At 33.1% G+C, this 68,506-nt stretch overlaps 11 protein-coding genes across 18 annotated transcripts; 9 read left to right on the forward strand and 2 right to left on the reverse strand.

Moving 5' to 3' along the window:
* Positions 1–7,404: 7,404 nt before the first annotated feature.
* Positions 7,405–10,511, forward strand: LOC17888496 (agamous-like MADS-box protein AGL17). Its single transcript, XM_006294881.2, has 8 exons — positions 7,405–7,702; positions 8,775–8,853; positions 8,990–9,051; positions 9,233–9,332; positions 9,418–9,459; positions 9,654–9,737; positions 9,884–10,044; positions 10,141–10,511. Exons 1-7 carry the CDS (start codon positions 7,521–7,523, stop codon positions 10,019–10,021), a joined length of 687 nt encoding a protein of 228 aa, XP_006294943.1. The 5' UTR covers positions 7,405–7,520; the 3' UTR covers positions 10,022–10,044; positions 10,141–10,511.
* Positions 10,512–11,798: 1,287 nt separating this feature from the next.
* On the forward strand, positions 11,799–13,138 carry LOC17888461 (protein BRICK 1). The gene is made up of 2 exons (XM_006295276.2): positions 11,799–12,147; positions 12,721–13,138. Exons 1-2 carry the CDS (start codon positions 12,015–12,017, stop codon positions 12,843–12,845), a joined length of 258 nt encoding a protein of 85 aa, XP_006295338.1. The 5' UTR covers positions 11,799–12,014; the 3' UTR covers positions 12,846–13,138.
* A 755-nt stretch (positions 13,139–13,893) lies between these two features.
* LOC17889255 (glycine-rich domain-containing protein 1) lies at positions 13,894–17,718 on the forward strand. Its single transcript, XM_006296389.2, has 9 exons — positions 13,894–14,003; positions 14,275–14,440; positions 14,595–14,715; positions 14,803–15,057; positions 15,147–15,602; positions 15,685–16,229; positions 16,333–16,525; positions 16,615–16,770; positions 16,858–17,718. Exons 2-9 carry the CDS (start codon positions 14,277–14,279, stop codon positions 17,497–17,499), a joined length of 2,532 nt encoding a protein of 843 aa, XP_006296451.1. The 5' UTR covers positions 13,894–14,003; positions 14,275–14,276; the 3' UTR covers positions 17,500–17,718.
* A 9,479-nt stretch (positions 17,719–27,197) lies between these two features.
* On the forward strand, positions 27,198–29,689 carry LOC17888870 (auxin-responsive protein IAA8). Of its 3 annotated transcripts, none has more exons than XM_023784191.1 (6): positions 27,198–27,299; positions 27,994–28,518; positions 28,612–28,841; positions 28,939–29,080; positions 29,258–29,319; positions 29,406–29,689. In XM_023784191.1, exons 2-6 carry the CDS (start codon positions 28,025–28,027, stop codon positions 29,447–29,449), a joined length of 972 nt encoding a protein of 323 aa, XP_023639959.1. In that variant the 5' UTR covers positions 27,198–27,299; positions 27,994–28,024; the 3' UTR covers positions 29,450–29,689. The 3 variants fall into 3 exon arrangements, with proteins under 3 accessions (XP_023639959.1, XP_023639957.1, XP_023639958.1); XM_023784189.1 differs by having other exon boundaries at positions 27,200–27,389; XM_023784190.1 differs by having other exon boundaries at positions 27,200–27,323.
* A 6,237-nt stretch (positions 29,690–35,926) lies between these two features.
* LOC111830981 lies at positions 35,927–38,265 on the forward strand. The gene is made up of 2 exons (XM_023784157.1): positions 35,927–36,396; positions 36,483–38,265. The coding sequence occupies exons 1-2, from the start codon at positions 35,992–35,994 to the stop codon at positions 38,142–38,144; spliced, it is 2,067 nt and encodes a 688-aa protein (XP_023639925.1). The 5' UTR covers positions 35,927–35,991; the 3' UTR covers positions 38,145–38,265.
* A 2,484-nt stretch (positions 38,266–40,749) lies between these two features.
* Positions 40,750–42,633, reverse strand: LOC17887840 (protein RMD5 homolog). The gene is made up of 2 exons (XM_006294324.2): positions 42,549–42,633; positions 40,750–42,129 (listed from the first exon to the last, which is right to left on the reverse strand). The coding sequence occupies exon 2, from the start codon at positions 42,097–42,099 to the stop codon at positions 40,936–40,938; it is 1,164 nt and encodes a 387-aa protein (XP_006294386.1). The 5' UTR covers positions 42,100–42,129; positions 42,549–42,633; the 3' UTR covers positions 40,750–40,935.
* A 1,607-nt stretch (positions 42,634–44,240) lies between these two features.
* LOC17889195 (protein SPT2 homolog) lies at positions 44,241–47,721 on the forward strand. The gene is made up of 9 exons (XM_023785030.1): positions 44,241–44,521; positions 45,145–45,197; positions 45,302–45,525; positions 45,611–45,728; positions 45,810–46,011; positions 46,111–46,943; positions 47,032–47,162; positions 47,251–47,337; positions 47,414–47,721. Exons 2-9 carry the CDS (start codon positions 45,180–45,182, stop codon positions 47,511–47,513), a joined length of 1,713 nt encoding a protein of 570 aa, XP_023640798.1. The 5' UTR covers positions 44,241–44,521; positions 45,145–45,179; the 3' UTR covers positions 47,514–47,721.
* Positions 47,722–47,847: 126 nt separating this feature from the next.
* Positions 47,848–51,536, forward strand: LOC17888465 (probable sphingolipid transporter spinster homolog 3). 5 transcript variants are annotated; one of them, XM_023785029.1, is made up of 16 exons: positions 47,848–48,366; positions 48,603–48,734; positions 48,907–49,008; positions 49,097–49,201; positions 49,366–49,441; positions 49,522–49,596; positions 49,671–49,773; positions 49,854–49,916; positions 50,000–50,087; positions 50,172–50,275; positions 50,357–50,433; positions 50,537–50,650; positions 50,717–50,836; positions 50,940–51,068; positions 51,167–51,245; positions 51,311–51,536. In XM_023785029.1, the coding sequence occupies exons 1-16, from the start codon at positions 48,263–48,265 to the stop codon at positions 51,397–51,399; spliced, it is 1,560 nt and encodes a 519-aa protein (XP_023640797.1). In that variant the 5' UTR covers positions 47,848–48,262; the 3' UTR covers positions 51,400–51,536. The 5 variants fall into 5 exon arrangements, with proteins under 5 accessions (XP_023640797.1, XP_023640793.1, XP_023640795.1 ...); XM_023785025.1 differs by having other exon boundaries at positions 50,537–50,836; XM_023785027.1 differs by having other exon boundaries at positions 48,334–48,366; positions 48,662–48,739; positions 50,537–50,836.
* Positions 51,537–51,656: 120 nt separating this feature from the next.
* LOC17888990 (histone-lysine N-methyltransferase, H3 lysine-9 specific SUVH6) lies at positions 51,657–54,609 on the reverse strand. The gene is made up of 2 exons (XM_006293301.2): positions 54,333–54,609; positions 51,657–54,070 (listed from the first exon to the last, which is right to left on the reverse strand). Exon 2 carries the CDS (start codon positions 54,048–54,050, stop codon positions 51,717–51,719), a length of 2,334 nt encoding a protein of 777 aa, XP_006293363.1. The 5' UTR covers positions 54,051–54,070; positions 54,333–54,609; the 3' UTR covers positions 51,657–51,716.
* A 4,436-nt stretch (positions 54,610–59,045) lies between these two features.
* Positions 59,046–61,053, forward strand: LOC17888325 (transcription factor bHLH18). Of its 2 annotated transcripts, none has more exons than XM_006295848.2 (4): positions 59,046–59,116; positions 59,265–59,762; positions 60,102–60,482; positions 60,654–61,053. In XM_006295848.2, exons 1-4 carry the CDS (start codon positions 59,069–59,071, stop codon positions 60,726–60,728), a joined length of 1,002 nt encoding a protein of 333 aa, XP_006295910.2. In that variant the 5' UTR covers positions 59,046–59,068; the 3' UTR covers positions 60,729–61,053. The 2 variants fall into 2 exon arrangements, with proteins under 2 accessions (XP_006295910.2, XP_023640750.1); XM_023784982.1 differs by having other exon boundaries at positions 60,657–61,053.
* A 4,874-nt stretch (positions 61,054–65,927) lies between these two features.
* LOC17888946 (transcription factor bHLH19) lies at positions 65,928–67,244 on the forward strand. The gene is made up of 3 exons (XM_006295593.2): positions 65,928–66,383; positions 66,478–66,867; positions 66,972–67,244. The coding sequence occupies exons 1-3, from the start codon at positions 65,928–65,930 to the stop codon at positions 67,041–67,043; spliced, it is 918 nt and encodes a 305-aa protein (XP_006295655.1). The 3' UTR covers positions 67,044–67,244.
* Positions 67,245–68,506: the final 1,262 nt, after the last annotated feature.

The raw sequence follows: 68,506 nt of genomic DNA on the forward strand, positions 1-68,506 counted from the left end.
CAAAGAGACAGTACAGAACTTTGATCCATCCTTAAGAACGAACGATTAACATTTACCAATTAAATAAGTAATAAGTACTTTTTTACATTTCATATTGAAATTTGTCAAATTGAGCAATACCTCATTGTCCCCATGCGCAAAAAGTTTTTTGCATCTTGTGTTGTCGTTTCTATGATGATAATTATGCTTATGAAACTTGTTGACACCTCTTTGTCTATAATTTGTTGTAAAGTTTCATTTATATGTTTTTTGGCATTTTTTTTTGAATAATAAAAAAGTTCTGGACGAAATCTATATATTCCCTTAAATCCGAGACCATAGCATGTTATGGTCTCGTTCCAAGCACTTTTCGAACCGGCGACTTCTAAATTTTTGTTGGCATTTTATTTACTCACAATTTACTTTAACGTTGTTAAATTATAAACTTGAAAGTAAAATTTACCCCAAAAAAATGATTAAAGTATATTATATTTACATATATACAAAAAGGCTGCCAAAATATATATTAACAAAAGCTGTTTTTTATTGACATTTAATGGAAATATCCAAGAAATGGCTGCCAAAAAACTACGTCAAGAATTAGAATATAGTATATGGTTTTGTTTTTTCTTCAACAATGAAAAAAATATGTTATTTCTTTGTATAAGAAAATTCGTTGATTTGGTTGGTCATATTATCAAACAGATTTCGTCAATCGGTCAGAGTACGGTCAACTTACCGTATCTTAGGCGAAGTACCAAATTTTTAGAAATTGTAAAATTAATAATTACCAAATTGGCACATAGAAAATTTAGACCTCTAACGACGACTTTTTATAGAGATACATCAATATAAATAATAACTATTTTTATTAAAATATTCAAGTAAGTGTAAAGAAATAACCAAAACGACGACTTATGTGTTGAAAGTTGAAACACCCAATTCTTTTGAATAGGCACAAAGTGTCAAAACTCAACAAATTATGATCTACAGTATATAAATATGTAAAGAATAATCACTAGTCGTTTATTGCCAAATTTTTAGGAAAAAAAACAAGTAATCTTTTTTTCTTTCTTCTTCTTCTTCCTCTTCTTCAAGTAATTTGGTGCACGTTCTTTTAAATTACTTAGAGAATTGTCAAAACATTCAAAAGAAACAGATTTGACTGGATTATGGTATTTTTGTTTATACAGTGTCAAATACTTTAAAAACATTTAACATGTTTCTTATGGTTTATACTTGTGCCAAATAAAAAGATCACAATTCAAGAAAAAAAAAACACATACGTACTAGTAAATAAGTAAAAAATGAGGCTTTGGATACTATAAGATATGCACATCGATCCACTATATATACCAAAATCCTTATGTTTATGGCTGTGCAGTAACAATGTTACTGTAACATAAACAAACATTCTAAAGTCGGATGGATTTATATACTAATTACTCTATGTTATGTAACAAAACTATGCACCACTAATAAATCTACATATAGATTAGTAGGAGGAGTTTATTAAGAACAAGGTTAACATATGTTAATGGATTAGTTCGTAGGGCATCAATATTGGCCAAACAAAATACAAAAATTAAAGATGATGACATAATACCGAACTAACGGTCTTAATTTGACTCCCAAAAGGTCATCAACTAATTTATATATTTTCCTAAGCATATGTATAACGAAACCGCATATTATGTTTTAGACAAGAAAAAGTTACATGGTAATTAGGTGATAATGAGATGATCTAACTCTACTACTTTTTGAATTACTTTTTAGATATATAACTATCAAGTGATTAAGACAGGTTTAGTGATTTCAAAAGTTGAATGTTTCTTTACGAATAAACTTTTCTTACACTATTCTCGAATAGTTTTATTTACACTATCTATCTCGAAGACTCGAACCATTATATAATCGAGTAAAGACATCCACCATATTTGATAAAACACAAATGATGGCGCATCAAAGCCGACCCATTATATACACACGACGACACAAACATAATTAAAATAAACGTAACAACTAAGGAAACTTGTATACTTATGTGGCTGTAAGCAAAATAGAGGTGTAGTTTTAGCACTAATTAATAAAGCTTATAATACTATATAGTATACACGATCAAATACGTATATAATTTTATAAATGAAGATAGGGATTAATATAATAACGACGGCGAAAATGGGTTACAGCAGCTGCTCTCGGTGGTGGTTTCGTTGGTGCAAGACAAAAATATATTTCAAAGTAGGTTAGTTAGAATGGTGGAGATCGACTATTTTAAAATTTTCAATTCTTTATTTCCACTTTTGAAAAAAGAACAAATTCACATTTAATTTTCTTATTTCACAAGTCAAACTTATGGTTGAGTTCTTCTTTTTCTTCTTCCCCGTAAGGCCGTAAGTTTTATTTTTTTTCAACGTATCGTAAGGTTAAAGTTGTTGAAACGCCTATGTACGTGTATTATATGTATAGTTCACTCTAGTTAATTATAGTATATATATATAGAGTAATAGAGTTGGTTTGATATTGTTGAACTAAGATTTTGATATTCATGTGGCTCTTTGAACGATTGAATATTTTGAGTTAAAAAGTTGGTAATTTGCTTAACTTCCACAAATTGTAATTTTGGGAAAACATTACTACAAAAACTCTAGTATGTGCTGTTTTTGTAATAGAAAATTTAAAATAGACAGTTTTATTTACTTTTTTTTTCTTGTTCTATTTGGGAAGTTGGTGAGAATTGAGGTTTCAAAGAATGACTTCTTGTTTATGTTCCATAAATTTCAAGAACCACAAATTTATGTTCTTACGAGATTCTTCCTATATATAGATAACTTAATTAGTTTGAAAAATACCACAGTCTAAATATAATTATGAGTGTTTTGCATTACACAAAAGATAATAAAACTACATGAATAACAAGTGTGTGTAACATATATATTGGATAAAACACATTAACATTAAACAATTTACCCTATTAACACGTACGTACACCATAAATCATAATTTCATATTAACAACTTAAATCAACACTCTTTATGCTATGCCACTCAGCCTACTCTATTATTGTTCTAACTCTTTCAAATTGCTAGTCATGTGCATACGATTTCACTTTTTTCGTTCACTTTTCTTTTATATTAAACCTATTAACTTAAAATAGAAAAAGAAAAATTTATGTAGTTGAAACTTGAAAGTGTCTTTAGAAATTGATCATATATAGAACTCTAGAAGCATATTTTGTACGTTGAATATAGTCCATTAATTACACTAGACTAAATCACTATAAAATTCTGACGAAATGTTTGAGATCACAAAATTAACAACTATAATAAGACTAAATCATGTGTTTCTGGTGAACAAACGTATATAACTTATATCTTTTCGTCTACTGTTGTTTTAGTTGACCCTAAGTATAACTTATAGTTTTGCTACTGTTATGTTATTGAGTATTCTATTTGCTTTTCGAGTTTGGGATCACTAACTCCAGTGAAGGACATATAAAAGTTAATTAGATTGTTGCTTCTAGAAAACTAATTAACGATTTATATTATAATTAGAGAAGTGGAAGAGAAGAAAGGACAAAGATTAGTCACGTGGATAACATCATTCATTATTGAGTTGAGGATATTCATACATATATAAAGCTCACAAGACTTGCTTAATTATGTCTCTTTTTGCCCTTTACCAAATTGTTCCTTTCTACGTTTTGTAGATTCTTCCACATAAATGATAACATGTGTCATCTTGTTTCTGCCATTTTCTCTTCGTTTTTTTTAAAGAGAGATCTCTTATTTAGTGGCTCACTAGAATAAAAGTTAGTGGAGATAGATATGTGAATGTCAATGACTGAATCAGTATTTCAAGATATCCGCAAGCTTCCCCAACCAATATTTTTCATATTGGGCCCTTAACCAGGCCGTGAGTCCAATAAGAGAATGTCGGAGTTTCCTATTTGGGGTCCATATAGATTATGTCCTCAATCAAATTAAAGGAAGGGACATTTTAAGGGTATGAGATGTTTTTTTTTTCTTTTTTTTTTTACCATGGCGAAATTGTGATTTTAATTATGGATTACTTTACGATATGACATATACATATGAATAACACTTGAAAAAAAAAAAAAACAAGGTGGCTTATCATGTAGCTCGAATGGACCGATTTGTTCTTTTTCTTCTTTATTCAGATTATAAATTCGAAAGGATTATCCAAAAAATTGTTAATCCATTGTTAATCGCCATAACTATTTTAATTTCAAATCCTTAATTAATTATAGATTTTTTTTGTAATTATCCTTTTCCTAATTACGAAAATTGCCAGTTATCTGTTTCAATTTTGTTCAAAATCAAAGTCCTCAAATCAAGTTTTTCTATAATGACATCTCCATAATCTAGCTCAACATTTGACTACCTATTATACATCTTGTTAGCATAGCATGAGAGCACCTATGAGAGAGTAAAAATACTTACACATTGACTTAAGTCGACCTAAATTCTGGAGACTAAGAATTACGATAAGCTCTACAAATATTGAAGTATACAATCAATTTAGTTATAAAGTGGATTATGAAACTCCAAAAAGGGTCAGACATATATTTAAAAGAGTTTATAATTAAGACTCTAAAAGTATAAACTTCATGTACAAATTTTGTTTCCTAATTGTTTTTTGTTTGTTTTTATAATTTTGATTTATTTTTAAATATAGAATTATATGACATATTGTTCTATTTTCATTCATTAAGTTAATAGGAAATGAATAAGGAGGTTCACCCAAATATTGTTCTCTTAGTAAATATCAAATGTAAAATTGTTTTCTCTTGGTAACAACCTTAAGTTTAATTTCTTTCCTTTTTTGTCTTTAATTTTGCATTTGAATAAGCTCACTTGAGCACGAATTTTTTTTTTCATGAATCTATTATTGTTTCTAAATTCCTTCATATACAAGACACATCTCTCTAATCGTTTATATATTCCAAAAGAAATTTATATTGATGATTTGACTTGAGTCATGGTAACACGAGAAATGTAAATATGCAGAAACTATAGGGAAACAATATAGCCAATGTTGGGGTATTTAGAAAATGTGAAGATGTATATCAAATGGGATACTATATATAGAGAATATCATAACGTTAACTCATAAGTGCGGACTACATTAGAAAATGTTTCGTACAAATAACTTTATTGGTTATAACCCAATTATACTACACAAGAGTTGATGTAGTATTAGTAATTTTATAATTTTTTAAAAATGGGATTAACATAACCATCTCTTACTGAGAATATAAACAATGAAGCGCTATCATGGCCAACAAACTTGGAACATATAGTACAATTGCAACCAGTGTTCAAGTTCCAACGACTCAAATTTCAAGCTTTAGTTAAAGAGTAATATATTTAGTAAGAACCTGAGAAAATGAGTGCTCTTTATTTTATGAAGTTCACGTGAAAGAGTACTGATCACTATCACTTTCGGTAGTTCTATCTCATGAACTTCATAGATCTCGAATGTACATATAGTTCTAATTTCTAAATATAGCAATCATGACTAAGATTATGTTAATGCAATTTTGGAATCATCTAATTTAGATTTAATATTTCTGTATGTATATGTTAATGAAAACACATACAGCAAAAAAAAAAAATAATAATGAAAAGAAAAGAGCTACTGTTAGAAGATCATAAACATCATATGTGTGTATGTGTGAAAATATCATATGTGTGAAGATCATAAACATCATATGCATCATATATATAGATTCTTAATAATTTTGTTGTATACTGAAATATCAAACCAGGTAATAACCTTTTTTTGTTTTTCTTTTTACTTTTATACATAATTGATATCATATGTGTGTATGTGTGAAAATTATATGATCATACTCAGGTGATATACAAATTAGTCCTATAATAATATGTGATTACACAAATCAAATTCAAATGTAATTGTGAAAGGTAAAGGTTAAAATAAAGTATTTATTCTTTAGGAAAAAACCAAAATCTTACGTTCGAAGATCATCACTGATGGTTGACGTCTGGCAGGTAGATTTTGTTTTCTTTTATTAGTTTCATTTTTAAGGATATAATAACAAAACATAAATAAAGACGAACAACAAAAAAAATAAAAAAAAATAAAGACGAACAACAAAAAAACTCTTATATTTTTTGTTGGAGACTCGAGATCTGATTGGTCAAAAACAAACCCACGTGAGGTCACCATGTATTGTCATTTTGGGTCTCACCTGAACTCTTAAAAAGCTTTGCAGTTAGCAAATCTAGTGATACTAAACTTTACTAGGGAAAAAAATAGCTGAAGATAATTTTACTTAAACACTGGTTTCAAGAAATTTAAGCTTAATTAGTAGTAATTATATAAGCGCTAGCTAGATTTCTGCATGTTATGATAATTAAGAAAATGTATCATATTTTTTGGAAAACTATTATAAATTTATATAAAGATGAATCAAGAAACTTCACACTCCTTTTGTAGTCTAACTATTGATTGTTTGTTAGGTTATATATGTAGGAGTATAAGGATTAATCATATTGGAAAATACATGTTGAATCTAATATATGTGGTTTAGAGATTAAATTTTATGCTAATGGCAAGCTCGAAAACATAGTACTAACATAATTATGTATATACAATGAATAAAAAAACTTATACTTAATTACTTATATATTTTCTTTTTAGTTTCATCCTCAATCTGACTTTTTGTATTTTTGGATTACAATAATTTTCTTACATTTTTGGTCTAAAAGCTCTTCCACTAGAATAAAAGCAAGTTAGTTTAGTGTATCCTCTCTTCAACATCGACAACTCGAGATCTTGATGCTTATATATTTTGGAAAGTATCTTTTTTAACAAAATTTATATGTAAGGCTAAACACAATTGTATATATAGCAAAAGAAATGGATCAGGTGTACGACATCTATGCTGATGACGAGGAGCGTGCAAAAGCATCTCCAAAATTAGCATTTCTGATCAGGAGCTGTTTCTGCTACTCTCACGTGTACGACTGTCACATATTTATGTATTCCAACCTTATAATACATATATTTACTTACATATATTGTTATATAACGTTGGTCATTTATACGAAACTTAAAAAAAAAGAAACATAAATCCATTTTTTAGTTTGGTTTACTTGGAATAACCAATATATTGTATATAGTATGTTTTAAAGAACTACAATATTCCTATTTGGAAACTACAATATATTTTAAATAACTTGCCCTATTTGGAAACTTGCTTAACCTTGTTTATATATCTCATGTAATATGTACATTATCTTTAGGTAATAAACATATGTTACATTACTAAATAGCCCTCAAGAAGTTGTATCAACCAATACAAACGACTAAACCAGATAATCCTTTGTTTATTCCTCGAATTGTTGACTCTTCTTTTTCGTCTCTCTCTCTCTCCTCTTTCTCCTGATTCGTTCTTCTTCATCTTCCTTTGGTCTTTCGAAGATCTAGAAAAAAACCCTAGAAAAGGGAAGATCACCAAGATCGAGAGGAAGATCAAAAGAGAGTTGAAATTGATGGGGAGAGGGAAGATTGTGATCCAGAAGATCGATGATTCGACAAGTAGGCAAGTCACTTTTTCCAAAAGAAGAAAGGGTCTCATCAAGAAAGCTAAAGAACTTGCTATTCTCTGCGACGCCGAGGTCGGTCTCATCATTTTCTCCAATACCGACAAGCTCTATGACTTTGCCAGCTCCAGGTTTCTATCTTCTCTAATCAATATACACTTAGATCTTTTACCATCTACATACCTATTAGATAAAGATGTATATGTATATATATATGTATGTATTTGTAAGTCTATTAATACGTGAAGTATATATATATATATATATATGTACAATATCATGTATGGTTGTCTTTAAAGGGTTGGACTAATTTAACAATTTGTGTTCACTTGTGTGATTTTCTCATATTTAGTATACATTTTTGTGCATCTTGTGTCAGATATATTGTTCTCTACCTATATTTCAGTATATACACAAGATTGATGATGAATGTATAGCTTAGTTTAAACGAGGATGCCAAAGGCAACGAATCGTAATTAAAGACAATTACTAGTTTTAAAGATGAAAATTTAATCTAAAGTAGGCTTATTATATGTGTGGACATGTGTGTCATTGGTTGTAAATTGTGTATCTGGACCGACAGTGTGTCTTTGCCAAATTTAGAAACATCTGAGAAGTAAATGTGTTATATATATATATATAGTAATAAGCTCAACAAGTACAACGTTGGAAAACTAAAAGAGTGGTACAAGGTGATCACCATAAACACATTTGGAGATGATATGTGTAAGATGATGTTTATTTCACTCATGAACTAGTAAATATGAATATAGATCTCAATATTTTGTGTATATTGTACTATGCTTGAACAATCAGGTGACTCTGTATGATCTGACCATATATGACTGTGTTCTTTTATATTATCACCAAAAAAAATTGAACAAACAAAGTCTTTGTTGTAAGTTTAGGATCTTCCAAATGTGAATAATTCATATTCATTTTCGAATTAGATCAAAATTTATCTTATGTTAAGAACCTTAATTTAGTTTGTTATAAAGTTATTAATGATATGCATATAGATTGTTTTTTCTTATGTACAATCTGTAAACCTTTTAAAGATTTTTTAAAGAGTGGGAAAATTTATCTAAGGAAGTCATACTCTTTATTCCATTAGCAGTGGAAACATATAGAAATACTATTTTGCTACATGGATAAATACTATATATGAACTAGTTAAGAGTTCAAAACTTTGTAATGAAACAGTGTGAAATCTACTATTGAACGCTTCAATAAGACCAAGATGGAGCAGCAACAACTACTGAATCCGGCATCAGAAGTTAAGGTATACGTATATCAGAAAACCTCACAATACATCAGAGGAAAGGACAATTATACACTAGAGATCTTAATCATCTTGTTTGTATTATATTACACTTGAGTTTGAGAGTTGATGAGTTAGATTGTGTGGCGTATTGTAGTTTTGGCAGAGAGAAGCTGAAACTTTAAGGAAAGAACTACACTCATTGCAAGAAAATCATCGGTAAGTGCATTGCTATACAATTGAGTGTAATCGTGAGTTTTCCAACTCAAAACTTATAGGTAGTGACTAAAATTAACTTTATCTTATGTACTAGTGATGTTGTGAATAGCTGTGTTGACTAAAATAAATCAGTTATGGTTTCACAATGTATTAACGGCAATTATGTTTTGTAATAAAACAGACAGCTAACTGGACAGCAACTAAATGGTTTGGGCGTTAAACAATTGCAAAATCTAGAGAGCCAACTTGAAATGAGTTTACGTGGAATTCGTATGAAAAAGGTAATATACATTAAATCTAGATATATGAATCCTCTAGCTCTCGTTCGTGTTGGTTTAAACAAATCAATCTTTCCGAACCTTGCAGGAACAAATCTTGACCAATGAAATCAAAGAACTAACTAGAAAGGTAACATCACTATATATATACCAAGCTAATTCTTATGAAATTGCTAAATTTGTAAACTCTTCTTTCTTCATGGAGAGAAAATATACTTGAGATTGTTGTGTTGAACTGTGAATGTTGTGTACACATGTAAACGCATAATAAATAATGTTATCATATAGTTTTTCAGGTTCTTATAAGAGTTTTATCTTTTGCAGAGGAATCTTGTGCATCATGAAAATCTCGAATTGTCGAGAAAGGTACAAAGGATTCATCAAGAAAACATCGAACTATACAAGAAGGTAAAATAGAGAAACAAACTTCATTACTTGAAGCTGCATCTAATAAATACTTTAAACTCCTAGTTGAAAAACTAGACAAATTATAGAAATAATTAGTTACAAAAGTGGTAGTACTATATATGGTCTATGGGGTAATGATCTTGCAGGCTTATGCAACGTCAAACGCAAATGGATTAGGAAATAATGAGCTAGTAGATGCAGTTGATGAATCCCATGCAGAGGTTAGGCTGCAGCTAAGCCAGCCTGAGCAGTCTCATTATGAGACTTCATCAAAGAGCAAATAAGATCATAAAAGATATAACAACTTGTTCGTTCTTGATTATCTCAAAAGCTTTTCAACTACATGACCGACGTATATGCAGAGAAACACTTCGTTTAACTATGTCAATATGTTTTCATGCAGAAGCAAGTGCGAGTATAATCATCATGTCGGAGAACAAACCAAAGGTTTGATTTTGTACGAATATATATGGTCTCAAGTGAAAGTAATGGAAGAGCTTCTCGATTTTTTTGTTGGCTTTCTTATGTGGTTTAAAGTATATAATTAAGACATAGTTAATTAGTAGGGTGATCTTTTTTAAAATCGATTTGAGTTCAGTTAGGTGTTTCAGTTTTTCTTTTCTATTCGGTATGTATAACTAAAGTAAATTAAAGTTGATCTTTGATATAGGTCGGGTTTGTACGAGTATTTTTGTTTATCAACAATAAGCATCATACGGTGTTTGAATTAGGATGGTGACGCATCAACAACATTACCACAAACCAATGGACTATATGTCATGTCATGTGTGTGTGTTTTCGTTGTAAGAACCCCAAATCTAGTTGAGCTGACCCAAATGGACAGTTCCTTGATTGACAGTTAGGATGTTCCCAAAAGAAACCAAGAGATAAGGAACCTCTTACGGTACTTATACGTACCAACGACAACCATTACTCAAATTAAAAGTGGTTCAAAACAAAAATGCCAATAGCCAAAAGCTACACAAAACATATTTACGCATCATTATGCTAGTTGTGTTCTAAAGGAAGATACATATCGAGATTTTTAATGTAGGGTGATTCAGTTGAGATCATTTGTTCTGTATAATTTATAAAAGATTAGTAAAAGCAAAAAAATTAGGGTATTCGTTTCAGGTATAAAGAACCCGACAAAGATGAACGTATATTAAAATCAAATGTATCGACACGATACAAAGAACAAACTCCTAGAAACTAGCGGTGTTAAACGACTAACATATAGACATTGTTTAACATATCTCTTAAACCACTATGTCTTTTGGTCGTATACTCGTATTCAGTAAAAAAATATATAACAAAACAAATAAAAGTGAAAATATATAAACAGTAACAATAATCCCATGATGCGTCGTGAAAAAACCATAGTTTTGTCTTGGTTGAGTTCTCGTTTCTCTCTACGTATGATCTTTCCAAAGAAAATGTATATTTGGCTTAGACCAACAAAACAATTTTTACATCAAATAAAAACTATCCATCTTTGGTCTAGACCAATAAAACAACTCTTCCATCAGATAAGAACCCATTAACCAACCACCATGTGGTTTACATTGTATGTATATATAGGCAATGATCATTTTACATCTCATAGATAAATTTACAACTTCTAATTATATTGGAATGTTGTGGATGCGGAAGAACAAACACTATAATAATACATGCATCTTCGAAATATATTATAAATGTAGGGTAGCATATACATAGTGCTACAACCAATGAGCATACCAAATTAATTCACTAGACTTATCTTCAATTCAAAGACTCAAAGATTGGTTGTAATAGTTTAAAATGTATAAGTAAGGAACCAAGAATTGCGACATCTTTTAATTGATAGTGACATTTGAATAGAACGAAAAAGATTGAATACTAACTACGCAATCTACAAATATTATTAAACCAAACCGGCCTACCCAAGTGGAAAAATATATTCGCAATAGCAAAATTATCATAAATTATAAATTAGCCCCTTATATTTTGGTCTTTCTCTCATAAAACACCCGTGTCTTCTTCTAATGTCACTTCGTCTTCTTCATCAAAATCACACATCATCTAAAAAAGAAGAAACAACCTACGAGAAAAAGGACGATAAAAATTCAGAAACTTTTTCTTCTGACCCTTGTTCTCTCTAATCGATTGCTCAATCATTTTCTTCACAGTTGGGTTGAGTTTGAAAAAAGGTAAATTCAGAAAATAAAAGCTGCAGAATTTGAAATCTGAGTATCGCTGTGTGTGCGAAGAAGAGTTTTTTTTTTGGGGTTAGTAATGGCGAAAGCAGGAGGGATCACGAACGCTGTAAACGTAGGAATCGCAGTTCAAGCGGATTGGGAGAATCGAGAATTCATTTCACATATCTCTCTCAATGTTCGTCGTCTCTTCGAATTCCTTGTCCAATTCGGTAAAACTTCACTCTCTGATTTCTCTGTGTTTGGGTTTCGAATTCTTTGTCCAATTTGGGAGATTTTCGCAGTTTCGGGTTTGCTAAATTTAGAAGCTTTTTTTAGGGTTTTAGTCAAAGGAAGGTTTTTTATGATTGGGGAGATTGAGTTTGGTGGTGGGTTATATGAAAGATTCAGACTTTTTTTTTTGGTGTTGAGATGAGATTATCAGATGTGTTGGATTCGAGTTTATGTGGATTCGTTTGGGGGTTATCTGATTTGTGATCCTTTTGACTTTCATTTTCTTTAGATCCATGGCCTAAGAGAGATCTTTGTAATGGTCTCTTTGATCTTCTTAGCTTCGATTCTAGCTGGTTTGAGACAATGTTATGCGTTGATGAAACTTTCTATCTTGAGCTAATTTGATTAATGTCTGTGAGTTGTTGATGTAGTTTCCTTGTGTGTGTGTCTTCTCAGAATCGATGAAACTTTCTATCTTGAGACAATGTTATGTATTGATGAAACTTTCTATCTTGAGCTAAGTTGATAAATGTCTGTGAGTTGATGTAGTTTCCTTGTGTGTGTCTTCTCAGAATCGACCACAAAGAGCAAGTTGGCGTCTTTGAATGAGAAATTGGATCTGTTGGAACGTCGCTTGGAAATGCTGGAGGTGCAAGTGAGTACCGCGACAGCTAATCCTTCTCTGTTTGCTACGTAAAACACGCATAGCTGATATCTGTTGCAATTCGAAATCGTAACCGAGTCTGAGCATTTGGCTTGCTTGGAAGAAGCATCTTTTGTTAAATGTGTACCATTGAATGATTCTTTTCTTTCTTCCCATAGCTGAAGTAAGTCAATTAGTAGCTTAAAATATGAATCCTTTCATAAATCTGTGTATCTTTTGTCTGTCCATTATGATCTCTTTTGAATGACAAAATCATTTCATTAAAACTCTTGGGAGTTCTGCTTCCTTCTGCTGTCGATTTATAAACTTTGCGAGGTTCCCAATTTCATCTTCGATGCATCGGATATTGTATATTCGTCTTTTCTCTTTACGTGGTGGAGCTGGAACACATATTAGACCCTGTCGTTTCCCTGTTTTTGCTTTCCCCATCAATGGAGGAAGAAGGAATTGAAAAAGCTCTTTTCCTCCATTAGATTCTGTTGCATTTGTGACTTGAGTTGTTCTTTGAGACTCAGATTCAATCATCAAGACCGACCTAGAAGCAAGCCATTGTTGTTGACCATTATGCTGTTGTCCACTACCTAAACAGCTAAACCACAAAACTTCTGTATACCATATAGATCACTGATCGTTAACTTTTTGCAAAGAATTTGTCCATTAGTGTCGCTTGTGAGAAGATGAGAAGCTTTGCTAAGGCTAATATGGATTCCTCACTGGATCTTAAACAGTGAGTTAGCTGCTGCTAAAGAGTTGGAAAAGCCTAGTCAAATCATGATTGAATTGTAGGATTTGAGTAGAAAGACCAATCTTGAAGCTGCATCCAAGGAAGGCTGTCTCTGATTCAGCTAAAGGGACAAAGATCGGTTAAGATTCTTTTACAAACACATTTTGAGATTGGATTCTGAAGGTTTAAGCCGGTATGGTTTAAGCCGGTTTAATACATTAGATTCGATAATACGATGCGTACACTACACGTTAAAAGTTGTTGGATTAGGCATATATGATTATGGGCATATATGTCATTTAACAACTCCCCTGTGATCGTTGATTTCGAAGTACTGTAGCTCTTTATAATTATAAAGTAGCGGCCTTGGAAAGTGTTCTTCATCATCATCATCACTGGATTAAAGCTTCTTCCTCAGTGATCGGATAAATTCACAGGCGAATAAGTTAAGTTTCCGGCGATCAAAGGTGAGTTTTTTTGCGGCCTTTAACGAATTTGTTGATAATATTTGATCCGAATTTATAAAAAGAAAAAAAGAAAGTTTGGATTTTTAATTCTCCGGAGTCTTGATTTGTTTCTCTTGCACATGATCTTTCAAATTTCATAGAAGTTTATGAAATTGATTAGATAAAAGATCAAGTTTTTAGGTTTGAGATTAGGTCAAAATTTGGTAATCACATATTTGATTTGCTTAGTCGTTTGGCAAATTGATAAGGTTTTGATTTGGTTAAAATGAAGTGATGAATAAGGAGAAGGATCATGAAGTGGAGTGGCTTAAAGCTCAGAAGATAGAGATAAGCGTTGACTTATGTGCTGCAGCTAAGCAACAGCTTCTGTTTCTCGCAACTGTTGATAGGAACCGATGGCTTTACGATGGTCCTGAACTCGAAAAAGCCATCTACAGGTTAGTATCGTTCGGTTTTTTACTCGGTTCAATACAAAGTAGGTTCTCTGTTTGTGTTTTTTTTTTCAGATCAGTGAATCTATTTAAGTGATTATATATAGCTTGATGGGTTCTTGATTGTTCAGAGTTTCTTATAAACGTTAGTGATTTTCAGGTACAATGCTTGTTGGCTTCCTTTGCTTGCCAAATACTCTGAGTCATCATCGGTTGGTGAAGGGCCTTTGGTCCCTCCTCTTGATTGTGAATGGATTTGGCATTGCCACAGGCTTAATCCAGTAAGTTCAAAACGGAATTATCGATTGTGAAAACGTTGACTTTTTTGTTACCTGTTTGAGTGATTTCTTCATTATGTTGAAATTCAGGTGAGGTATAAGTCTGACTGTGAGGAATTTTACGGGAGAGTTCTCGACAATTCTGGAGTTGTATCTTCTGTTAATGGGAACTGCAAATTGAAAACTGAAGATTTGTGGAAAACATTGTATCCTGAGGAACCTTATGAGTTAGACTTGAATAACATAGACTCGGAGGATATCTCTGAGAAATCTTCAGCTCTTGAGAAATGCACCAAATATGATCTTATGTCAGCTGTTAAGAGGCAGAGCCCATTTTACTATCAGGTAGCTTAAGTATGGTTTTTATTATATCATCATAAACCGCAAATACGGATTTTCTTCCTGATTCTGTTTCTGTGTGTTCTTTCCCACAGGTTTCGAGGTCCCATGTAAACAATGACATTTTTCTACAAGAAGCTGTTGCTAGATATAAGGGGTTTCTCTATCTGATTAAGACGAACAGAGAAAGGTCTTTAAAACGGTTTTGTGTTCCGACTTATGATGTTGACCTTATCTGGCACACACATCAGCTGCATCCAGTTTCTTACTGTGATGATATGGAGAAGCTCATTAGTAAGGTGTTGGAGCATGATGACACAGATTCTGACCGAGGCAAAGGTAAGAAGCTCGATACTGGTTTCTCTAACACTACTGCACAATGGGAGGAGACATTTGGAACAAGGTACTGGAAAGCCGGTGCAATGCATAGAGGCAAAACGCCTACACCTGTCACCACTTCCCCTTATGTTTCTGATGTTTTCGCCAAAGAACCAACTGCAAAAGAGGATTTCCAAAATTTAATCCAACTTCCAGAGGTGGAAGTTGTTGAGGTAGTTCTTATTATCTTTTTTTCTGTGATTGTATTAAGGGAATTTCAGACTGCAGTTGTGTGATCCTTTTGTTTCCTTTCAGGTTCTCTTGGAGATAATCGGGATTAGAAACTTACCGGATGGACATAAGGGGAAGCTCTCGGTTTTGTTCAGTAAAACCCAGCCTGATTCTCTTTTCAATGCTGAACGTAGACTGACCATTTTATCCGAAGTTGGAGCAAAGCAAGTTGCTACTTTCCAGTGTGAACCTACAGGAGAGCTTGTTTTCAAACTTATTTCCTCTTCACCGTCTAAGATACCAGTTTCGAGAGAGCCTAAAATCTTGGGTTATGCGTCTTTATCACTAAAGGAGTTTCTATCTCCAGTTATGACCCAACTCTCTGTTGAAAGGTGGCTGGAGTTAACACCCAGCAAAGGTTGCAAAGCAGATCAAAAACCCATAAGCCTGCGGGTCGCTGTCTCATGTACTCCACCAATACGCAGTCCATCAGTCTTACACATGGTTCAATCTAGAACATCGTGCAAAGGCTCTTGCTTCTTTCCAATCATAGGGAAGTCCCGTCTTGCTAAGAGTTCAACACACATTATTGATGAAACCCAAACAGAGGTTATCAGACTTCAAATGAGGTATGTCGTTTGAAACTACACTCTCTTTTGAAAACTAACACGAAATAACCTCATCAAACCAGGCGTATACATGATATTAAATTCTTATTTTGCTGTGTTTTAGGAACTCCACTGGTGGAGCAACACTTAAACATGATCAAAGACAAGTGATTGGCGTGACAGACTCTGGTGAAACTCACGTGCTTGCAGATTATACTGGTAGTTTCTGGTCTTTGCTAGACTTTAAATGGTCACTTAAGCAAACAAACGCCTCCACTGCAGATATTCCGCTCTTCGAGCTTTTGGGTCCTCAAGTGGTATATTCTATCATTTAACTCCATCAAAAAGTGAGTAATCTTCCTGTATATTACACTTCAATGATGCTATGCTTTTTATTGGTTTGCAGGTAAAATTTTTCTCCGGGAGGAAGCTGGATTATGAACCAAAACACTGTGCCAACCTTAGAAGTGATCAAGATTTCATGACTTTTGTTGAATTTTCTAAGCAACATCCATATGGAAAAGCTGTGGGATTGGTTGATATGAAATTTGGTTCGGTTGAGGCAAGTTTGAAAGTTTTGATTTTATCTGGAATGTTACTTCTTTTTTATTCTCTCCAAGCTCATTTTGACTCTGTTATTCATATGCAGGCGAAAGAGGATTGGTTGGTTTTGCCTGGAATCGTATCTGCTTTCATACTCAATCATGTTATGAAGAAAGGAGGTTTTGATGGTTTCACTGTCGGAACTAAAGACATAAAAGAGGAAAGCAAACAGACTAAACATGTAGCTGTGACAGAAAATAAAGTGAATGCAGACTCTATGAATGTGGGGACTGCAGCTGCTATCATAGCTCCTGAGAAAGGCAGTGGTTGCGGCGGTGGTTGTAGTGGTGAATGTGGAAACATGGTGAAAGCAGCTAACTCTAGTGGTTGCGGCAGTGGTTGTAGTGGAGAATGCGGAGACATGGTGAAAACAGCAGCAAATGCTAGCGGCTGCGGTAGTGGATGTAGCGGTGAATGCGGAGACATGGTGAAAACAGCATCAAATGCTAGCGGCTGCGGTAGTGGATGTAGCGGTGAATGCGGAGACATGGTGAAAGCAGCGAAAGCTAGCGGTTGCGGCAGTGATTGTGGTGGAGAATGCGGAGACATGATGAAAGCAGCGAAAGCTAGCGGCTGTGGTGGTGGCTGTAGCGGTGAATGTGGTGGAAACATGGTGAAAGCAGCAAATGCTAGCGGCTGTGGTGGTGGTTGTAGCGGTGAATGCGGAAACATGGTGAAAGCAGCATAATCTGGTAGCTGTGGTGGTGGGTGACCGACTAGAGAACGCGGAAACATGGTGTACAGTAACAGTACGATGGAGGCGGGTGCGGTGGCATGAAGTTTGTTTACTAGTGAAAGTGGTAAACGCAAACGCCCTAAGGACGCTGTTTGTGGCTTAATAGCAAAACTGTATAATATAAATAAAGTTTGTACTTGTTGTTTGTTTATGCAACCGTGTTTCTGTAAACTCCAGTTAAAATCAACATATCCAAAGAATCAAATAACCAATCAATATGATTCAATCAAATTACAAAAGAGCATGCATCAACGCATGAACTCAACTCAAGAAATGGGTTCAATCAACGCATTGTCTATAGATTCAAGCAATATATGTTCAATTCAAATCATAGACAATGCAAGCAATAAGCATATTCAAGTAAGCAAAAAGCACGAAACAACCAACAGATTCAAGCCATAGCTTTAAAGCATATATCACATAACAACCAATAAACTCGAAGCTGTAACTTCAAAGCAACATTTAAAAGAATTTACGTCATGTGTTCGAATCATAGACTATGCACCCAACCAGTATATTCAATCGTTCAATAGATACTGTATGTTCAATTCAAATCATAGACATAGAATGCAAGAAATTAACACATTCATGTTAGTATTAGACCACACAATACAGAGAAATTCAAGTAATCAAAAAGCACAAAACAACCAACGTATTCAAACAATAGCCTTAAAGAATAGACAAGATAGCAACAAATAGACTTAAGCTGTAACTTCAAAGTATAGACAAAGCAACAATCAAAAGAATTCAAGTCATGAATGATTTTTTTACTTAAAAGAGTCGTTGCCAAATCAGTTGTCACTTCAGATGTACAACTAAGTTAACTTAGATCTATAACATTAGTAAACGATAAGAGAACCACATGTCTACTTCAGATTTCTAACATAAATATATCAACTTATTAATCAACATAGGAGAGGCACATGTATCACTACACCTACACTAGTTTCATATTTTGACATCGAACAGTTTCTAACCATCACCAAAAAAAAGTAAGAGAAGCAAACTTTTTAATGATAAAACTATATAATTACATACCTGTGGGATAATATGCAGAGTATATTTTCAGTAAGGTTCTAGTTCATCTGCCATAATTTTTAAGTTTGTAACGATATAAATTAATTCAGAACAAGTTTAGGAGAAAGACATACATATCTTGAAGTCCTTAGACATTCTGAAATCTCTCCGGGGTCTCCAAACATACCTGAAAAAATAAGAAAGATCGATTTAGTTCACTTGTAAAATATGGGGTTATGCCTTCCATACACAGACCATGTTAAACTTTCCAACTCAGGCGTGTTAGTGCATAAGCTTTTTTCAGTTCTCATAAGGCAAGAACTCCAATGGGACTGTTCCATTACAGAGAGTTCTCAAAATCAGACGAGTTAGTGTGTCTGAACTCTGAAACTTTGAACCTTTTAGAGGATTTTTCTATTCCCATTTCTCCTTTGTAGACCAAGCAGTCCCTCTTTTGAGTTAAGCTTTAGGACATTTTACAAGTAGTCGATAGCTAATGTTAAGCTTTAGGGTGGCTTTTCAACGAACGTTGTAAGGCCTTGGTTTGTGTTTTTTTCAGGCAACTTCCACGGGACTGTTTTAAAATCAGACGAGCTGGTGTGTTTTTACTATTCCCCTTAGGAGCTTTTGCTATTCTCATTTCCCCTTTATAGACCAAGAAGCTAGTTTGTGTCATCATCATTAGGCATTCTATGGGCCTGTTTTTATTATATAGCTCACACATTGAGACCAAACAGCCGCATATGTTTGTTAAGCATTAAGGGAGCTTTTCCATTCTCATATATATCCCATATGTTTCAGTTAGGACATAGAGCTCACAGTGTTATCCTCTGTTTACCCTCTATCTGTCTTATAGTTACCCTCTTTATCTTCTTTTCTATTTAGGAACAATCGCTTTTGACCACCATTAAGCAACTGAATAAGGGTCTGTCTTAACTTTAGAAGCTTTCAAGGAGCATTTTGCAATAGATATAGCCCATTTTTTTGAACTGTTAAAAGGGTCTAAGCCCTGGGTGTTACAATTCCATTCAGACATTTGCCATTATAAAGACACAATGTGCCAGTGCGTTTAAGCAGAGAGTCTCTGAACCGAAAAGAACTGTTAAAGCAGTGGGTACTTGTTGCATATTTCAGATTAATCGTTTCTCATCATTAGGCAACTGAACAAGGGACTCTCTTTAACTTTAGAAGCTCAAGCTGTTATAAGCTTTTAAGGAGCATTTTGCGATTCCCATACCGCTCCCTTTTGTTTTCGAACCGAACAACAGACTATAAGCCACTGGTTTGTGATACCAACTCAGATGGGACAACTCTTAATCATAGAGCCCACACATTGTTTGTGTTTATTCAGGCAACTTTTTGCCATAAGGCAACTTCCATGGGACTGTTTTTGTTAAAGGGCTCATAAAAATCAGACGAGTTAGTGTGTTTTTATAATTCCCATTAGGAGATTTTGCTATTCTCATTTCCCCTTTATAAACCAAGCAGCTGCATGTATTTGTTAAGCATTAAGGGATCTTTTCCATTTCCACATCCCATATGTTTCAGTTTAGGCAACAATTCTTACCATAGAGCTCACAATGTTATCGTCTGTTTACCCTCTTTATCATTGAACTGAGAACTCTGTCTTAAAGTTACCCTCTTTACCTTCTTAGGAACAATCATTTTTTACCATTAGGCAACTGAATAAGGGGCTGTCTTAAGCATTTTGCAATTCCCATGCCCCCTTTTTTGTTATCATTAAGCAGCTCTTATGAGACTGTTTTATAGCTCACACATTCAGACCAAGTAGTCGATAGTTTGTGTTAAGCTTTAGGGATTTTTTCAACGCTATGTAAGCGGTTGGTTTGTGTTTTTTTAGGCAACTTTTACCATAAGGCAACTTCCATGGGACTATTTTGTTAAAGGGCTTATTAAAAATCAGACGAGTTAGTGTGTTGTTTATGCAATTCCCATTTCCCCTTTACAGACCAAGCAGCTAGTTTGTGTCATCATTACTCAGATTATGGACTGTTTTTATCATATAGCTCACTCATTGAGACGTCTGTGATCAGCTTTAGGGGGTTTTGCAGTTCCCATACCCTCTTTTGTTTTTGAACCGATACATCAATATAGGCAACTCCCATCGGACCATTTTAGCTATAGAGCGTACATCATGATAGTGTGTTGTTTGTCCCTTTATATCTGAACTGAGAAATCTATCTAAGGCCGTGGCTCTGAAATTATCAATTTAGGCAACTCAGTGTGGTAAAGTACTACTTTTCCAATCCCAGTGTGTGTGATTAGCAAGGGCTTTTGCAATTCCCATACCCCTTTGTTTTTGAACCGAAGGGGTCTACAAGAACCTTCATCCAGTCAGCTGTCATTATAAAGACACAACGTGCCAGTGTTTCATCCACTCAGTGGTGTTACCAGTGTTTAAGACGTGGGTACCTCTTTAGTCTTTCCTATTTAGGGACAATCGTTTCTGATCATTAGGCAACCCGAATAAGGGACTGTCTTAACTTTATAGAAGCTCAAGTTGGAAGCTTTTAAGGAGCACTCTGCAATTCCCATACCGCCCCCTTTTGTTTTCGAACCGAACATCGGACAATAAGCCTCTGGTTTGTGTTACCAGCTTATGTAAATCTTTAGGCAACTTCCATGGGACTGTTTTTGTTAAAGGGCTCATTAAAAGTCCCCTTTTATAGACCAAGCAGCTAGTTTGTATCATTATCTTTTCCAATTTCAGGACTATAGTTTCTCATCATTAGGCAACAGCATAAGGGTCTGTCTTAATTTAAGAAGCTCACACTGTGAAGCTTTTAGATCTTACAATTCCCATACCGCCCCCTTTTGTTTTCCACAGTCAGAACAAACGGACAATGATCTGCTCACACATTCTGCTTTATGTAATAAGCTTTTAAGGGCTTTTTGCAATTCCCATAATCCCATTTGATTTTTGAACCGACAGGCAACTCCATTCAGGTATTTGTCATTATAAAGACACAAATGTGCCAATGTGTTTAAGCGGTTAAAGCCGTGGCTACTTCTTGCCAATTTCAGATTAATCGTTTCTCATCATTACGCAACGGCATAAGGGACTCTCTTTAACTTTAGAGGCTCAAGCTATTAAGCTTTTAAGGAGCATTCAGCAATTCCCATACCGCCCCCTTTTGTTTTCGAACCGAACAACCGACTATAAAGCCTCTGGTTTGTGATACCAACTCCCAAGGGACAACTCTTAATCATAGAGCTCACACATTCTGCTTTGTGTGATACTAACTCCGAAGGGACAACTCTTAATCATAAAACTCACACATTCTGCTTTGTGTGATAAGCTTTAGGGGCCTTTCACATCGCAACTCCCATAAGCCCATTTGATTTTCGAACCGATAAAAAGGTTCTAAGCTCACAAGCAAGTCCATTCAGACATTTGTCATAATAAAGACACAAACGTGCCAGTGTGTTTCTGAACCGAACATAACGGTTAAAAGCCGTGTGTACCATAGTTTCTGATCTTATAGATCTCACCAAAGAGGGACAAATGAAGAGATTTTTACCTGAAGAGAACTCTCTGTGATCACAATGAGTCTTCTTCTTCTCCTTCAATCTCAACTGCAACAACAGAAATACCCAGAAACCGTTTAATTAAACAAAACTCAAAATCAAGTAAAATTAAAAACACAAAAGCGACTAAAAAAGAAACTCAAAATCTTCGATTAATTATAGAGATTAATCTAAACAAAGACGATTATAGAAATTCAGAAACCCTAAGAAATTAATTCGATGAAGAAGAAGACTACAAATCTACAATTAAAAAACCTAACCTAAACGCGATTTTAAAACTCTCGAAACGCTACTACATAAGAAAAATTACTAATCAAAGAGAAAAGATGAATTATGGAAACTTACAGAGAGATCCGGCGAAGGACTCGCTGAGAAATAAAATAATCGAAATCGTCGCCGGCGAAATTGCAGAGAAAACAAAAAATTTGAAACCTTTGAGAAAGCTTTGCCTTTACGAAGCGTGAAGCCTATTTATATTACTAGCGTTTATAGCACCGCCTCTTCAACGGTTACTTGCACACGTGCGTAGACTACAACGGTTACTTCTATCACACGTGCCGTTTCTCGTTTTCAAAAACAGGTTTTATATTTGTGCGTGTGAATGTGAGACAGCAACGTTAGGGCTTCTCATTGGGCTTAATTGGGCTTATAATGGGCTATTGATAACATTGTAACTTATACAAAGTGCTTGTATGAAAGAAGCTGTATATGTTATCGACACGTGTCCTGAATACATAGGATACTCACACGTGATGTACATACCGATCGCACGCACAAGATCTTTGACTTATGATCTTCACTTTATCCAGTAGAGAGAGACGTTTCACATGTCGACACTTGTCTATTACTTATTGGTTTTTGGTCAAGCAAGCTGATTACTTTAATATAATTATCCTGATTAATTATGTTAATTTTGTTATATTAATTTTAATTAAACTAAATTTTTAATGCGACCGGCATAAATGGAAGCAGTGGGTCCTTGTTGTCTTCGCACTGCCCCGCAAAATCTGTGCCTCAAATTCTCATAATTATTATAATCACTTATTAATTAATAGGGTTTTTTTTTGTTAATACGTACTCATTACGGATTTATTATAAGTTTATGAAATTCTTATAATCGTCTTCACGAGTACAATGATTTTGTTAGTGATGATCACTGATTCATTCATTTCGATTGTGTTATGTTTTTTCCTAGGTTTGTATTTGTATATTTTCTTTATCAGAAAAACAAAAATTCGTATCTTTGGCTTTTATGTTAAAACTCATTTTATTTTAAAATTAATATTACCACTACATCTATTGGAAACATGAAAATATCATATTTCATTGTAAACCAAACACACGGCAAAAAAAAAAAATTAAATTCAACCTTGTTTAATATTTTTATTTGCAGGCGTATTAAATTTATATCTTTTGTGTTAAAGATTTAAAAAATTCGATACACTTAATGCTTGTTACAATTATATATTAGCATTAAATCTAATGGAACTATGAAAATAGCAGACTTCAGTCTAATCTATACAAAAACCAAGAAAAAAACTAATTTTTTTATTTTTCAATCGTATTTATTATATATATATCAACTAATCAATATAAAAAGAGTTTTTTTTTTTTTGAATGGTTATAACTTCTCACATGGTTTTTAGCCATTGTTTTAGATGGAAGTTTTTGGGCTCAACTTCAACCTTAACCTATATAAACATATATATATATATATATATTTTATCGTCTTTAGATTTATTATTTATTATAGCAGTTTATGAAAGATAGAGCTATACATATATTTTTTTACTTTTATTTTTATTGGAATTTACATATAATTTTTTATTTTTGGTCACCAGAATATACGTACTGTATACTTAAATGGCAAAATACAGTCCTTAAATTTAGCTATAATTGGATGAAAATGAAAAAGACATGCGTACCTTAGCCTTTTTTGTTGGCCACGTCTTTCTTTTAAAACACAATGTGTAAAAAAATATGATTATGAAAGCCTCTACACTAGCTATAATTATAATGTGTACTATCAATATTCAATACACACTCATTATAATTTACAACAAATGAGAAAATAAATGCATGGGAGTCTTCTTAATCTTATATTTCCTCTGTTTCATTCTAAACGGTGTTTAAAGTTATTACATACATATTAAGAAAACATATCATTTCTCTTGTTTTCATAAAAATAACATTAATTAAAATGAATTCAACCAATCAGAAAATAAGATGTAAATATGATTGGTCAAAAAGTATTAAACACATTTAATTTTTGCATAGAAAGTTGAGAATATCACTTAAAATGAAACAAATTTTTTAGGCTAAAACATCACTTAAATTAAAACAGAGAGAGTACTAAATGCTACTCCTCTGTTTTTGGGTAATGATTTCGTGATCGGTAAAATTAAAACTGTACAATTTATATATATTTTTTAAAAGAATGTAAAGTTAAAAGAGAATAATATTTTGTTTTTAAAAAAAAAAAAAAAAAAGAGGAGAGAAACAAAAAAAAGAGTGGGAGACAAGAGGGGGGGAGATAAAAATGGTAAAGGAACGGGACGGTGACGTATGATGTGAAAGAAAGGAAGAAGAGGGTGATGATGGAGTTAGGTGACAGGCATGTGAAAACAGTAGCTGCTGCTGCAAAGCCTGATTTGTTTTGTTTTGTTTGGTTTCACTTCTTCCTTCATCTTTCTCTCTATAAGCGTGCTACCACCGTGTGTCCCTTTGATCATGACCTTCTTCATTCAATTACACTATTTTACACACTCACTACTTCACACTTGTTTTTTTTTCTTATTATTAATTCATTCCTCTCGTTTTCATACTGATCCTGTTCTTTTTAGAATTTTGTTCCTATTACCAACAGTTTCTATTATCAAAGTTATTTTCACTTCAGTTTTCGTAAATTTTTCAATGGTTATTTGGTTTTGTTGATTCACATAAATAGTTCAACAATTTTAAACTAATAAGAAAAAAAACTCAAACAAGTGAAAGAATTGATATAAAAGCTTTGAATGGCATTTGCGGATTAAATAATCATCGTAAAAAATCACATTAGTTTTTAGAACGGACATAAATCCGTCGCGAAACCATTTTATTTCTAAATAAATGCAGTTTGTAGTTATTTTATGACATACTGTATCTTTTATTTTTTATTTGTTTGATTCGCGTTGCTAAATATTATAATTAATGACTTATAATGGTAAAATAAAAAACGGTTTAATTCATAAACGAATTAGTCTATCTCACCGTCAAAACCAATAGAACCTCTAATTTCATTGAACCGTTTAAAGATAAACTTAGTTTCCTTAGATGTATTGGTACATTTTGTTTTTATTTAAAAAATCTAAAACTTTTTACTATTCGAAGAATTTAGTTATTTAACCATCCCTATATTAGTAAAAGAGAAGTACAAAACATAATACGGATCGGGTCAAAATTAAAAAATTAACCCGATTTTAACAATTGGATACTTTAAAATTAGATATTAAATTGGGTTTGGATACATACATCGGATACTTTCTATATCTACATTTCAAATTATATTATTTCTATAACTAATTTTATGATTTCCTAATAAATCTCTAACTAAACAATTATTATTCTTCTTTAACTTTTATTTGATATTATTTTTAATTTATGATATTATACTATATAATAAAAATATTTAATAAAAATTGAATTATTTTTTGTATATGTTGCAATTTGAATTTTTCAAAACGGACATATAATATTTTGGAGAATGATTTAAAATCAGTATAAGTATGACCAATATTAAAAATTTAAAACCATTGTTACATGAGCATATTTAAAAGTTTCAAAAGTTTTAAAATATTATAATTAAAAGGTTCAAATATATAAAAATTTAGAATTTAAAATATTAAAAAAAAATATTGGAGACATAGATGTAATTTTGGAGACATAATTTTTATTGATAAAATATATTACATATTAAACTATGTAAATTTTAGATAGTTTGCGGGTAGTTTGTTAAAATCACAATTATAATTGTAAAGCGAGTTATGAATATATTTTTTAAATGAATTTGGTAACGGGTTGGTCCTTCAAAAAATATATTGTAAGTATGTAATTTTTACATATATTCCTACTTCTACTACAAAAATGGTCAAGTTGAATAATTTGTCGATAAATATCCACTGTTTTTTAATTGTATCAAAACTCAATGTATTATTATTTACCCACTTTTCATTTATTTTTTTTATTTAAACTTATTACATATATATATGATTCACCGTAATCGACTGCATTTCAATAACATTAAAATGTAACATATTGTAATCCGTTAAAGATTGTATATACGTAATTATTTCCCCCGCGCTGTAGCGCGGATCCGAACCTAGTTAGATCACTAAACAAGAAAACAAGGAGTAAATTAGTAAGAGATTGTTTTTTTTTCACTGATTAACTATTTGGTAATTTTCATATAAAAATTTACCCCATGAATAATTAATGCTCTTATAGCCGATAAAAAAAAAGAATAATTAATGCTCTGTCTTACTTTATTTCATATCCATTGTAATTTTTTTTTTCATTTGGAAATATGCATATTTTTAGACAGACAAAATTTAAACCGATACATGGTATTTTTAGACCACTCAGCCTCTTTAATTTTGAATGGTCCCATTTCTATTAAAATCGAAAATCATTTACATATTTACAAAAAAAAAACTGATATATTTATTTCTGTTTTTAATTTTTTAATAATTACATGTAATTATAATTATAATTAGTTGATAAATATAATAGTTTTATGAATAAAAATAATAATAAACACACGCATGTTATTTGTGGACCTTTTTTGTAATAATAATAATTTTTTTTATGTGTTTCTTTTTACAAACCAGAAACCTGAAACCATGTTACCTGTAACAACGACATGTATTAATGAAGATCTAACGACTCAGAGTCTCTCTCACTTACTCATTCTCAACCGTCAGATGTTCTTACCGTACTCCACACCGCATAGTAACATAACCTGTTGTTTCGTTAATGCCCATGCTTTTGTAGTTTATTACCGAAACTTGCCACTGCTTCCATGTTTTTTTGTTTTTTCTCCTCTTATTCTTGAACATTGCGCTTTTTTGTTTTTGCTTTTTTTTTTTTGTTTCTCTCTGGTTCATTTTCCATGGAAGGACCTTGAGCTCTGCTTCTCTTCTCTCGTCAAAGTTCGTGTCTTTCACTACTCACATGTACACACTCTCTTTCTCGTTTATTTGAACTTCTCTGTTTCTTCTTCTTCTCTCTCTACTCTCAAGGTACTTAGTTTCAGTTTCTCTTTAAAAGAAACTTTTTTTTTTGGAAATCTGCTTCTGTAATTTCAATTTCAATCTGGGTTTGTTTGTGTCGTTCTCGTTGCTTCTCTAGATTCGTTATAACTTGAGTTTAGGATTTTTTCTTTTTTTTTCCTAGACTAAGTGTTTTAGGTGTGGTTTTGAGCTGAGTATTTGGGGAAATGCAGAGAAAATTTGGGTATGAAATTGTTGTTTCTTTGCTTCATGTTTCATTGAAAGTGATTAATTTGAGGAAAAATGAGTTCTTGGGATGAAAAAGTTGAATTTGGACTATGAAAACTAGGTTAAAGTTTCTAACTTTATTTTACTTGTTTAGCAAATTTGACCCAATTCTTTAGCTGAAACCCTAATTTTTTTGTGGTTCTTCTTGGCTCAAAATCAGTGATCTATGTCTTCTCTTTAACAGCTTTTTATAAATTATATTGTCTTAGAAAATAATGGTACTTGCTGTTTTAGCTTTGTTGAGATTGTGAATTCTGTTCATGCATATATAGAAATTGGAGATTTTTGTGCAATTGATTTGATTTTGGGTTGTTGTTGTTGTTGTTGTTGTTGTGATGCTAAGCAGATAAAAACAAGTCCTGAAAAATTAAGATCTGATGTCTTATCGATTGTTAAGTGTGGATAAAGAGGAGGTGGATATATCACCTGGTTTGAAAGAACGTAACTACTTGGGCCTCTCTGATTGCTCCTCTGTTGATAGCTCAACCATTCACAACCGTGTTCCAGATGTTGAGAAGAGCAATCTCATTTTTAAAGCTACTGAACTGAGGTTAGGTCTTCCTGAGTCTCAATCTCCAGAGAGAGAAACTGACTTCGGTTTGCTTAGCCCGAGAACACCTGATGAGAAGCTTCTCTTCCCGCTGCTACCTTCTAAAGATACTGCTTCTGCTACTATAGGGCACAAGAATGTTGTTTCTGGAAACAAAAGAGGGTTTGCTGACACTTGGGATGAGTTTTCGAGTGTTAAAGGATCTGTTAGACCTGGAGGAATCAACATGATGTTGTCACCGAAAGTTAAGGATGTGCCAAAGAGTCTTCAAGAAGAAAGATCCCATGCTAAGGGTGGCTCGAACAATGCACCAGCTGCCAAGTGTGTATTAAATGATAACCAGTTAATGAGTTTTATGGTTTGTTTATGATGACTCAAGACTGAATCTTTTGGTAATCTGTCTATTGTTTACAGGGCACAGGTTGTTGGTTGGCCTCCAATCAGATCATACAGGAAGAATACAATGGCTTCTTCTACTTCAAAGAACACTGATGAGGTCGATGGGAAACCTGGTCTTGGTGCTCTATTTGTGAAAGTGAGCATGGATGGTGCCCCATATCTGCGAAAGGTCGACTTGAGAACTTACACTTCCTATCAACAGTTGTCTTCTGCACTTGAGAAAATGTTCAGTTGCTTCACTCTTGGTGAGTATTTTCTATGTATTGAGCAAATCCTTGATTACGTTTTAAGAAGAAATGAACAAAATAAAAAAGTGATTTCGCGTCTTGTCTGTGATCCCAGGTCAATGTGGACTTCATGGTGCTCAAGGAAGGGAAAGAATGAGCGAGATCAAACTGAAGGATCTTCTTCATGGATCAGAATTTGTGCTTACTTACGAAGATAAAGATGGTGATTGGATGCTCGTTGGAGATGTCCCGTGGGAGTAAGCTTCTCTTGAACTCGTAACTTTAGTAACTTTGTGTGGTCTTATGAGTTGTTGCTGGTTAATTTAGAAGAACATCAGATCTTTAAAGTTGATTCATACTACTGAAAATTTTCATCTTTTAATATATTTTTCTGCGCAAAAGTTTAATGAATCCTTCTTAAAACCTATTTGCAGGATATTTACTGAAACATGCCAGAAACTGAAGATCATGAAGGGATCTGATTCTATTGGCTTAGGTAAGCCATCTTTGCCAACATCTTTTCCCCTTACCTTGAATACATTACTCAGTGTCTCAACTTAGTGTTGATTTCCTTGGTCGCAGCTCCAGGTGCAGTGGAGAAATCAAAGAACAAAGACCGAGTTTGAAACTAAGAAGCTCAAGACAAAATACTATGCACAGTTCCAATGTTTAAGACTTCTTTACTGATGTGTTTGAAAACTCTTTATGTAGTCTCTTTTACAAATTTATGTTTTTAAGACTTTGGAATCTCTTATTTGTGTGTGCTTGTTCAAAACCAATACATTCTTCTTATGTGTGTTTCTACTTTCTACTATGATCTTCAAGACTGTTTTCTCCATTATCTTAAATTGAAAACCTACTTTTTACTTTTTGTCTAATTATACCGCAAAAATCTTGATTTGTTTATTGTTTGTTGGTACAAAAGTCTCTTAAGTGATAATTAGGATAAAAGTATATAAAGAGGCTTTACCACACAAAGTGGAATCTCAAATGATGGTTTTTCTCCTATCTGTAAAACAACAAAGTGTGTAAATCTTGATTACCTTTAGACTAATCCCAATAATTTTTTATCTTCTACAACTTTCTTACAAGAATTACTTTAACAACATGGTTTGAATTGAACTAAATATCTAAATCTCTCTTATATATATATAGTAATAGTCTTAGTGCTCCAAAGTTTATCCATACAAATATTATTTTATAGCAAAGTTTCTTAAAACGAAACCAAAATTTATCCATACAACATTTACAAATTATATGTATTTATTAGTCTTATAAATCGATAATAGTCTGATTGCTACAAGAAGAATATATATAGTAGTTCTCACTTTATATATGAAGTTTACAAAGTTTGTTCCAAAGTGATACTATTCATATTCTAATTCCCCCACACCTAAAAAGAAGAATATTAGTATAACATTTTGGATATATCGACATCAGTTGTCAAATTAAGAGTCTTATCACATGGGGGCAAAGTGGTTTGCACAAATGTAGCACTTCTAAGTGAGTTTGTGGTTAGTGCACTTCATCATTGACTTTATTTTCTAAATTTTGATTTGTTTTTGCAAATTCGTAAGAACAATTATATCAAGCACAGTTATATATGTCTTGTTAATGCTTTTCTTTCATATGAACCACTTATTTCTTTCATTAAACTATATACTCGAGCAAAATATATAACTATCGTAGTGAATTGTTGTATCATCATCTAAATTATAGTTTGAACTATACAAATTACTCGACTCCATATATTTACTAGCACCATCACTATGTTTTCTTAATAATTTCAAGAATATTTCTGTGATATTTGTTTTAAAAAGTTCTTATCTAGGGTTCAAGTGATTATTTACGGTTTATATAAAAAGTTAGTGGAATTATAAGAATATTGGTCCCAATGTAAGTGGATTGTATTCGTTGGTTCTAAGAGTTGGAAGAAAACTAAAGATTCATAGTTAGAGCCACTTAGAGGAACCAATCTCTTCAAAATGAATTTTTCTTCTTGGTTGCACTTATATTTAACCTATAATAAGTAAAATAAAGAACTAGCTTGAAATTTTTTGGTTATACTAAAATTTGGTTTCGTTATATATAGCTTTGGATTTGGTAGCTAGCTAAGGATATGTATATATCGTTTATTAGATTAGTCTTTTCCTATCAAGATAATTTGCTTTTGATCATACCAAAAAATCGTGATCTTTAAACTTAAAACGTAAGACTAACATAGGATAAGACGTTATCGTTTTCTTTTTGTAAACATATGATGTTACGCATGTTTCAATATATATATGGAAATATCGCTTTTACGCGATATTTTCATATATTTAAAACTTATTATACAAATTGTTTGTAGTACGAAACTAATGTTCTTGAGATGACAAGTTGTTTAAACATATGATATGTAAATCTTATGAGATTGCAAGACAAAGTTTGTTTCATGTAGTAGTAAACTCAAAGATAAGGAACAATAATCTAGCAGTTGAAGAAGATGATAATACATAGTTTTGGTTACTATTGCAATGGACCACAACATAAGAAATCTAATCGCCTTAATTAATATATAATCATGGATCGGTCCACAGAGACATATCATATGGTTGTGTCTCCCAAAACCTTTCTTCTACTTAAGCTAATGTTTTTAGTCAAATTATTCTTATTATATACACTCCAAAACGAACCACTATATATCTTTTAAAATTTATAATCCTCTACTCATTGCACTCGTTCTTTTAAGCATACCCATCACAAGAAAGCACATTTTTATTTTATTTTATTTCCTCAAATTTAGTTCCTATTCATATATTTTATATATGTTTCAAGATTGATAAAATTTTGTTTGAAGACAGACGAATAAGATATTGGATACGAATGATTAACTATATTATCATCCAAATATTTGGCTTGACCATGTCTATGTCTTTTTGTCTGCAATTCATAAATTGAATATAAATATTATTCGGCTATACAATTATTACAAATTAGTAATTTACGATTTTTATTATCTTTAAAAAAATGCAATCCAATCTATATGCATTTTTTCTTTTCTTTTCTGAATTTGATGTTTGAATGCCTCTAGTTACAAGTCTTGCATCCTAATGAGACAAATATGTCTCTGAACATCCAATGAAAATAAAATATGTGATATTTAATTATGATTCTAGTTTTTTTTATTATTATTCATTGAGATATTAATAATGCATCAATGTTAATTAGTGAATGCTACTATATATGCTAGTATGTTTATTTGGTTGGATTATAGATTCGAATTATGAAAACGGATCAGATATAGAACAAATTTAAAAAAGCATCCATTATGGTACAATGCATTCACTATGTATTCTAATAAGCAATGTATCATAATATAATGGTGGTGTTTAGTTACAATTTATCATAGAATTGAAAATATATAAGTTAAAGTGGTCTAATATTATTTTGAAACATGATTTGTCTCAAACTTATGAAACGACCAGAATTTTAATATATATATTTTCGGTGAAGCACATGGAGCCGGATCAAACGAACAAAATCTTCTGCAACATATAAGGGAATGATATGAATAAATAATAAATAGAGTATTTATTAATTTTGAGAAATATTCCCAACAATATTTTTTGGTTGTTATCAAAACCATAATAACTTTGGTCTTTGGTTGTGAATCTTTATAAGTCAATCCTTTATTAAGGGCGAGCCAAGATGAGTAGAACGAAGATCGTTGGTAAGAAGTTCAAATTATGAAATTATGAAAATAAAACAAGTTTGGTAACTTTGAAACGCAAGAAAACCAAATTAGCCATAACAATTTAAGGACCAAACATAGTAGTAGATAGTGAATAGTTAGTAAATGAAAGTATCTTTTAAGACCTAGAGCTACTAGTACACTAGACATATAATATCTGTCTGGCCCTGGAACAACATACAAAATAGCCAAACATGTAGGTTTGCATGCAATTGTACGTTAAAAGCTGTAACAAAACAGACAAAAACAAACAAAGTAGAAAAAAACAAAAGTGATAAATTAATACCAATAATTTTTTTTTAATTTCTTTATATATATATATATGCCTCTACCAGTTGATCCAGTCAATTTAGACAGATTTATACCAAAATATTACATTGTGAACTTCGTCTTGAATATATAACCATTACATAACCTATTTCAAATGTGGGATACCTTTACTACTACTGCATATATAGTAGCTAGCTAGACTGCAGCTTACTAAACTATCATATAAATTGTCTACACATAAATCTAAACCCAAATTTTTTTTTTACACAAATGTAATTTTTGTTTTCACGAATATAGAAACCTCGGAAAAATGTTTAAATATATTCCAATTTTTACTCGACTGATGGATCAACACCTAACCCTAAAACTTCGGTTTTTCTGATTAGTTTAGTTCGGCTAATTCAAGTTTTTTTTTTTAGATTTGTTTTTAGTTTCGAAACTGTCGCTAAAACTGATCGAATTAAATTTTGGTTTGGTTAGTTCAGTTCAGTTATTTTAGTTCTTTAAATAGTTCGATTATTAACGAAAACTACTCTAATTTTTGTATAGTTGGTATAATTTGGTTATTAAAAATAATTCGGTTAATCGAGAACCGAACAAAAACTAAACTAAATTCTCGGTTAACCAAACTAAAATTTCAAATGCTATTAATCAGTTAATGACCTATAACCGAAACCGAATCGAACAACCAAAATTCGGTTCAACTATTTCGGCTCGGTTAATTATCCTAGCTCCACCAATACAGCCATATGAACATAAATAGTTGAGACTCGGATAGAGATTACTAAAAACACATACAAGTCCACAAGACCCAGACCAAAACAGTAGTAGTCTCAGTAATAAATAAAAAGGTTCTGGGGATCTTCGTCCTATCTCACCCCATACCATTCACTATCAATACATTTATTGATGCTTTCTTCATTCATTATTACCATCTTCTTTTGTATTCTTCCTCGATCACTTTTTTTTTAATTCGTACCATATTCTTATAAAGCTATAGCATTGATTTTTATTATTATATAAGTCGTAGGTCGACTTTTGTTTTTATTTGATAGTAACACTTATGTCGTTGGAGTCTTTGGAGATATGTATTTAGAAGTGCTCTTTTTGATTTGTTTATATGTGTACCCTTTTGTCGACCAAAACAAAAACTTTGTACCCTTTATCTCTTTTACTGAGTTTTTAACCTTTTTAGTTTGTAGTTTTCTATACCACATACAAGTTTTATTACTGTTGCTTATTAGATCAATCATATATGTATAGGTACAAATGATTTTAGTAAAAGAAACACTGTAAATGAACAAATATTTTGTAGAGTATAGTTATGTAATTAAATGTTGATATATATTATGGTTTTAGTAAATTAATAACACTTTGTTGGCAGTTATAGTTTTAACCAATTTTTCGGAAAATTTCGTTGTAAATTAATAACATTCGTACTCGTTGCGAAGTTAATTCAGCTCGTCAAAATTACATTACAAAACTAAAAATTCATAGTCTCCAAATCCAAAAAAATATGTTTCAACCATTAGAGTACCATTAATTAGTTGTGTATTGCAAAATTTTACTTCTTTTAAAAATATAAAATTTGATAAATATCTTCAAAGAAAATTATTAAAAAAAACAAAGTTATTTTATTATTTTATGTGCTAGGGAAAACTAAAAATAATAAATCATTACTCAACTATAACAAAGCATCTATTTATCTACCGTTATTATCATTACTATACTAGTAAACATTACCTCAGTTTCAGCATCATAGCTATAGCAGTAATATATAAAGAGATCTGAACAAAATATAGTTGGCATTGGCAACATGTTGACCAGTGTGATCATGGCTTATCGGATCAACAACACTTTGATTCGAACATTAAATGTTTTACATGGATCGATATAGATATAGTTTATATAAAATGGCTCACATAAATAGACCACCGATCCAATAATCGAGTTAATCTCTCTATCTATCTATCTACTCATATTATCATCTATTCGTATTCCATTTATACATTCACTGCACTGTATAGTCTGTATTTTATTATCAAACCCAATCATATAAATGTTTGCCCATCTACTTACAATAAATTTCGTCAAAGTTCCAACAGTGTTTTTACATAAAAGGGTCAAAGGTAACACACATGATTCTCCTATTTTGCATGACTTTTTACAAAATTCGAAACTTATCAAACTTATGCATTATTGTGTGAGTTGCTTTCTTTACCAGCCTACGAGACTAGATTGATCCATAGGCTATATAATAGCTTGTTTTCGTCAGCTCTTTTGCAATACTAATTTTAAGATTAGGAACTAAGCAAAGATTCATGGAGTACCTTTTAAGGTTAATTTGTTTCTAGTAATCAGAAATATAAAACATATAAGTAAAATGATCTATTTGCATTTTATTAACTTTTTTGGGGTGTTTAAACATAATTTATAATCTTAATCACATATTAATCGATATATATATATATATATATATATATACACGAAAATAATACCCTTAGTGACCATGGTTTAGGGAAAGAAAAAAGGAAAAGATGTTTTGTAACCTAGTAATAAATAAAATAAAAATACTATTTAAAAATTTATTACTTAAGAAAATAATTTTAGAGTAAAACTTTAGAATAAGAAGTTATTTTACAAAATTAAAAAATTGATACATATAATTATATAGCTGTTTCATTTTCATAGATTAATTAAGAGATAATATAAATTGAATATTACTTAATACTAGGTGCCAAACGAGCTTTATCTCTTAAAAGACTAGAATATTAGAGCCATACATAATACCAAAAAAGTTAGCAATGTAGCCCATAAGTTCATGTTTTACAAAAATTAATACATATTACCAAAATCAATCATTTACATATAATTAACCAAAAAACACAAATGCAAGTAACTTTTTCAAAAAAAATTTACAGCTTTAAGCTGGTGACTGGTCAGTCATTTTTAAACCTATATAAATAAATAAAAATCTTAGATAATCCCAATATCCAATCTTCCCACTATAATTGAAAAAAAAAAAAAAAGACTCCATTTTATAAAAATTGAACCTTTCTCCTCTCTTCTCCTCTCACCATCTCTCTCTCTCTCTCTCTCTGCAATTCTCAGTTTCTTTTATTCAGAGAAACCAAAACAATCTCAGTCTCTCTCTAACAAACAAATATGATAAACGGCTGGAGAAGAGCTTTTTGCACTTATATTCCCAAAGAAACTAACCAACTCAACGACGACGACAACGGAGTCGTTGTTCTTGATTCGCCGGAGAATCATCGTCTCCGCCACAAATCCACTTCTCGTTTCGGTTTTTTCTCAACTCCTTCCACTCCTCGTTCTGATTCCTCCACCGGAAATTACAGTCTCCGTTGTCGTACTTCAACAGCCACCTCCGTCGCCACTCCTACCCCGTCTCTTCCCGGAACTCCGAAGCTTAAGTGCAAAACCACCACCGGAGAAAAAGAAACAACACCGAGAAACAGAAGCCTCGTCTCTCTTTTAACACCTTCTTCTTCTTCTCCTATCTCTCCGGCGAGCTTCTCCCTTCTCAAATCCAAACTCCGATTCAACAAAGTACACTTCATCGATTTTCAATTTTGCTTTTTAATCGTTTCGTTTTTTTTTTTTTTGCTAATTTTTTTGTTTTTGGGTTTGAGCAGAGTAGTAGCAAATGTGGAATCTGTTTACAGAGTGTGAAGTCAGGTCAAGGCACGGCGATTTTCACGGCGGAGTGTTCTCACACGTTTCATTTCCCTTGCGTTTCCTCACGCGCCGCCGCGAATCATAACCGGCTTGCTTCTTGTCCGGTTTGCGGTTTCTCGCTTTTACCTGAGATTCGAAATTACGCTAAACCGGAATCTCAAATCAAACCGGAATTTAAGAACAAGTCTCTTCTTCTGAGAGTTTACAACGACGACGAAGCTTTGATTTCGTCTCCGATATCTCCCGCCGGGTTCCACACCATACTTGAATCCGACGAAAACGAAGACGGCGATGAGTTTACTGGATTTTCCGTTAATACTCCGTCACCTTTAACGGCGAATCTGTTAACGGATAGAAACGTTGACGTTAGGCTCTCACCGGAATCTGCTATCGTTGCGTCGGGTAAAGGTTACGAGACTTACTCGGTCGTTATGAAGGTGAAATCGCCGCCGTTTCCGACGGCGCGTGGATCTGCGCGTAGAGCGCCGGTTGATTTGGTGACGGTTTTAGACGTGAGTGGGAGAAATTCCGGTGAGAAATTGGAGACGATGAAGCGGACGATGAGGATTGTGATTTCGAATCTGAGAGAGACGGATCGTTTGTCGATCGTCGCGTTTTCGTCTAGCTCGAAACGGCTATCGCCGTTACGGAGGATGACGGCGAACGGGAGGAGATCGGCGAGGCGAATCGTGGATATCATCACCGCTCCAGGCTCCGTCGCCGGCGTAGGGATGAGTGTGAACGACGCGTTGAAGAAAGCGGTTAAGGTGTTAGACGATCGCCGGCAGAAAAACCCTTTCACCACCGTCTTCGTATTAACGGATCGTCAGGCCCATCAAGCGGCCCAATTAGCCCATTCTAGAATCCCCGTGCACACCGTTTGGCTGACCCACGCGTTTCCCGAAGACGCGTTTGCGAGGAGCATCAACGGTTATTTGAGTTTGTCGGTTCAAGATCTCGGTTTAGAACTCGGGTTAGTTTCCGGGACGGGTCAAGGAGAGATCACTTCTGTTTACTCTCTATCGGGTCGACCCGCTTGGCTTGGAACCGGTTTAATCCGGTTAGGTGATATGTACGCGGAGGAAGAAAGAGCGTTGCTGGTTGAAATCAAATCACCGGTTAATAATTCCTTAACCGGAAGTAGATCTCACAAAATCATGACCGTTAGATCTCGTTACGTGGACACAACAACTCAAGAAACAAAAACACCCGAAGATCGCGCGCTTTTAATACCTACTCCATTAACCGTACGATCATCATCTAATCCAAACATCTCACGGCTCAGAAACCTCCACGTAAGCACTCGGGCCGTGGCGGAGTCTCGTCGGCTGATAGAGCGTAACCATTACTCCGGTGCTCAGAGACTGCTGACATCAGCAAGAGCTTTGCTTGTGCAGTACGGTTTGAGCTCGAGCGATGCATGTTTACGTGGCTTGGATGCTGAGCTAGCTGATCTTAACGGTGTGAGAGGAAGACACGTGGCGGCATCGGAGAGTTTGGAGTCGCTTACTCCGACGTCGGCATGGAAAGCGGCGGAGAGGTTGGCTAAAGTGGCCATGGTGAGGAAACATATGAACAGAGTCAGTGACTTGCATGGGTTCGAGAACGCTAGATTCTAATATTTGTTATAAATAATATTTTTCTTGATTAGGTTAATTAAGAACTTTGTGTAATGATCTTATACAAACAAACTAGAGTGGTGCATAAATGAAAGTTATATAATTTGGTCAAATGATAAGTTTGGATTAGTTATATTTTGTATATACCAATTCAGTTATTATGTGATATTGTGATACATTTTTCACCCTAAAGGTGATTATACAATTTTTATAGCTAGGGATGTTGCATTAGGTACGAAGTAGGTTTTACCAAATCAATTACAAAATATTCACATTTAATTTAGTTTAATATAATGAACTATTTTTAATGTATGAGACATCATTTTCGTTAGAGATAAAAATATAGTCATCATCACTAATACTATATTTTTTTAATCTCTCAGTCAATTTTCAAGATGTACAATCATCACACACAAATTGTAATAGTTTTTTTTTGGTGAATCACAAATTGTAATAGTTGAAGCAATGTATAGTCATTCGTGTTACTTAAACCAAAAATTTAAACCTTATCAAGAAAATGAATACAAAGCGAAGAAAACATGATTAATGATTACATATAATTTTATTAAAGGTTAAGAGAATAAAGAAAACCTCTAAGTTATTCTTAATAACATGATTATATTGTAAAAGTATTCCATTGAGAAATTCATGAAATAAATAAGTGATAGGTTTATTCATTTGTGTTGTTGTAAATTTGAGGCATTTAAAATGCTCTTAACACACACTACTTATGAACATGATATGATATTTTCTTTTTAGTTAACTAATTTTTATAAGAACTTTTCTTTTGTTTTGCTTTATAATTATTTAAAGTGAAACTTTTTGAGCCAAAAGCATATATTCTATGTGTACTTCTTCATAATGGGTAGTAACATTATAAATACTAAAAATGCAGTCCAAAAAAATATATCGAGATTTAGCCTTTTTGCGGCTACACACTAATTAAATTCGTTGTATCCCAATGATTCAAACTCGATGGTCAACAAAATATTTAATAATCAAAACAATAAGAACTTAACAATCCTACAAAAAAAAGTCTTATTAATATGATTGCAGATACTTAATAATTGAGCTGAGGATATCATTTTAACGGCGGGATTTGTCTCTTTTTTGTTTGTCTCGTAGGCTTTTTTACACTTAATTAATTATAATTCTTGTTAATTTCACCTCTCGTTTGAGTGTCGCTTTGCGTTATGCACAAGATGCATCATCATGATCATAATAAGTTTTTCAACTTCTTAGATTAGATTAATTGTCGTTGAAACTTTCACTTAGTAGGTGATGATCTTTGTAAACTTTGAAATATGAGATTTGATTTAACACATAATGCATTTATTCTTGGATTATGAATAACAAAACTCACTAGTACTGAAACAACAAAGTCATCGGCCTAAGTGTTTCATTTTAATCGGCCGACCAATGTATACAAACGTCTAAAATTGAGGAAAAGATCATGCAACATTGGTCAAACATCACCCGACCAACGTATACCGACGTTTTGATCAACGCTCCTTCTTTGTTGCGTAAGGTTGCTGCCCAAGCTTTCAAAATCTCATCTTCAAAAACATTGACCGTGAGATCCGCAACATCATTACATCTTGAAGACGAAAAAGAGATGGTGAATGCTGATGCTACTCTTGATCTAATAGATTTATCCAAACTTTGATTAACAATAAACCAATAGAAACAATAACAATAAACCAATAGTAAACCAGTGAAAATCCAGAATTGGGGAGAATCAGATCTCGAACTTTGATTTGGAGGGGGGGGGAGAATTTGGTTTAGAACTTTTATTTCGGGAAGAAATAGGATTTAAACTTTTCTTTCGAGAATATCTACATCGAGATCAAAGTTTTGGCTCTATATGGATTGATACGTTAGTTCTCAGGGGAAATAGATCGTTTTCCTTAGTTTTGTTTTGTTTATTGTTGCCAAGGTTGCTTTCTCAAGGTAATGTTATGGTGTTGTAATACCTTATGTTCATTTTCTAATGATACTAACATATTTAGCAAAACAAAAACATTGGTCAAATAGTGAGAAAGATAATAGTTTAAAAGGCAAAAAAGCTATTTGGGAATTATATGTTTTTCTGATACATTTAATTTGGATAGGCGATGGTGCGTTCCACTAAAGTGATGCAATAATGGTACGCACGGCTATATCTAAAAGTTCATATCATTTAATCCATTCAAATGTATTAAGAGATCTTTAGTTAGTTTTCGTTTTTAGATTTAGTATATACACGAATATGTATTATATTAAGTAGAGACCAAAAGACAAAAATTAATAATTCACAAATTTTGGGTAGTGGAGAGAGTTTAGAGATGATCAACAGGACAAAACGAGTCTAAATGATTATCTTAATTAATAACTTTTTATAATTATTGTAATATACTTTAGCCATATAAATATCATAAACCAAATTTTAATCATTTGTATTCTTAAGTGAATGATATACATAATTTTGAAGTTTATTCTTTTGACGCCAAATTTTAACGTTAGTGGGGTTAAACGATTTTTAAGGGTGGTTAGAACAACGGTCAAAGAGTTCAAATTTACTGAGGATAGGGGTAAGTTTTGGTGCTGTCCTCTAGAATTCAAGATCAGGAGACAAAAGACCATATCTGTGTATTAATGTTTGGTTTAAAACTATAGCTTTTATACACAGAACCCAAAACAAGATCATGATACCAAAGAACAGAGCTCTCGCTGAGACAAAAAAAGATCATGACCCCAAACCTTCTTTAAGAAATGCAGTATAAGAAGTTGTGAAAAGAGTGATCAGACTACTCTAGAAAAACAGCTGCTTACATTTGGAAGCATCTATATCTGTTGGACAATAAGGACACTTGAAGGACTTTGTACCATTCCTCGACATACCGTTGATAGACTGCTTGCAAAGGACATGACCGCAGCTCAATCTCATCGGAGGATTATCTTCACTTGAGTGTTCTTTGGTGACAGGACATACAAAGACTGAGTGGAAGCGATACTCTTCAGGGAGTTCCACAGGTACAAGAAGTTGCTTCATTGTTTGCCATTCTTTTCTTTTCTCTGGCAGAAGGTTCAAGTATTTCAAAAACGTCGGTAAAACTTGTGAACCTGCTGCAACTGTTACAACTAAAGGACTCTCTGATGATTCACCGAGTAGACTGCAGTATTGGTGGGTTAGTTCTTTGGCAGCGTTGGTCCATAACGCAGGTGAGAGGAACTCTGAGTATGGGGATTTATCGAGGTTTCTGTGCCATAAGAGAGAGCCCATGAGTTTCTGGATCTCTGGTAAACACTTGTTTGAATATGTAGTGAAGTGTTTTCTGGCGTAGTTGATAGCTTCTTTGGAGTCCTTGTCTTGTGCTATTTTCAGGAAGTGAAGGCTGTGAAATGTCAACTCGAGATCGGAGTTTGCTTGCTTTAGCTTGTCAGAGTTCAAAGCTACCCACTTAAGAGCTGGTCCAAGATCTCGTTTTTTCATGGCTTCAAGTATCCTATGCATTTCCATGAAAGATTCTGTAGCAGAAGACTCAAGCCCAGGCTCGCCAGTCTCGGAAAGGAAACTGTCAACCATGTCGAACATGCCTTGCCTGTAGAGAAAACCAGCTATTATCTGGTGAAGAGCATGAAGATCAAACTCGACGTTTCTGTAAGCCGTTGATATGTCTGGATTCAGAGTCCTGTCCACCGCTTTCGGGTACTTGGTCAGAGCCGCACTTAGTTCTTTCTGAGTGGCTTCAACTTGTTTGATCGGAGCAATCTCATTTAAAGTTTTCTTCAAATCAGCAACAACAGATTTACCATGAAGCGGGTTATCTGAGCCAGCGGGTACCTCCTGTATCGTGTTCAATGCCTTGTCGATCTCTTGAGACAGTCTATCCACCACTTCCTGTGTCTTGCTATAGCAAAGTTTCTGCTTTTTGGTAACACGATCAAACGCATCTCTGACACTCTTTAGCTCCATTCTAAGATAATCAATCACACTGGTAAAATCCTGAAACAAGTATAATCAACAAGAAAGGTCTCAGACAGGACAATCTCCACAACCAAATAACATCATTCTCCATAAGCAAAAACATATCTTCTTTACAATGAATCATATCCACAATAACAACAACACAAAGCACACCACATAGCAGTTTCTTGAACCTTTCTTTTATGCATCAGAACCAGTGAGTGACTACTACTATGTCTATTCATCATATCATCAATCAAAAAATCGAATTCAGACTCCAGAAACCAAAATTAATCTATAGAGAAATCCAAATAATCCAAATGATTCAAGAATCGAAAGATCAGGTAAAGGAGTCAGAGAATTTGACGATTCGCGAATCAGAAACAGTCGATGAAGCGAAGAAGAATCCAAAGCCAGAGACAAATATATAATCAACATGTTCAGTGAGAGAGATGAACCTATAAAAAACCCGATGAAGGTAATCGCCGGAAAAGGAGAAAGATGAATCGTCGGACGGAGGAAGATGATGAATTCGGAGATTTCGACTTGTTTAAGTTTTCGTTGAAACTCTGTATTTATTACTCTCTCATAATCCCTGATCTTGACGATGAATCTCAGCCGTTGGATTTGATCCGTTTCTTTGAATCAGACAAATAATTATTACTTGGGCCGAGAGATTATGTAGGCTGAACTAAAAGGCCCAATAGTCATACTAATTAAATTACGGATTAAAACCCAAATGTTGAAAATAATGTAAATTGAGGTTTTGGAGGGAAAAAAGATTAGACTATACAGTAAAACCTCCATAAATTAATAATGTTGGGACCATGAATATCTATTAATTTATAGAGGTTTTAATTTATCGATAAATTAATAATTGTTAATTTATAGAGAGATTTTCCTAATTTGGAAAGTTTTTTCAAAAAAATAATTAAAAATAAGATTTAATCATGAGAATTAGTATTTTATATAATCAATTACAAAGAAAATAATAATGATTGTGTCTTGAAAGAGAATGCTAACTATTTTTGATATAGTAAAATATTAGAAATAAACTCTAACAAAAACTAATGTGTCTACATATACATATTTTTTGAAAGTTTTACCTAATTATTAATTTATAATATTGTTGGGACCATATATTTACAAAGGATTTTCAAAAAAAATATTATCTTATTATTTTATCAAAATATGTCTACAATTACACTGGTCCCAACTTGGTACCGGATAAATTTATTAATTTATAGAGATTGTTAATTTATCGAGTATTAATTTATAGAGGTTTTACTGTATATTGTTCATAAATCAATAACTGATAATAGTCTATTTTTTATATTCTTTTTATATGTTTTCAAAAAAAAAAAAGTCTATTCTTTTTATATATCCTTTTTAATTTTATTTTTTTGTAACAGAATAAATTACTAATATATATATATATATATTATTTATATTTATTTGGGTTCTTGATCTTAGCTAGAGGAAAAATTTGTGATTGATGTCAAAAAAAAAAGAGGAAAAATTTGTGATTTTGGTAACTTGTACAATAGCGATATAAATTTAGCGTTTTAACAGTTGGCGTATTCTATTTTTACTTTTAACAATTTTTATATAGTATATTTTTTTTACTTTTTACTATTTTCTTTTTTGAAAAAATACAAAATTCTAATGAAAAGCTAGAGGTGTAGATACGATTTTACATATTTAAAAATTTTATAAAGAAAAAGAAAAAACATATACTTTATAAACAATAAAGTTTTGTAGATTGTGTCATTTTTGTATTTTGTTTATTTTTAATAGATGAATTAAAATTTCGATAATCATAAACCGTCCCAAGAAAACGGATTGCGACCAATTAATTATTTATTTATTTATTTCAAAAGTTTATTAACCAACATTGGATGGAGAAAAAATTAAACCGGTGTGGTGAAACGTGGTAGGAGGAGGTAGCTATCACAATTTCGAACTCAATTCTTTTTTACCCAAAATATGTTTTTTTATCTTACCAACCAAACAAACAAAGAATCCTTAAATAAGGCAAAAAAATTAAGAAAAAATCATTAATTAAATATTTTTCCATTTAAAGAGAGATATGGACACAAGGTGAGAGATAGAAGAATGTTTTTGAGAGGCGCAGCAACATGGCGCATAATAGCAATCGTAAACCTAATTGCTTCTGGGTCCTCGAGTTTCCCTTGTCTTCTTCTTTATTCCCCTCAAAACCTAAAAGCCCAACGACGAGAGAACCCTATCTCTTCTCTTCTCCCATCTCTTTTTATCTCTTCGCAGCTTTCTCTCTTCTCTCAGATCTATATGTTTTCTCGTCGTTCTCAATCGTTCCCTTTTTTCTCTCCATCGGATTCGTCAGATCTCATCGATCTACATCGATTCTTCGCCGTTTCATCCGATTTTATCGTTTCCAGGTCAAATCCAGGTATTTCAATTGTAAAATTTCGATCAAATTCGTCGATTCTGGATCTTTTTCTGATCAAATTTGACGATTTCGGATCTGTTTTCGATCAGATTTGACGATTTTTAATCTGTTTTCGATCAGATTCGACGATTTTGAATCTATTTCGATCGGATTTGAGATCTGGTTATTGTTTTATATCGTTTTCTGTTGATTTTTCGAGAAACGGGATCGATTTCATGAGTTTTCTGTGTTTTTATCGAAATTTAGATCTTGAATTCTATATTTTTGGTTGAAACCACCCGATTTTTTCTAGAATCGATCTCGATTTTGTGGGGTTTTTGTGTGTCTTGTCAAAAATTCGATTTTGATTTTAACAGTTTTTGGATTGAATTGATATGATTTTCTGAAACAAGATCGATTTTTAGGTTTTCTTTGTGTTTTTTTTTTCTTAAGTTTGATCTCGATTTCTACAGTTTTTGGATTGAATTGAGAAGATATTGAAGAACGGAGATCGATTTTGTAAATTTTTAGGATCGATTTCTGTGTGTTTGATCAAAAGCTATAATCTAGGTAGCTATTCATTATTTTCAATTTGAAAAATTGGAACTTTTGTGAGTTTTAATGGAGTTTTTTTTTGTTTGCAGGGATTTGCTAATTGGTAGGCTATCTTTCAGCAAACATGCATGGTTATGAAGAAGTAAGAAACCCATGATTCATTTTTTTTCTGTGGTTGCGTCAAATTCACTTTTAAGCTAGATTGATCTCACACCGTTTACATGATTTTGATATGTTATGTTTCAGGACCTTGATGAAGAAGCTGGGTATGATGACTATTACAGCGGTGATGAGGACCTTGATGAGTATGAAGATGAGGAGGAAGAAGAAGAAAGACAACCTCCAAAGGAAGAATTAGAATATCTTGAATTGCGCCAAAAGTTGAAGGAAACATACAAGAAGAACATGGGGAAAGCAAGTGCTAATGGTCAATCTTCACAAGAGAGAAGAAGAAAACTTCCTTATAACGAGTATGTGGTGGCTAAGTACATTTTCTAATTAATACAATATTCTGGAAAGTGTTTTGATGATCAGCTAATTTTTCATTCTATGCAGCTTTGGTTCCTTCTTTGGTCCTTCGCAGCCTGTTATTTCGTCAAGGGTTATACAAGAAAGCAAATCATTGCTAGAAAATGAGATACGGACAGCTAAAATGTCTAATTCAAGCCAAACTGTATGTGCATCTGATCTCTGCTCCTCTTTGTGTTTTATCATTTAAGTTTTTCTTGCTGATGGAATTATTTGTGGTTTTCAGAAAAAAAGACCTGTTTCAACGAGTGGTTCAGTCGCTAAGAATGTATCACAAGAGAAGCGGCCTAGAGTTGTGAATGAGGTGAGAAGGAAAGTTGAGGCTCTTAAGGATACAAGAGACTATTCGTTTTTGTTTTCTGATGACGCGGAGCTTCCTGTTCCGAAGAAGGAATCTCTGTCTCGAACTGGCTCCTTTCCTAATCCTGGTATGTTGCGCCTTTTGAAACACTTGTTTACGATTTATGATCTTTTAGCATACCATTTTCATGGAGATAACTTATACAGGTTTTTTGCTGATGTTCAAGAGGCTCGATCTGCTCAATTATCAGCGAGGCCCAAACAATCATCAGGTGCCAATGGTAGAACTGCTCATGGTCCCCCTCGTGAGGAGAAGAGACCTGTTTCAGCGAATGGACATTCAAGACCGTCTTCCTCTGGTAGTCAAATGAATCATTCAAGACCGTCTTCCTCTGGTAGCCAAATGAATCATTCAAGACCGTCTTCCTCTGGTAGCCAAATGAATCATTTAAAACAGTCTTCCTCAGGCAGCCAAATGAGACCGGCTTCCTCAGGCAGCCAAATGAGACCGGCTTCCTCAGGCAGCCAAATGCAGTCGAGAGCTGTCTCAGGGAGACCTTCTTCCATAGGCAGCCAAATGCAAAATTCAAGACCGGCTTCTGCTGGTAGCCAAATGCAACGAAGGACTGCAACTTCAAGCAGCCAAAAACCAGGTTCCTCGACAAACCGTCAAGCACCTATGAGGCCACCAGGTTCAGCTTCCACAATGAATGGTCAGTCAGCTAATCGGAATGGCCAACTGAATTCCAGATCGGATTCCCAAAGATCAGCTCTTGCAAAAGTTCCAGTGGATCATAGGAAACCGATGAGCAGTAGTAATGGAGTCGGTCCTGGTCGGTCAGCAGCCATGCCAAGACCTTTGCCTTCTAAGACTTCATTGGAAAGAAAACCCTCCTTCTCGGCAGGGAAGAGTTCTATTCAAAGTGCTCAGAGACCGTCCTCATCAAGACCAATGTCATCAGATCCTAGGCAAAGGGTAGTAGAACAGAGAAAGGTTTCCCGTGACTCTGCCACAACCCGAATGGTACCAAAAAAAACAGTGCCGACCTCGAAACACCAGGTATCATGATCATGATCATGATCTTTCACATCTCTCTCTTATGTCCTTCCTCTAGCCAAGGCACTAATTTGTCAAGTATTTTGTACAGATGATGAGTAAACCAGGTCTCAAGAGACCTCCCTCACGTGATATGGATCATGATAGGAGGGTGGTGAAGAAGAAGAAGCCTGTAAGAATGACAGAGGATGAAGAAGCATTCAACATGCTTAGACAGTTGTTGTAAGTACTTGTCTTCATACTCACTCAAATCCTTTACATATATAATTTGTCTCCTGATACTTATATGGGTATTGTGTTTCAATTTCAGACCATCCAAGCGTTTTGCTGGGTATGACGATGATGACAGAGACATGGAAGCAGGCTTTGAAGATATCCAAAAGGAAGAGAGACGAAGGTACATATATTTAGTATCTTGATCACAAGGTTCATTCATAAACGATGATATTAATGGTGAATTGTTTAAAATGCAGTGCAAGAATCGCAAGGGAGGAAGATGAAAGAGAACTTCAGCTCTTAGAGGAAGAAGAAAGAAGAGAAAGACTGAGAAAGAAACGGAACCTAAGCCGTTAACAAAGTGTTAGAAGAATCCTTTTTTGCTCTTTTGTTTTGTTTTAGGACTACAGATCTTTTTTTAGTGTTTTCTCATTTAATCTCTTTGGCCGCTCTTGAGGCAAAAAAGAGTTTAACCCTTTTTTTTTTTTTTTGGTGTTATCAAATTAAGGATCCTTTGTTATTGGAATTGTACAATTAGATAATAATATCTTTATTTTGTAGGTGATGAATTAACTTCATCTCCTTTGTATTCCAAGAGCAAAATTAACATGCCGTTTAAAGTCATGTTGATGAATAGGCTTGTGATCCGGATCCAAACGCAAACACTCAGAGAAATTTGTTACATCGGTGAAGCAACATATATGACACAAGGCCTTTATGTGATGAGTCTGAGGCCTCTCATTTAAATCTCTTTGGCCTCTTGAGGCAAGACAGAGTTTAACCTTTTCCTTTTTTGTTTCGTTTTGTTTTGTGTTTTTAAGTTAAGGATTTTTTTTGTTCTTGGAATTGTACAATTGAGTAACAATATTATTCTTATTGAGGTAACTTCAAGAATCTGCTGGAAACCTCAAGGTAGTGAAAGCTTTTATTCTCTTTTTTGGGGGTTAAAACAAGAAGATGAGAAAGATAAAGAAACAAAGAGAGAAAAAGAATATTTCTTTATTCACGTGAAGTTAACATTTTGTAAGTCCAATTATATGATTCTAGAAGTGATGATGCTTTCTCTTTTCCAATTTTTGCTTAGAACTTTGTTTTGAGTTTATCAAATGGTGACCAAAGAAGAAGATTGTCTTCCTCCTACTCCTCTCACGGAGTTAGAGACTGTTCGAAGCATAGAAATCGTCGAATCTTCCTCTCTATCTCCCGTTTGGTATATAGTTTGTTACTTACTCTTTAGTTTTTCTCTCTGTTTTCCAATGAAAGTCTTGATTTTGAGCTCTCCTTCCCCCACAATATTGGATACTCAAAACAGCAATTTGATTTGTTTCTGTTCTGTTATGTTAGAGTAAGAGATACCTTTTTGGTTTCTATAATGAGTTTGGACGATGAGACACAGACTCTTGATTACTTCTTGCTACATTATCTTCTTCAAAAACATTTTTCCAGGTTACTGGTGATCTTTTGCATCATTAACTTGTTAAATTACATGGATCGTGGTGCGATAGCGAGCAATGGTGTAAATGGAAGTACTAAGAGTTGTAATGATAAAGGCAAATGCACTCTTGCTTCTGGAATTCAGTAAGGTTTTTCATACTTTTTTATTAAAAAAATTACGCCTAAAACTCGTTATTTTCTTATCTTTGATAAATCTAAAATGGTTGGTTTTATTCGGAATTCTTAGATAAACAAATAGTCTTGCATATGAGTTTTAAAAACTGATGATGTTTTGATGTAAAATTGCTTCTTCTAGGGGACATTTTAATCTAAGTAATTTCGAAGATGGTGTATTGTCATCTTCATTTATGGTTGGGCTACTTATTGCATCACCGATCTTTGCTATATTGGCCAAAAGGTGATCAGAAGAACTTTCATAATCTTTGTTATTTTATCCTTTTCTAATGTCTAACCTTATTCAAGTGGTTTACATGTTTTTAGTGCAGCTTCAATCCATTTAGACTTATTGGAGTAGGTCTTACTGTTTGGACAGTTGCAGTTTTTGGCTGTGGCAGTTCCTTTGCCTTTTGGTTCATCGTCTTATGCCGTATGTAAGTTGTTTTGTTTTGTCTGTACACCATATGATTGATTTTGTATGGAGTTTAGTATTAGAGTCAACTTGGTTAATGACAATGTTGGAAAACAGATGTGTTGGTGTATATTATGTAACGTTTTTGTCTTTTGGATGCAAATACTCTTATCATTACTCTCGTAGGTTTGTTGGTGTAGGTGAAGCTTCTTTCATTAGTCTTGCAGCTCCATTTATAGATGACAATGCTCCTCAGAAACAGGTCTGTGTTTGATCTTTGTTTTGTACTTCTCATGAAGCCAAATTCACCACTCTTTAAAAGCTTTTTTTTTTTCTTTCTAGAAAGCTGCATGGCTTGGAATGTTTTACATGTGTATACCAAGTGGTGTTGCTCTTGGTTATGTCTATGGCGGATATGTAAGTTATATATGTTGTCAAAACAGTTTAGAAAAAACAAAACACATTGTGTGATTCTTTCTTAATATTCTTAGGTCGGGAAACATTTTAGTTGGCGGTATGCGTTTTGGGGTGAAGCTGCTTTAATGGCTCCATTTGCTGTTCTTGGTTTTGTAATGAAACCTTTGCAGTTAAAAGGTTAGGAACAAAGCTTGTATTATGTTATATATTAAGCATTAAGTACTAAAGATATTGATTCTAAGAAAAATACTAAACAGGGTTTCCTTCTACTGAATCGATAAAGACGGTTAGATCAATTGAAGTAATGACTCCATCAGTAGGTGAACATTTTGGTCTCTCTTCTATGGTAATGTTAATGTACTCTGATTATATACAATTTTGCAGTGACATTTGGCTTTTGCAGGCGCAGAGACATCGACAAACGATAATCATCTTCAGGTTGGTAATGAGATTGAGCATGATCAGTTTGAGGTCTCAACTGAACCTAGCAAGTGAGTTGATTCCATTGTATATATCTTTGTTTACTTTATCTTCTTCCATTTGCTCATATATTTATCAAACCTTTATGTCAACAGTCGTAGATCAAGTTATGCGAACGCGGTTTTGAAATCATTTACTGGATTTGCAAAAGACATGAAAGTTCTGTTTAAAGAAAAAGTCTTTGTTGTTAATGTCTTAGGTAATGTTATTTTCTAACTTGTTTTCTTCTTACACTATTTTATCTTCTTTGTTGATTGATACATGCATTTGCCTTAAACAGGTTATGTATCATACAATTTCGTTATAGGAGCATACTCATACTGGGGACCAAAGGCTGGTTACAATATTTATAAAATGGTAAAAACATTGAAGTCATCAAAACTCTTTAGCTTGTAGTTTCAAAATCAAATTCATCTTGAGGAATTCTTGAAAAGATACAAGAACTGTTGTATCTTGACAGAGAAACGCGGATATCATCTTCGGGGCAGTAACTATCATTTCTGGGATCGTTGGAACATTATCAGGAGGCTTTATACTTGACCGCGTCAGTGCTACAATTCCAAATGCTTTTAAGGTAATGAAAAAGCTTTTCTTACAGTTCTCTGAATTTTCAGGTTTTTATCTTTACTCTTGGATTCAGCTCTTATCCGGAGCAACATTTCTCGGGGCGGTATTTTGCTTCACTGCATTTACACTGAAGAGTTTATACGGTTTCATAGCTCTCTTTGCGTTAGGAGAGTTTCTTGTGTTTGCTACACAGGTAAAGAGTAAACAAGGTTTTGAACTTTTGAGAAAGTCTTGTATTGTTGTTGCAATGTAAATCTTCTCATCAACAACAACTATCGTCTTTTCATCTTCTGCAGGCTCCAGTGAATTATGTGTGTTTGCATTGTGTGAAGCCAAGTTTGCGACCATTATCAATGGCTATCTCCACAGTCGCAATTCACATATTTGGCGATGTTCCTTCTTCGCCTCTTGTTGGTATCGTTCAGGTAAAATATCCCTTCTTTTACATCGCCAATCCTGGAGAAACGAAACACACACACACAACTTTCCCAAAGCTAAAAATGCTCCATTGCTGTATACACAGGATCATATCAACAGTTGGAGAAAAACCGCATTGATGCTTACATCAATTCTGTTCTTAGCTGCTACAATATGGTTTACAGGTAAAACAAATCTCAATTCTTGAGCTCGAATAACCGCAGATGAAAGCGATTTTTTGCTTTTGCAGGTATATTCATAAACAGTGTAGATCGGTTCAATCAAGAAGGAACTGTAGATGAGAAGAGCCAGAGGACTCGAGAACATGTATCTCCATGAAACTACTTTGTCTAAATAGGAGTACGTCTGTATTAAATTTTTTAACTGTAGAGTCTTGTACAAGTTGTACAAATGCAAAACATGTTCTGTTTTTTTTTTAAAACCATACAAAAAAGGATCATATTTACTCGCATTAACAGAGACGTTTTTAACTAAATTCAAACTTTAATGAAGGCTAAAATGCAAAATATACTGATGGAAATTGAATATAAAATTGGAAAAAAGTTTGAGATAACCAAACATATAACAAGAACTGAATTAAAAAAAAAAAAAAAAAAACAGGGATAAAAGGTTTTTAAGGCGAATATATCTATATATCAATAGAGCCTACGAGTACAGCCGTCAGAACCACAGAAGCAAGCTTTCTTCTTGATATTACCCTTAGAGTCGCGTACCTGATCAATGGCATAGTTGTAGTGGTAAGTCAGTTCTTGAAGCGGAGGTATGTTGTCCATTGCGAAGAACATCACATGAGGCATTCTCGTGTCTTCATGATCATACAATACGTTTTGTGCGTACAGATTTGGCGAGCAGCTATGGTTTATGAACCTCCCAACATTTCCCTTCGTTGCTGCATCAATGGTGAATCCGCTAGTCTCCTCAACTTCTTCCATGGCTGGCTTTTTCTTTTTCCCAGGCATTAGCTCTGACATCCCTTGCGCTAAAGAGTCATCATACCTGTTACCAATATCAAAGAGATACTCGTCGTTTCCGATTCTTCTTTCGGCTTCACTATCCTCTAAAAGTTCACCTACGTATTCGCATATGAAGCTACCAATAGGGATTGATTTAACCGATCTCACTCCCCAACCTCTTGACTTGGTTTTGAAGATCTCAAGCTGGATCTTGATCCCCAGCTGTGTGACTCTTAGGTAGCAATCAGACCGGCATTCGCAGAGCGGGCCACATTCGTAGATTAAAGGCTTTGCACCAACAATGGCTCCATCGTAATTGTATGGTATCTCTCCATTGTTTTTCAACACACAAGCGCACATGCTCGCTTCCTTGCAGGCTGTGGTGCAACCGCATGACTTTGGAGGAACTGGTTTGCACCAATCTGGGTAAATCATTTTAACCGTGTAGGTGAACTTAGGCGGTTTCTCCTCGTCTATATCGTTCACAGCGCTAATAGGTCGTCGCTCTTTCCCCTCTGAAATGTCAAGAATACGTACATTTTCCTGGCGTTTAGACGTTGATTTCTTCATCACTCTCCATGAAAGCTCAGCTTGTCCGGGCATGCGCCTAAGTTTATACTTGAAGACACACTTCCCGTGAGATCCAACTTCTTGCCAATACTTTTCCACAAGATATAATCCGTCGTAAACATAATTTCCACCTGCTGATGATGATGATTGTAATGCTGCCTTTTTTTTGCCTCTTATGACGCGCACAGGTGTCTTCTTCTCTATGCTGTTTGCTAACGCAAGGTTTCCTGTTACAAGCTTTTGATCTTCAGGCTCTTTCAGTTCCTGTCCCTTTTTCTTTACTTGCATCACATTTCCACCTTGACCAGTGTAGGTCAAGACATCCGAGTTGTCCAGATGGTCGTCGTACCCTCCAGAAGCTACAATACTTGTTGCAACTAGGTCCTTACCGACTTTCATATAATCAATACCACCTTGACTTGGTCTATGTACACCTAGAATGTTCAGCTCCATCCTATATTGGAACTCATCACCAACTTCAACCCCTGGCACATTTCCCAGAATCTGTACACCAACATTGAGGAATTTCCCTTTGCTTTTGAGAATTTGCCTAGCAATGTAATCTACTCTAAGTTTTTTTACCCTCAATTCATCAGGCTTTGCTTCATCCTCCTGCAAAACTTTTCTACAAACTCCATGGAAAAGACGAAGAGTTTCCTTAACTTTGTCCCGAGTACTATCAATGCTTCTTGAACCACTGGGATGTGAAGGAGGAATCCTAACAACAGCTGATCCCCTGGCTGAACGAAATGCAACCCCTTTCTTTGTCTTTTTCCTATGCAGAGCACGACTCCGTTTTGGAGCTGTAACATCTGCCATCTCAATTTCCAACGGCTCAGTTTGAGCCAAATCACCTCTTCCCAGACTCGTATCATCTGCATAAACAACGATATCCCTCATCATGTTTTCTGTTCCGCTGCTGCTGCTAACATCAGAACCCGAATCCTGTTCACTGTTTGAACTTTCCCCAGTAACAGAACCAACCATGACATCCCCATCTGGCAAGCAAATGCTCAGAGGCTTAACCTCAACAGCCTCAGCCATACTAACATCTTCAGAGGCAAACACCATCAACGCACCAGATCCACCCAAATCGCTACAACCCTTTCCATCATCTTGCTCCTCTTTAATCAAAGACTCAACCTTATCATCACCATCAGCAACAACACTCCCGTTCTCATCACAAGTAAACTTAACAACATCAGTCTTTTTCCATGTAAAAGACTTGAAACTAGTTCCACAACCAGGTGGGAAATCCCTAACAGCACCAACCCTGCGACGCTTAAACTTAAGCCCCGTCATACGATCACTCCTGTAACCAACACCAGCAACACCAGCAACACCATTCTGCAAAAGACCTCGTTTCTCCACAGAATCATCACCATTGCTCATCACTCTCACCTTTGATGTCTCAGTATTCACCATATTGTTCTCCATTACACCCATAGAAACCCAAAATCACCAACCTGAGAATCACAAAACAAAACAAAACAATCATCACTATTATCAACACAACAAAATCTCATAAGAACAATCTACTAAAATCACAGCTATCAACAACAAACATGCAAAAAAAAAAAAAAAAAAAAAAAAATCTCCAGGATTCCATTAAAACTAGCTAATGAGAATTCTAACAAACACATATCGATTTCTACACAAACGGAGAAGCGCGATTAACAAGATAAGATAAGATTAAAGCAAAACAGAGAAGAGATTAAAGAAATTTACCGGCGGGAAAGATCTCAGTTTCCGATCAAAAAATGGCGGAGGAGATTAAGAAGATGAAATCGAATTTGAGAAGAAGAGCTTTGTCTCGCACAATCGTCTCAGAGTTTTTATAGTCAAATTCGAATCATTGGGAATCAAAAGGGGAAATGAAATTAAAAAACAAAAACAAAAAATCCCCAAAATTGGATTTTATGAACGTTGCGATAAAAATGGTAAGACATTAACGCAGTAAACATGGAAACCAGAGTACGTGGATGCGATCGTGGTTCATATTCCTCATTTCGTCACTCATTTTTTGTTTGAAGATTTACTTACTTTAAATCAATACTTTTTAATGTATACTGACTAAAAATGATATTGAAAAATTGTTTTTGTTAGATAAATAAATGATACGAGTATATATAATACATGCTAAATTAGATTATGAAATCGTACGTATACATAACTTACCCGATTCGGATTATTAATGTTTTGAAAGTTTTGGCAATTTTTATGGATTCTTGTTTCCGATAAAAAAATTAACAAACTTGTTATGTATTTTCTATATTTAAAAAACAATAAAAAAAATTCGACATTTAAAATTTCAAATCCATATTCGAATCTCCAAGTTACCACTAATTTAGAGCATATATGTAGGAATTTATAAATAATAAATGTCAAAAAGAAAATGTAACTTGGTTTTGAGTAATTAATTAATTACTCGTAGTTAACTTTGCGGAAAGAAAGATCCCATTTCGCAATACGTGGGAAAGAAACGTGGTCGTAATGTGCATAATTAAATTAAATTGGATGATTTACTTTATTTTAATTAACCGTCCAAAAACATTTATACATTTTGAGAACTATAATTAACAACGTCATCTGAATGGAATGCTCATGATATTCATGAACAGTTGTAGTGTCTTTAATCAGTAACCAGCTCAAGTAAAGTCGCAGAGAACAAGTTAAGTGGGTGTTATTGAATAATGTATTTCAATGTATTTTAATGTATTTTAAATTCTGCTGTTATTCAATTATGTATTTGATAAAGTACAACACAATCCACTGTTATTCAATATGAGTTTGATTTTGTTGTATTTTGGTTGGAAAGGATTTTAATGTATTCTTTTGTCTAAAACATGAGTAAAGCAAATACGTGCCTTTTCTCTCTGATTTTGATGTACTTCATAGAAAACTATAAGAAAATAAATATTTTTAAAATTATTTCTTCTTCTTCCATCTATAACCGAGAACCTATAAAGCACGTAAGGAATTTAAATGATGAATAAGTGCAAGATCCACCATGGCATCTTCAAGCGGAGAACTTTGCTGGGAAGGAGGAAGAAGAAGAACAACGATCATGACTTTAAAAACAGAGAATCAGATGCTTCATTAGGAAGATAAATCCACAGATCCCTTCAACATTTTATTTGCAACATACTAAATCTTTTATGTTTTTTGTTATTTTGATCCTTTTCCTACGAAGAACCGATATTGCCGTCTCGGAGTCGTCACGAAACAAACATAATCTGTAGATCTGATTTTTCTTTTTTATAATACAGAGCAGTTACTTTTTTAAATTAATGACTATAATCTGTAGTGAAAATACATTAAAATCCATCGGTTTTGTAATGAATCTATCAAAATCCTTTTAAGTACTTTCAAATTCATTTACTTTAAAATACATAGAAATCATCAATTCAATAACACCCCCTAATTTAGTAGGTCATTGGGCCATAAGTGAATTAGGCCCAAAAATGTTAGTGGGTTTCGTTTGGTAACTTAAATGGGTCATAAGTGAATTAGGTCCAAACATCTTAGTGGGTTTCGTTTGGTAACTTAAATGGGCCATTAGTGAACTAGACCCAATAGTGTTAGTGGGTTTCATTTGGTAACTTCAAAGTAAAGTAAGATGGATTCAGTTTGTGGATCTTTCTTACATTTTTTTGGTGTGATGTCAAAAGGTAAAAGAAATTAAGAAACTAGTTGTTATCAAAATAACAAGGTTCAAATTATATATTTGAGCCTTTTTTTTTTTTTTTTTTTTGAGCCTTTGTATTCTTAGTTTTAAGAAAAGCACTTCCTAATCGACTAAAAAAATGCATTATGAGGATTTTTGTAATTATAACACCTTAAACTAATATTAGAAATCAAATGATTAATAATCATGGTTCTGATAAGAATTTTTCCAAATTCAATAATTGAATAACAAATATTTAGTTTCTTTTAGATTTTCGAATCATTAAATTTTAGAATCAAACAATTGATATATATATATATAAAATCAAGAATCCGAGTTATTAAACATAGTCCATGCTCGTGTCTTCTTTTCATTTTTTTTTTTTAATAAAATTTCTGGTATTATATACAACTTCCACGATTACATCGAAAGAGAAAAATAGGTGCCACAACGAAAACGAACTCCGGGATGAACAAACCCGGTAAAGTGACCATAAGGAAAATGATACAATATATATAAAGATTAGAAAAAGAGTCCTCTAAACCATAGATTAAGCATGCTTTGCAAATTTGGAATGTCTTTTCTCGTAAGGCAAATGTTTCGGATTCGCCTATCAAAGATAGGGAAAAGAGCTTCTTTTTCTTGTTCTTGAAAGGTTTGAAACTATCAAGACTAATCCTGACATTGTTAGGTCAAGAGCAGAGAGTTTCTATGAACGATCACAAATCTAAAGCAAATCCAGTACTAAAAGGGAGACTTGATCTTAAATCTATCAAGTACCAACACATATTGACAAAGCAAAGACATAGTTGCATAATATTGATATTAATAAACTAATTAATCCTTAAGACGTAACAAATGAAAGAAGCTTATAATATATGAGTTTCTTTGTCTACTTCTATTTGTTCTTTTTCGTTGCCAACTTTAGTGTTTGACATTTCATAATAAATCAATCAGAGAGACCTTTTGAACAAATAGATTTCCGAATCTAAAACTAAACGCTTCAATTTCGTTTTCCTTGTAAACTAGGAAAAATTTGAGTTAATTCGCCCTATTTTATTTCTTCGGATTCAACCCTAACTCTTGAATGTTAATATTTTTTTTGTTTAACAGCGAATGGTAATTTCTTTTTACCATGAGCAAAAATATATTCGAATCTAGATGATATCTAATACATAAACCAATAGGTATTATTAATACTACGTACATGTTACTTTCTACTTGAGAATTACAAATTGTGCAAATTTTTTTTTTTCCTCTCACGTTACACGGGAAATACGGATCCATCAAACTATTTCTTATAGAGATTTGGATCTTGAGCAATGAAAAAGTTCTTATAGTTATACCCTAATCATGTGCATGTGTACATATATAATTCCTATAAACTATACTTCAATTAAGTATAATTTTGTCATGTGCATACACATATAAATGAATGATTTCAAAGATGCTTCAATCATGGGGTAATGGAAGAAACTAATTGTATCTTGCCTGTCATTTATCAAATAGATTATTACATTAGCCCACGTGGTTTTTTTTATCATTTTTAAGTGTTGAATACTTCAACACTTCCAACATAGCTTTATGTGTTTTTCTTAACCTAGAACACCGCGGCTGCGCAAGACACTATACCCTTAAAAGAGACAGATGTGTCTCTCTTTTGATAACTATTTCCAAGCACTTTATTTTCAGAGTAAATCAAAAATGTTGTAATAATGCCATAACTAATAAGTAATCCAACACTATATATAAAATATAATCAAATCAAGGGAAGATCTTAGGTTGGTGCATGCCATACTAATTAAGTTTAAGTTTAATTAACCAACATACAAAAAAAATGAATGAAAAGATTTTTTTCTAAACAATGATTGAACCCACCATATAAATTTGTGGATGAGTGCAAAACTCTTTGTTTATCTTTGATAATGAATTACTTAGCGAGAGTTTTTTCCAAAACGAATCAAGATCTTGTTTGAATACATTCTTGTTGGGTGTTGGCAATATATTTTGGGAGACTACACGAAGACGATATTATTAAGTTATCTTGAAGATTTCGTAATCTTTTCTTAACCCTACATACATGTTAATTATAGTACTCGACCTAAAAAGGGAATATTATCATGTCATAATTAATGGAAGATGGATTAAATTTATAAACTAGTTGATTGATCAAAATTTCAAATGAAAAATGAACTGATAATATAAAAATTTATTGGTTTTTTTTCCTTGGTCTGTATTCAATTTAGTTTCTATGTATAATAAAATTGGTTACCTCTAGAAATACATGTATTATCGTTAAAAATATATTTCGCACAACTCATTCAGTATATCTTGTGTCTCTGATCTCAATAATACATACATACAATTTAGTAATAGATACACATTTCATCAAGATCTTTGAGATCATCAGTATTATCAGTATCAATCATTTTGTTTTTGTTTTTTTTTTTATGTATATAATTGATTGATATATATATCACCAAACAATATCTAATTGAATTTGGTTGCCTTTCACACGTACACATAAACTCCAGAGTTTTGTATATATGTATGTCTATATAAAATGACTTGTTTAGCCATTATACCCAAGTCCAAAGTCCAAACCCCAAACTCTCTCTCTCTCCCTCTCTCTCTAGAAGGTAAGCTTTCAATCTTTGACTAGCTCAAGTTTCTTCAATTCTTTTTTTTTTTCTTGAAAAAGCTTTGGGAATTCAAGAATTGCATAGTTTCATCTTCTTGGTTAATAGTTTCTTCATATGATTACCTATATGTTCAGATTTTTATATAAGAAGCAATCATGGCCACAACGAAGAACGTACTCTCTACCAGATGGACCTCCGAATTGGTATATTTCGATACATACGATATATATATATATATATGTCTTTCCAATCTTATGATTTATTTGTTACACATAATCATGTTCTTTTCCATATACTTTTCTATATAAATTTTTTTCATGAATCTTTATTATTTGCTTTTCCTATGTATAGGATATAGAAGAGTATAGTATCATCCACCAATACCACATGAATTCACTCGTTGGAGATTTTCCACAGTCTCTATCATCTCTTGATGATATTAACAACTCTTACAACTTCGACGCTTCTTGTAATAATGATTTTGTCGAAGAGAAGCCTTCAAAGATCCTTAAAACCACTCACATATCACCAAAGATACATCCTTTTTCTTCTTCCAATACTCCTCTTTCGACGAATCAGCCCTCTTCCAGGATTCTTTCTTTCGAAAAGACTGGTTTGAAGGTTATGAATCACAACTCACCAAACTTGATATTTAGCCCCAAGGAAGAAGAAACTGGATTACCGGACCAGAGAAAATCCAAGCTGGTAATAAGAGGGACAAAGAGGGCTCAAACCTCGACTCGAAGCCAAGCAAATGCTCAAGAACACATCCTCGCAGAGAGGAAGCGAAGAGAGAAGCTTACTCAAAGATTTGTAGCACTTTCCGCCCTAGTTCCTGGCCTAAAGAAGGTACATACATATAAAAAGAAAATTTCTTCTCTTCTTCCATAACCAAGTGATAATATATAGTCTTTTCTTAAATCACTCTATTTTGGGAGGCAAGAAACCAATTTTTGTGGACAGTTTCTCCCTTTTTTGCTTATGTCCCGGTTATGAGACTAAATTATTTGATTAGTATTAATTGACGTTAATTGTGAAACTCAAAATATACTAAAAATCCTCCATATACAAGTATAATGGTTATTAGAAAGATCATTTGCAGGATCAGCTTGATGGATATATTCATTTCGAATGAATTTAAAAATGTTTACATGCTATATACTGACATATGCATGTATGTGTTTATAGATGGACAAGGCTTCTGTGTTGGGAGATGCAATAAAGCATATAAAGCACCTCCAAGAAATAGTGAAAGAGTATGAGGAACAAAAGCAAGAAAGAACTATGGAATCAATAATTCTTGTAAAGAAGTCTCAGCTGGTTTTAGATGAAAACCATCAACCATCATCATCATCTTCCTCAGATGGAAATCGCGACTGCTCGAGCTCGAATCTTCCAGAGATAGAAGTTAGGGTTTCAGGAAATGACGTTCTTATTAAGATCCTATGCGAGAAGCAAAAGGGTAATGTGATCAAGATTATGGGGGAGATTGAGAAGCTTGGTTTGCTTATCACCAACAGCAATGTCTTGCCCTTTGGACCAACTTTTGATATCTCTATTATCGCTCAGGTAACTATATATTCTCATACAAACTAGCTTTTGAACATGTTCATTGTTATGTGAAAACATGAATCAATGTTATAGACCATGCATAGTAGAAGACTGGAAGCATGTTTCAGAATTAGTGTGACATTTTATTACTCGAAAAAATCTAATTATATATTGTTTATGCTCTTGCAGAAGAATAGAAACTTTGATATAAAAATCGAGGATCTTGTGAAGAACTTGAGTTGTGGCATATCAAAGCTCAAGTGATTGGTTTCAAGTATACATATACATGGTCACACTCATAATCATCAATTTCTCCGACCGCACGTCACCGAATAATCCAAAATCGGTTTTTTCCATGAAAATGGTTTTATAGTTTGTTGTATAGAGAAGGGTTCTTAAGTCATTAAAAGTTCCTTTGTCCTTGTGTTGTTTGAGTGTGCTTTAAGATACATGTCATCAAATGTTTAAGTATCTCTTTACTATCAGGTTTTGTTGGGGACGAATTATTTTTCGCAGTTGTTGGATTATATATTTCCTGCGATGTAAAGCATTTCGTTAGTTTAATAAACGTAAGGTATGTTTAAGAAAAGGTGTTGGAGTTTATATTTACAATTGCTGTAAAATGGCTTTGTGCAATAAAAGAGAACATAGACTTTCACAATTGAACAATTTATAAGACTTATGTTCAAAAGAAGACACTTGCTGAATTTGACACACATTTTATATTGTACACTTTCACAATAGAACAGTAAGGTTATATACGCTTATAAATTTTATACAAAGAATTCTGAACATATTTTTTTCTACATTTTAATATCGTATTTAATTGTATTTTAATATTTGTTGCATCGGTTTATAAATAATTTTAAAGGCTTATAATTAAATATATACAACTTTTTGTGGACCGTTACAATCTCATTTAAATCAATTTTCAACTCCACATGATTTAATTCACATCTTAAGGAAAAAAAGTGAAAAGCAAAAGTAATATTCAAGTGGGAAATTCCTAAAAAACAGGCGAGTAAAGACAAATGCATATGAGTTGTTATTAAATTGAATTGAAAACGTGGGAATTTTCATATTTTATTGGTAACCTTTTCAAGAAGGCAGTCAAATACTATATGTGAAAACCAAAAGTGTCCTATGGAGTTTGTCTTCGTCGGTTCCAAAAGTCCAAACCAAAATGCTTAAACTATGATTAGATAAGAGATAGAGTGAGAGAAGGTCACATATAAGGTTCTGTCTCTAGACCATATAATTGTCCTAAATATTGGGAAGATAAAGGTTTGCTTGTTCATATTCCAAAATTTATCATTTTTTTCTCTTAATTTTTTATTCAAATGTCGGAACTTGTTGCTCATTTGGTTTAGTTTCACCTCAAGAGTTCAAGTCATGTTAGAGAAGAAGAAGAGACAAGAAAATAACTGTTATTTTCTTGTATCCTCTCAAGAAATTCAAGATAAAATAAATTAAAAATATATATATGGTTAGTTCAAAATAAATTCAAGATAAAATAAACTAAATTTATTAACAAATTTCATACCTAAAATCTAAACTATATAAATGGTTAGTTCCCACTTCCCCTCACCTATGGGAATTATGAAGAGGGAAGATAAGACAAAATTGGAAAGGCCCTTACCATAGTTTGATTAGGACGACAATAATATCGATTGGTCCTATCGAAACTCATTGACAAAATAGTGTATCAAATGATAAGTTAAATACGTACGTAATAGATAATGACAAGAGAGTGTGTGAGATAATAAGATTGGTCAAGCTTGATTTATCATATTTTCGGCGGCATGCATATCCCGTCCACACCGCACCACCAACCGTAAGGTAACCATAGACCGATCGATACACATTTGTCTCACTTTATATCATTCAAAACAAAAACAAAAACAAAAACTTAATATATATTATCTAGATTTACGTATCCAAATTTTTCTTACAAAATCTCCATTTTAAAAGACATGTTGACCTTTTTAAAAGGTACTGGTGTGACTTCATTTCGATAAGTACGTACCAAAATCTTTTTAATTATCAAAATATATCGAGCCGATAGAGATGTACACACATATATAAGCATATAAATGATACGTAGTACGTATTATTACGTAAAAGAAGCTTCCAAACAAACAAATAGAGAATTACTTTATTAGACGATTGTTGCAAAAAAAATTCCAACGTTGCGACGAATTTTCAAAGACTACTTTATTATATTGTATAACATGTTTTATAAGCGTATATTCTGAAATGCTGATAATCAAACATTTTTATAATATGTTTTTGTGTTCACCGTCCATTGAGTTTAGTAAAATTTATAAACTATATTCGAAGAATGCTCTACATATTAATGTTTGTGGGGAGAGCAAACTAACAAAAAATAAACTTGCGACCGTTAATAATATCATTTAATTTCAGCCAATTTTTAAGAAAAAAAACTTGTAGTCTTGTGACCTTTTGTTAAATAATAAATTTAACATTTAAAATAAAAATTTATGGCCTACATACTCGGGGTGCCCTTAATATGAAGAAGTTTGTATATAGTGCGACATTAAACTCCGGTGTATCGGAAAAACAAAAGACTACGAGAAAAAAAGGAGATGTAACATAAACTTCGATCAATGTATTTGTTTGTTTACAACTTCAACGTATACATTAAATCAGGATCAAGTCAATGAAGTTAATTACCGGTAAAGCCATATGTATCCTAATATGTTATGTCCAACTATGTCAAATACGTCCCACGCATAAAAAGGATTTGCTTTTAAGTGGCCATGCATGGTCCAGAGAATTATTGCAGTGTTATCCTACAATTTTGGGCCGGATGTGTTTGTGAATGCAACACCATATAAACCTGGTTTGGCCTTTCCTTACCGCAGTTAAGACTAATAAATATCTTGTTTGGTAGAGGATGGTCTTTATTGGGACCAAATTGAGTTTTAAAACAGTTTCTGTGTGCGATAATTATCAAACACAAATTGTCATAAAAATTAAAATATTGTATAGATGTCGACATCCACATGTCATCATAACTTCTTCTGCAACACATCCCTCGATTTCATATCCACCATTAATAAATGGAGTCGAGATAAGTTCATGCATTTTCATATGCATTAAGAAATCACACTGGCAAATCTAATTATGGCAATTGAAATTATCATATATATAACCATATTTTAACGATAGTTTTTGTAGAATATGTGAAAGCATATCGGATCAGGTTTTGTTTTAGAATAAATAACTTCGTCATCTTTTTAGGTGTGAGGTTCGTATATGCAAAGTATTAGGTATTTGGATGTATGTAGAATTATTAAATGTAGATTATGACAATTATCCAAAATGTGGATAACACAATTCGTCAACATAGCTATGTCACTTTAACAAAAAGCAAAAAAAGCAAAAAAAAAAAAACATTGCTAGGTCAACCAGTGTGAAACTAGTTACTATCCCCAAAGATATATATATAGTGAACCTAATACCCCATTAGTGATTATATTATATCAGTATGACTTTTAGGTTTGATTGTTGGACCGAATAAATTTAGACAAGACTCTTTCTCAATTATTACAACATGTGAAGAAAACAAAAGTGCTTTAACAAAAAGAAGAAAACGAGTGTAGTAGTTATATATATCAGTCAATAAATGGCAATATATATACCACATAATTATTACATAGCTTAGAAAATTGGATTATACCCAAGAAAAGCTTTAATCACACACTCTAAAATACAAAAACAAAACAAGTTAATCTACTTTATAATTTTTTAACACTTATACTTTATAAAAATTCTATAGTAACAGCCATTTTTTCTTAGAATTGTTAATACTTAATATGAATTTAAGTTAATAATTAAAAACTAATGAGGGTGTTATGGATGGGACTAGGGGACTTATTTTCTTGGTCCTTGTTGTTTCCGAGTGGGGGAATATTGAGTTTTCGATACATCTCAACACGAAAAACACGTGCTTGTGTATGTCTCTCTTCTTCTCTTTACTTTTTGTGTTTTGTCCATAACACGTAAACGTATTGTTGTTGTTAAATGTTGATTTTGCATAGGAAAGGTATCCCAAATAAATGTCATAAGACTTTTGGGACGTTTGGAAAAGCTTCTTTTTAATACAAAAATATTTTTAAAAGCATTTATTGGTTGTTTGATGAAATGAAACCGTCGGAAAAAGAATAGTAAATTAGAGTAACTAATAAGAGGACCGTCGATTTTTTAGAATTTGACGGTAAAGAAGATTGGGTATATTATGTATTTTTTTTTAGTTTTGCATTTTACATTCTGTTTTCTGGATTGGTGAATAAAATGGCTAAAAACCAAAAATATATCTTCTAGTTCTAGCCCAAAAAATAAACAATAAATTTACAAAATACGTCTAGTTTTACCGTTTGCATAATTTTACCGATTGATTTGATTTGGTACATATATAGACCGTCTTTTTAAATTAACTAGTAAAAATAGTTTAGTCAAAACTGATAATTTCAAAATAAAAGTATATGTAGACAAATTTTTGGAAAAACGTACATTGTTTTCAAATTTTCCATTTAATTATGTATTGTGGCTCACACAGCCGTAGTTTAATGGTAAGGGAGAATTAGGGAAAGATCGGAAGCAACTAACTCAGGTTAAATCAATCCTGAAAACAAAAACTATTATTGTGTGGGAAGTCTGTCAATTAGACCAAGATCCAATTGGTTTACCTGGTAGTCAGAAATATAGGTGGTCTGACTATCCCTGACATTAGTCGGAAAGCATTCCAAACTCGGGACAGATAGTGTGGTGGCCTTTCAAGAAATAATCCACTTTGAAACAGTTTAGTGCGTTTCTACCGGGATTGAGCGGAAAAAAAAAAGAATTATGCATTGTGAGGAGCTTCCCCTTAACACGATTGTAAAAATTATTACATGAAAAGAAATATATTACATCATGGACTGTACGTGTGTTATGCATGTGTTCATATTTCTGAAAAATATAAGATCTAATTTAAAATTATTATCAATTCGAAAGAATATTTAGCTTTTATTATGCCGTTATAATTTTTCTTTACTTGTTGACGATGCAAACATTGTAATCTCATGGCTTCTCTCTAGAAGCCAACAAAATCGTACGATCATCATAGAAAAATAATATGTAGACTTCTGATTATGATCATACTTATTTTACATTAATACATGATAAAGTCACGTTTTTTGTATTATTATTGTATAAACAATCTGGTCAACGTAATTATAGGGGTGGAGAAAAAATGATTAAACACACAAAAACTAAGCCGCGTCTCGTTGTCAGTATATATATATAGAGAACACCTGAAAACACTTTTCTATATATTCATAAAAACCCTTTACTCAAAACTACAAGTAAATAATATTTTCACGATTTGTCTTTAATCTTGTCTTAATCAAGAAAATATTTGTATATTTCTTTATCGTTTGTTACTTAACATTCGGATATATGGAGGGAGACTTCATCACTTTACCCGATTTCTCACTAGAAGACATTGATTTCGACTTTAATATTTACGAAGCTGATGATATGATCATGGATTCACAGAGAGCTCAAGAACGTTCATCATCACATTTTGATCATCATCAAATGCATCTTGAGTTCCTTAGAGAGAAGCTACCAAAGTCTGCGGACGTGAAGCCTATGATGAAGATCATCAACAACAACAATGTCCCAAGATTGATTTCTTTTGATTTCTCTAGTAATGTTTCTTCTTCCCCAGCTCATGTGGATGAGATCTTTAGGGACAAATTAGTTGAACGTGGAACCAAAAGAAAGACATGTTCTCACGGGACAAGATCTCCAGTTCTTGCCAAAGAACATGTTCTAGCCGAGAGAAAGCGCCGCGAGAAGCTTTCTGAAAAGTTCATCGCCCTTTCAGCTCTACTTCCCGGTCTTAAGAAGGTATGTCAATATTTTCAAATCGTTAATCTCTATAAATAATATAGTTTCAATCGGTTTTGAGAATATGGAACTATCTTTGTGTTTTTTTGGTTAGGCGGATAAGGTAACGGTTCTTGATGACGCGATTTCACGTATGAAACAACTCCAAGAACAAATAAGAAAGCTCAAAGAAGAGAAAGAAGCAAAAAGAGAAATGGAGTCCATGATTCTTGTGAAGAGATCTAAAGTCCTATTCGACGAGGAGACTGATCTTTCATCATCTTGTCCTTCAGACAATTATCATAACCAATTATTCAATCAAGCTTTGCCAGAAATCGAAGCGAAAATATCTCAAAACGACGTTCTCATCCGAATCCACTGCGAGAAAAGCAAAGGGTGCATGATTAACATACTTAACACTATCGAAAATCTTCAACTGCGAATCGAAAATAGTATCGTATTGCCGTTCGGAGACTCCACTCTCGACATCACAGTCCTTGCACAGGTGATCATCTTATAATAACTATCTTATCTTATATATTTATATGTAATACTAAAAATGTAATTTCATTCAGTATATAACATTTGATGTTTTATTATATGGTGCAGATGGATAAAGATGGCTCGGTGAGTGTAGTTAAGGATCTTGTAAGGAACCTGAGAGTAGCACTGGTTAATTAGTATCTTCTTTGAAAGTTTTAGTAAACTTCTGGACTGTACAAATGTTTTCTTGAATGTGATGTCGTTGTCTTCTAGGATCTTTCTTTTTGTTTCTCACGTGTAGTTTCACGTGTTTGATGAATTTTCTAGGCGATGGTCATGTCTTTAGTGGTTGAAACTAAATTTAATCTAGATGTTTTGTTTTAATAAAATACTAATGTATATGTGTAATGTGTTCTCATATGTGGTCGAAACGTTTTTTGAGTTTGTTGATTAATCTAGCTAATTAAATGAGGTAAAATTAGGTGGCTATGTATTATGTTTAAAGTTAGTCTAGAATTAAAGGAAGTAAAATAAATTTGCATAGTAAATATAATATGTGTGCGAGGTGAATCGCCACGTACCTTGAACCGGTAGATTACACAACAACTAATTGGAGTAAAGAAAATCTTTTTATTGATTTCAAGAAATAGACCAACAATCTAATAAAAAAAATTGCTAATTTTTAAAATGAAATAAGATCGTTGTGAATTTTAGGATTCTTGAGTGTCAAAAACATTAAGGTTAATGATGTTTTTTGCTCCCCTTTTATACTCCAAGGTTTAGTTTCCTTAATTCGTAATATTTTCTTATTTTTTTGGAACATTCTTTTCCAGAAACATTACATTTCTTTTTTTTTTTTTGTTTTTTTTGCATTTTTTAACTAGTTATTTAGTTATAATTCGGAATTTATATTGGTTTGTTTTGGGTTAACCGGATGTTGCTAAATCACCTTCCTACAATATGCTATTTATATGATCAAAGTGCAATTAGCTTTTTTAAGATACAATCTAAATGTTGTATTTTTTTGGGATTTGTTATCTCTACATGACAGCAATATCAGTAATTATTTAGTAATCATATAGTACAATGATTTACCTTAAAAAAAGTCACATGCAAACATAATTACTAATAAGCATGAATTCATGAATGGGACGAACGTGACAAAATAGTACTGTAATTGCCGCACGACTGATTTATAAAATCCATTTTTTTTGTTCTTTTTTTTTACATCTTATAAAATCTATTTCTTGGAATAGGATACGCTTACCCCAAATCTAGGATACTAAAATAATTACAAGTTTTTTATAATAAAATAGCATAGATTTAGAATATAAAAGCTAAGCAAGCATATCACGATGACACGATTTTATTTGTTTCTTGATTTACGATCGCATATACACATAGTCATGGTCTCAAAGGTCAACTATAGCTTTGATTTTAAAATCAGAATGAATGACATGCACATCTTTTAAATGATCACATGAATCACGTTTTGATATATAGTTGAAACGATCATGGTTACTTATGTGACAACACGTCAAGTAGTAGCTACATCCCTTAACCCATCTTCTATATATGTGAAACTTTGATGGAGTAATTTATAAGTTGTGTTAAATTAGGGTTTGTTACGGGTTTTCAACTCAAAATTAATTGGCAATAAA

The sequence above is a fragment of the Capsella rubella genome, unplaced genomic scaffold (assembly GCF_000375325.1).
Source record: "Capsella rubella cultivar Monte Gargano unplaced genomic scaffold, Caprub1_0 scaffold_4, whole genome shotgun sequence".
Taxonomy (NCBI): domain Eukaryota; kingdom Viridiplantae; phylum Streptophyta; class Magnoliopsida; order Brassicales; family Brassicaceae; genus Capsella; species Capsella rubella.

Excerpts from the sequence above, each read along its gene's own strand:
- LOC17888496 (XM_006294881.2), top strand. The coding sequence starts at position 7,521 with ATGGGGAGAGGGAAGATTGTGATCCAGAAGATCGATGATTCGACAAGT. Across the intron at positions 9,333-9,417 it reads GTGGAATTCGTATGAAAAAG|GAACAAATCTTGACCAATGA; the intron begins GTAATATACATT and ends CGAACCTTGCAG. Across the intron at positions 9,460-9,653 it reads TCAAAGAACTAACTAGAAAG|AGGAATCTTGTGCATCATGA; the intron begins GTAACATCACTA and ends TATCTTTTGCAG.
- LOC17888461 (XM_006295276.2), top strand. The coding sequence starts at position 12,015 with ATGGCGAAAGCAGGAGGGATCACGAACGCTGTAAACGTAGGAATCGCA. Across the intron at positions 12,148-12,720 it reads CGAATTCCTTGTCCAATTCG|AATCGACCACAAAGAGCAAG; the intron begins GTAAAACTTCAC and ends GTGTCTTCTCAG.
- LOC17889255 (XM_006296389.2), top strand. The coding sequence starts at position 14,277 with ATGAATAAGGAGAAGGATCATGAAGTGGAGTGGCTTAAAGCTCAGAAG. Across the intron at positions 14,441-14,594 it reads CTCGAAAAAGCCATCTACAG|GTACAATGCTTGTTGGCTTC; the intron begins GTTAGTATCGTT and ends AGTGATTTTCAG. Across the intron at positions 15,603-15,684 it reads CAGAGGTGGAAGTTGTTGAG|GTTCTCTTGGAGATAATCGG; the intron begins GTAGTTCTTATT and ends GTTTCCTTTCAG.
- LOC17888870 (XM_023784191.1), top strand. The coding sequence starts at position 28,025 with ATGTCTTATCGATTGTTAAGTGTGGATAAAGAGGAGGTGGATATATCA. Across the intron at positions 28,519-28,611 it reads AACAATGCACCAGCTGCCAA|GGCACAGGTTGTTGGTTGGC; the intron begins GTGTGTATTAAA and ends TATTGTTTACAG. Across the intron at positions 29,081-29,257 it reads GTTGGAGATGTCCCGTGGGA|GATATTTACTGAAACATGCC; the intron begins GTAAGCTTCTCT and ends ACCTATTTGCAG.
- LOC111830981 (XM_023784157.1), top strand. The coding sequence starts at position 35,992 with ATGATAAACGGCTGGAGAAGAGCTTTTTGCACTTATATTCCCAAAGAA. Across the intron at positions 36,397-36,482 it reads CCAAACTCCGATTCAACAAA|AGTAGTAGCAAATGTGGAAT; the intron begins GTACACTTCATC and ends GGGTTTGAGCAG.
- LOC17887840 (XM_006294324.2), bottom strand. The coding sequence starts at position 42,099 with ATGGAGCTAAAGAGTGTCAGAGATGCGTTTGATCGTGTTACCAAAAAG.
- LOC17889195 (XM_023785030.1), top strand. Across the intron at positions 45,526-45,610 it reads AGAAAACTTCCTTATAACGA|CTTTGGTTCCTTCTTTGGTC; the intron begins GTATGTGGTGGC and ends CATTCTATGCAG. Across the intron at positions 45,729-45,809 it reads TGTCTAATTCAAGCCAAACT|AAAAAAAGACCTGTTTCAAC; the intron begins GTATGTGCATCT and ends TGTGGTTTTCAG.
- LOC17888465 (XM_023785025.1), top strand. The coding sequence starts at position 48,263 with ATGGTGACCAAAGAAGAAGATTGTCTTCCTCCTACTCCTCTCACGGAG. Across the intron at positions 49,917-49,999 it reads AGTAATGACTCCATCAGTAG|GCGCAGAGACATCGACAAAC; the intron begins GTGAACATTTTG and ends TGGCTTTTGCAG. Across the intron at positions 50,434-50,536 it reads GTTACAATATTTATAAAATG|AGAAACGCGGATATCATCTT; the intron begins GTAAAAACATTG and ends GTATCTTGACAG.
- LOC17888990 (XM_006293301.2), bottom strand. The coding sequence starts at position 54,050 with ATGGGTGTAATGGAGAACAATATGGTGAATACTGAGACATCAAAGGTG.
- LOC17888325 (XM_006295848.2), top strand. The coding sequence starts at position 59,069 with ATGGCCACAACGAAGAACGTACTCTCTACCAGATGGACCTCCGAATTG. Across the intron at positions 59,117-59,264 it reads CCAGATGGACCTCCGAATTG|GATATAGAAGAGTATAGTAT; the intron begins GTATATTTCGAT and ends TCCTATGTATAG. Across the intron at positions 60,483-60,653 it reads ATATCTCTATTATCGCTCAG|AAGAATAGAAACTTTGATAT; the intron begins GTAACTATATAT and ends ATGCTCTTGCAG.
- LOC17888946 (XM_006295593.2), top strand. The coding sequence starts at position 65,928 with ATGGAGGGAGACTTCATCACTTTACCCGATTTCTCACTAGAAGACATT. Across the intron at positions 66,384-66,477 it reads TACTTCCCGGTCTTAAGAAG|GCGGATAAGGTAACGGTTCT; the intron begins GTATGTCAATAT and ends TTTTTTGGTTAG. Across the intron at positions 66,868-66,971 it reads ACATCACAGTCCTTGCACAG|ATGGATAAAGATGGCTCGGT; the intron begins GTGATCATCTTA and ends TATATGGTGCAG.